Below are 72,089 nucleotides of genomic sequence, written 5' to 3'. Positions count from 1 at the left end.
ACCCCAATTACCGACTCCGTCACTTGTGGGAACGTTTTGTTTAATAGTTGTAGCCCGATGTTCTTGTTCTCACTTTGGTGAGAAGCGAACATTACTAATCCATAAGCATAACATGCTTCTTTATGCTGCATGTTAGCCGCTTTTTCTAAATCACGAAGTCCAATATTCGGATATATTGAGTCAAAATAATTTCTTAACCCATTGCGTAAAATAGCATTTGGGTTCCCCGCAATATATGCGTCAAAGTAAACACATCGTAACTTATTGGTTTCCCAATGTGATATCCCCCATCTTTCGAACGAAAGCCTTTTATAAACCAAGGCATTCTTGGAACGTTCTTCGAATGTCTTACAAACTGATCTCGCCTTAAATAGTTGTGCCGAAGAATTCTGACCGACTCTAGACAAGATTTCATCAATCATGTCACCGGGTAGGTCTCTTAAAATATTGGGTTGTCTATCCATTTTGTGTTTTTATACTGTAAAATAGACAAGAGTTAGATTCATAAAAAAAATACTTATTAATACAAGCAATTTTTACATATATCATAAAGCATAAGCACACTATATTACATATATTACACCACACGAATACAACTATCTTATTCCGACTCGCTTGTTTCTTCTTCTTCAGTTTTGGTTCGTTTTGCCAAGTTTCTAGGGATATATGATGTTCCCCTAATACGAGCCGTCGTGATCCACATTGGTTTAGAAAAACCTGGTGGTTTAGAGGTTCCCGGGTCATTGTTACAACTTAAAGACTTCGGGGGTTGACGATACATATAAAGTTCATCGGGGTTGGAATTAGATTTCTCTATTTTTATGCCCTTTCCCTTATTATTTTCTTTTGCCTTTTTAAATTCAGTTGGGGTAATTTCTATAACATCATCGGAATTCTCGTCGGAATCTGATTCATCGGAGAATTTGTAATCCTCCCAATATTTTGCTTCCTTGGCGGAAACACCATTGACCATAATTAACCTTGGTCGGTTGGTTGAGGATTCTCTTTTACTTAACCATTTTATTATTTCCCCCGACGGTTCTATTTCTTCTTCCGGTTCCGATTCTTCTTCCGGTTCCGATTCTTCTTCCGGTTCCGACTCTTCTTCCGGTTCCTCTTCGGGAACTTGTGAATCAGTCCACGAATCATTCCAATTTACATTTGACTCTTCATTATTATTAGGTGAGTCAATGGGACTTGTTTTAGAGGTAGACATCTATCACATAATATCAAACGCGTTAAGAGATTAATATATCACATAATATTCACATGTTAAAAATATATAGTTTCCAACAAAATTTGTTAAGCAATCATTTTTCAAGTAAACACGGTCGAAGTCCAGACTCACTAATGCATCCTAACAAACTCAATAAGACACACTAATGCAAAATTCTGGTTCTCTAAGACCAACGCTCGGATACCAACTGAAATGTCCCGTTCTTATTGATTAAAAACGTTCCATATTAATTGATTTCGTTGCGAGGTTTTGACCTCTATATGAGACGTTTTTCAAAGACTGCATTCATTTTAAAACAAACCATAACCTTTATTTCATCAATAAAGGTTTAAAAAGCTTTACGTAGATTATCAAATAATGATAATATAAAATATCCTGTTTACACACGACCATTACATAATGGTTTACAATACAAATATGTTACAACATAATAAGTTTCTTGAATGCAGTTTTTACACAATATCATACAAGCATGGACTCCAAATCTCGTCCTTATTTAAGTATGCGACAGCGGAAGTTCTTAATAATCACCTGAGAATAAACATGCTTAAAACGTCAACAAAAATGTTGGTGAGTTATAGGTTTAACCTATATATATCAAATCATAATAATAGACCACAAGATTTCATATTTCAATACACATCCCATACATAGAGATAAAAGTCATTCATATGGTGAACACCTGGTAACCGACATTAACAAGATGCATATATAAGAATATCCCCATCATTCCGGGACACCCTTCGGATATGATATAAATTTCGAAGTACTAAAGCATCCGGTACTTTGGATGGGGTTTGTTAGGCCCAATAGATCTATCTTTAGGATTCGCGTCAATTAGGGTGTCTGTTCCCTAATTCTTAGATTACCAGACTTAATAAAAAAGGGGCATATTCGATTTCGATAATTCAACCATAGAATGTAGTTTCACGTACTTGTGTATATTTTGTAAATCATTTATAAGACCTGCATGTATTCTCATCCCAAAAATATTAGATTTTAAAAGTGGGACTATAACTCACTTTCATAGATTTTTACTTCGTCGGGAAGTAAGACTTGGCCACTGGTTGATTCACGAACCTATAACAATATATACATATATATCAAAGTATGTTCAAAATATATTTACAACACTTTTAATATATTTTGATGTTTTAAGTTTATTAAGTCAGCTGTCCTCGTTAGTAACCTACAACTAGTTGTCCACAGTTAGATGTACAGAAATAAATCGATAAATATTATCTTGAATCAATCCACGACCCAGTGTATACGTATCTCAGTATTGATCACAACTCAAACTATATATATTTTGGAATCAACCTCAACCCTGTATAGCTAACTCCAACATTCACATATAGAGTGTCTATGGTTGTTCCGAAATATATATAGATGTGTCGACATGATAGGTCGAAACATTGTATACGTGTCTATGGTATCTCAAGATTACATAATATACAATACAAGTTGATTAAGTTATGGTTGGAATAGATTTGTTACCAATTTTCACGTAGCTAAAATGAGAAAAATTATCCAATCTTGTTTTACCCATAACTTCTTCATTTTAAATCCGTTTTGAGTGAATCAAATTGCTATGGTTTCATATTGAACTCTATTTTATGAATCTAAACAGAAAAAGTATAGGTTTATAGTCGGAAAAATAAGTTACAAGTCGTTTTTGTAAAGGTAGTCATTTCAGTCGAAAGAACGACGTCTAGATGACCATTTTAGAAAACATACTTCCACTTTGAGTTTAACCATAATTTTTGGATATAGTTTCATGTTCATAATAAAAATCATTTTCTCAGAATAACAACTTTTAAATCAAAGTTTATCATAGTTTTTAATTAACTAACCCAAAACAGCCCGCGGTGTTACTACGACGGCGTAAATCCGGTTTTACGGTGTTTTTCGTGTTTCCAGGTTTTAAATCATTAAGTTAGCATATCATATAGATATAGAACATGTGTTTAGTTGATTTTAAAAGTCAAGTTAGAAGGATTAACTTTTGTTTGCGAACAAGTTTAGAATTAACTAAACTATGTTCTAGTGATTACAAGTTTAAACCTTCGAATAAGATAGCTTTATATGTATGAATTGAATGATGTTATGAACATCATTACTACCTTAAGTTCCTTGGATGAACCTACTGGAAAAGAGAAAAATGGATCTAGCTTCAATGGATCCTTGGATGGCTCAAAGTTCTTGAAGCAAAATCATGACACGAAAACAAGTTCAAGTAAGATCATCACTTGAAATAAGATTGTTATAGTTATAGAAATTGAACCAAAGTTTGAATATGATTATTACCTTGTATTAGAATGATAACCTACTGTAAGAAACAAAGATTTCTTGAGGTTGGATGATCACCTTACAAGATTGGAAGTGAGCTAGCAATCTTGAAAGTATTCTTGATTTTATGAAACTAGAACTTTTGGAATTTATGAAGAACACTTAGAACTTGAAGATAGAACTTGAGAGAGATCAATTAGATGAAGAAAATTGAAGAATGAAAGTGTTTGTAGGTGTTTTTGGTCGTTGGTGTATGGATTAGATATAAATGATATGTAATTTTGTTTTCATGTAAATAAGTCATGAATGATTACTCATATTTTTGTAATTTTATGAGATATTTCATGCTAGTTGCCAAATGATGGTTCCCACATGTGTTAGGTGACTCACATGGGCTGCTAAGAGCTGATCATTGGAGTGTATATACCAATAGTACATACATCTAAAAGCTGTGTATTGTACGAGTACGAATACGGGTGCATACGAGTAGAATTGTTGATGAAACTGAACGAGGATGTAATTGTAAGCATTTTTGTTAAGTAGAAGTATTTTGATAAGTGTCTTGAAGTGTTTCAAAAGTGTATGAATACATATTAAAACACTACATGTATATACATTTTAACTGAGTCGTTAAGTCATCGTTAGTCGTTACATGTAAATGTTGTTTTGAAACCTTTAGGTTAACGATCTTGTTAAATGTTGTTAACCCAATGTTTATAATATCAAAAGAGATTTTAAATTATTATATTATCATGATATTATGATGTACGAATATCTCTTAATATGATATATATACATTAAATGTCGTTACAACGATAATCGTTACATATATGTCTCGTTTCAAAATCATTAAGTTAGTAGTCTTGTTTTTACATATGTAGTTCATTGTTAATATACTTAATGATATGTTTACATATCATAATATCATGTTAACTATATATATAACCATATATATGTCATCATATAGTTTTTACAAGTTTTAACGTTCGTGAATCACCGGTCAACTTGGGTGGTCAATTGTCTATATGAAACCTATTTCAATTAATCAATTCTTAACAAGTTTGATTGCTTAACATGTTGGAAACATTTAATCATGTAAATATCAATCTCAATTAATATATATAAACATGGAAAAGTTCGGGTCACTACAAAGTGTACAACTCATTGATGGGTTAGCATCACCTTGACTAAGATTCTACCATCAAGACACAATATGTTAAGACCAAGTAAGAACACAACTCATTTAAGAGTCTTAGATGGATGGTGAACCAAGGTTACATCATATCCTTAGTCTTAACACAATTACAAGTTATATTTACAACTAAAGCTACAAACTTTATTTCAATCAAGCAAGTATAAACATAATCTAGGTCAAATGAAGTGATGGAACCCTAAGCTAGAGAGCTTGGATCCCTTTCACACAAGTTTTAAGGTCACAAAGCTAGAAAGCTTGAACCTTTAGTGTTCTTGAAGATCTTGAAGCATAAAGCTTGGATCTATAAGTTACATGAAGACCATAAACACAAGTTTTGATCTTTATAACAAAATAATGAGATCATAAGTTAGAAAACTTAGATCTATCAAAAGATATGAAGATCCAAGCTAGAAAGCTTGCATCTTGGTTGTTCTTGAAGATCTTGAAGCATAAAGCTTGGATCTTTAAGTTACATAAAGATTACAAGCACAAGTTTGAATCTTTATGACAAAATAACAAGATTTAAAGTTAAAAGATATAGATCTACAAAGTGGGTGAAGATTCAAAGCTAAAAAGCTTGAATCTTCCATGTTCTTGAAGGATTCATGCTTGAATCTACAAGATGTAATCAAGATCAAAGCTAAAAAGCTTGATCCTCCATGGATGATGATGAACACAAAAAAGAAAGGAGAAGAAGAAGAAGAAAAATCAAAAACTTACAAGTTTTAGAGTGAGAAAAACTAGAAAGGAAATAAGAGAGTAAGTGTGTGTGAAATACAAATGAGAGCAAGTGTAAAATGAGATGAATAAGGCTAGTATTTATAGGCAAATGAGGGTGGGAGGGAGGCCTCATGGCCGTGAGTTTTGGGGGAGACAAGGGGGGGACAAAAAGTTGCTTTTTGGTTAATGGTTGTCTAAAGTTGATGCTTATGTTGGGATCCCATGTAACATTAAGGATAATACTTGACATAAATGCTAGTATGTTCCCTCTAATAAATGGGCATTTGTCTTACTTATTATTGGGTCACTAGTAATTAATAAGTGGGCTAAATAAATAGTCCACTAACTAGTGTAGGGTGGGCTAAGACCCAACAAGGTAGAAAGTCCAACAAGACTAACTAGTAAGTATAAGTAAATTACTACGCGAAATTAAGCATCCATAAACCCAAGTAATTATTATTATAAAACAATAATTAAGATTTCGTAGTCGTAATATTCTGATTACGACAAAAGTTAAACGTGTGCGCAGTTCGCGCTTTATTCGAAACGTTAAGTGACACTAACGGTCCGGTGATCAAGTTAAGTATCCTACGTACTCCAAGGCACGTTTTAATATATAAATGAAAGTGAACCATGTATATAAAGGTTCCAGAGTATACATTAGCACAGTACGCACAAATACGCAGTTTCGCTAAAACACAAGGCACAAAAGCAAGTCGAAAAAGTCGGGTCGTTACAGTCTACCTTAGTATTTTGGTTTGTCTAAAAACAATTGTCTCTTACTTTAAATAACAATTAACACTTAACTTCTAATTAAACCTTTTTATAATTGGAAATGTAACATTTAATATAGAAACCAATTTACTAATTATTCTTTATAATAAATCCCTTCAATATATAACTCCTTCAACATAATAGACAACTCACAAAAACATCTTAAATCCAACAAAAAGTCAACCCGGAGTATCTTGTCAACATGTCACCATCATCTTCTAATGATTATCAGTCACCTATGGAAGTGTGGATAGACAGATATCTAAACTATAGTCATCTCATGATGTTTGGATGTGTGGCTCATGCACATATCAAATAAGGAAAGCTGGAACTTAGATCTATGAAGTGTGTGCAGTTGGGATATCCAGATGGTGTAAAGTGTTACAGACTATGGAGATGTGATGGTGGTAGTCCCAAAGTTGTTTTGAGCAGAGATGTAACCTTTAATGAAAGGTTATTTTTAAGGACGTGTTGAAAGGTAATTCTGAGCAAACTAGCTCATATGGTGTTCAAATTGAGGTGGAGTACAATGGTGATGATTTGATACGACTAAAAATACTAGTTGTAATGAAATTCTAGAAGTTTAAGATGATTATCAATTGATAAGGGAAAGAGAAAGAAGGAATATAAGGCCACCAGATAGGTTTGGATATGCAAAGGTTACTGCATATCATTAGCAGCAGCATAACAACACAACATGATAGTATTGAACCTCCGACCTACAATGAAGTTGTACATTATGATGATAAAGACAAGTGGTTTAAAGCTATGCAGGAAGAAATGGATTCGCTGCACAAGCTTAATACTTGGATTTTGGTGGATAAACCTAAAGGGCAGCAGAATTTGGTAAGCTGCAAATGGATTTATAAGTTGAAAGGAGGAGTGTTAGGCATGGAACCACCTAGGTATAAAGCTAGGTTGGTTGCCAAAGGGTTCACACAGAGAGAGGGTATTGATTATAATGAAGTGTTTTCACCTGTAGTCAAACACCATTCAATCGGAATCATTTTTTCTTTGACTGTCCATTTTTTTTGAACATCAGTTTGGGATCGCTCAGGGGGACTTAACCACCCACGCGTTCATCTCCCGTAATTGCATAACCCGCCCTCAGTTACTGCCTTGGAGGAAACCCAGACCAATATGAGAGCATGACCGGTAAAACCCCTTTGCTTTGACTGTCCATTTTGATATGGAGTTAGAATAGTTGGATGTCAAAACTGCTTTTCTATATGGTGATTTGAAGGAAACAATTTGCATGAGTCAACCAAGAGGATATATAGTGATTGATGGAAAATGTTAGAAGGTTTGTTTGTTAAAAAGAGCATTGTATTGGTTAAAACAATCACATAGGCAATGATATAAGGTTTAACTTGTATATGCTGGATGAAGGGTTAACCAAGAGTGCTAATGATAATTGTGTATATTTCACAAATTTTGGTGATGGTGATTACATATATCTTCTGTTGTATGTGGATGATATGTTAATAGCATGCAGAGATAAGTCTGTAATTGAAGTTACAAAACTGTTATTAAAAACTGAATTTGATATGAAACAACTGGGGTAAGCCAAGAATATGCTATGATCTGAGATTAGTAGAGATAGAAGTAATAGTTGTTTAGAGCTATCTCAACATGGCTATATGGAAAAGAATCTGGTACAATCTCACTAATGTTAAACCAATAACTACTCTTTTGGCTCAGCATTTCAAACTGTCAAAAGGGATTGTCCCAGTAATGATGAAGAGGTGAAACAAATGGCTAAAATACCTTATGCTGGCGTGGTAGGCAGTTTAATGTACCTATTGGTGTGTACGAGACCAGATGTATGTCAACGTATCTCATGTTGTCAGCTTAATTAGCAGATAATCCATGAAAAGGCCATTGGAGTGGAGCTGAATGAGTCATGAGGTATATTAAAGGTACAATTCGAGTTGGTCTGAATTATGAAAGTTCAAAGTCTGAAACTTTGTGTGTTGAAGGCTATGTTGATTCAGATCATGTTGGAGATAATGACAATTCCAGGTCTTTAAGTGGTTATGTGTTTAAGATGTGTCTTTAAGTGGTTATGTGTTTAAGATGTTTGGTTGTACTATAAGTTGGAAAGCATCTTTACAACATATAGTTGCTTTATCATCTACATAAGCTGCGTACGTTGCCTTATCATCGACAACCCTGTTGATATATAAAATTCTAATTTGAAGTCGTTAAACGTACCACCGATATGGAGTAAATTACGCGAAACCCCTTAAATTGAATCAATAACAGAGTCAACACTTGCTGACATTGTAAAAAACAACAGATGTTTCATTATCTTTTATTTTACAATCAAAAAAGAATTTATTAATAAAACCTTCCTAACAAGTTGCTAGGGAGTAATAAAAAAACGATTACAATGGCTTAATTAGCGAGATGTTTTACTATCTTTATCTTAATTATATTATAAGTTCAGCTTAAACGATCTTGATAACTAAAAAAATAAATTTAATGAATTAAAACATCAATTAAAGAAAACTGTATTGATATTGTTGATAATAAGTAAAAATCAAGCTAAACTAGAGGCTCACAAAGAGAAATATAAATACTATTATTTGATTTGATATATGAATATGGTGAATCATTGACATGGAATTTAACTCCTTATCATGGCAACATGCTTATACCACCTCTTTTTTCTACATATAGGATCAGCTGACAAAGTTATTATAAGAACAAATAGAATTTAACTTAGTGATGACACGCAACGTGCTTAGACCATTGAAATTACATTGTTTTATTGTTGATTATGATATCATAAATTTTCTTCCAATCATGAAGAACCCTTATCAAGTAAGTGGCTTTATTTTTGATAGTGTAACAACAAGCGGCATGAACAATTGAAACAATCTTGATATCTTTACTATTATCACAGATTGAAACAACGTTGATATCTTTACTATCATCACAAAATGTACTCGCATCTTTTGTGTCCAAAAACTTGATTTTAATTCCCAACCTTTTAAAAGTACCATCAAACTTCAAGTCATTAAAAACTTCTTGTTCTTGTTTCCCAATTGAATTATGTCTTCTTTCATACCATTCATCAAATAAAGCAATGGTCTTGTTATTCGATCTAATCATATAGAAACCAGTGTTTATTAAGTTATCCAATGAGTACTGATCGCCGTTGAACCACTGTGTACTGGCTTGAAGATCAAGGCCGTCGTTTAACATTAGATGTGGAAATGGATTCCTTAACCATACCACATCTGTATCCTATATGAATTGATTACACAATTACATACATACTTTATATTACCTCAATCTTTATAAATACCACTAATCGGATGCGTTAAAAAAGCCAAAATCTTTAGGGGAAAACTTTAATTAATAACTGAATTACCGTAAAAATGAAGTTGTATCCTTTCCGAAGAACATCTCCGAGAAAGGCGGTTCTTAGCCACATCAACTTTAAGAAGCCTTCAGACTTAAAAGCCTTCTCACCAACAAAATCTTCTTCATTAGTTTTCACTTTGTAACAATGTAATTTAAGAAACATACATCGTTCATACGCAATTTGATCAACTGCCACGATCAAAAGATGATTCATTAATCGACGTGTATCTTCGCCTAGCGAAAATCCCTCTAAGAATATATCCAACATCGATTTATCACCCTTGATAAAACCTTCGTTCACAACGGCTATGATCACGGTTTTGTTGACATCTGAAGCTCCTTTCAATGCTTCTTCCAATTCATCTCTATAAATCGATGTGTTATTCCATAATTGCATCTTTATTAAATTGGTAAGGTAGATCGTTAACATAAACATACCTGCTTCCACTATATGGATCTGGTTTCGGGTTTTCTGTTTGAGAAATAGTTGTTTCTGAGTTCACTATTTCATGATCACCAGTAAGTATGGATTGGGGAACAATATTCGAATGATAGAACAGGATGTAAAATGAAAAAACTGCCCAAAATACTACACCGGTTGCACAAATATGAAAGCCTTGAAATATGTTATTCGATTTCGTCATGAATGGAGATCACAAAGGATGAGTGAGTGATTTTTGGGTGAATTCATTGTTATGTTGATAGAAGTTTATATAAGGATATATGATGAAGAAATGAGTATGACCCATTGATGCATTTGATAAAACTGAATGATTTAGCGCTGAATGGTTCATAATCTAAATGATTCACAAAGGTTCTGAATGAAAATAACCTGTTAGATAATGATTTTGAATTAATAATGTAAAATTACCTTATTAACCTTTGGCATGAATAAAAACTACTATATAGTTTAATAAGTGTTCTTGATATAATTCTAAGAGCATATTACATAAACTAGACTTTAAGAGCCCGTGCGTTGCACGGTTGGCTCTATTATGTTTAGGATTAGTACGTTAGGTGTTGATGATTGTATGTAAAAAAACATTAAAAAAAAAAACATAATAGTAGATATGAATACCAAAGATTGTTCTTGAACAAATGAAATGCAAAAACATTAATAAATGATTTTACTAAACATCAATGTAGATAGAAAGCGCGTTCGTCGAAATTGTAGCTGAAAACCCAGGTTGTTCCATACTTCAAACGATTTTCTTTACGGAACTGTTGAAAACCGTATGTAACTGATAGGTTTGGCTTTGTCCTTGAGTTTTCTTGTTTTAGCCGCCATTTGTATTTCCTCTTTTCTAAATTATAACATGAAACACTTTTTTCACTTCGTAGTCCAGGTAGTAACATCAACTCTTTTGGAAGACGCTTAAAACAAAAATAAAGTTTTAATTAATATGATGCATAAGATAATTTAACTGCAATATAAATAATGTTTGTTAAATTATATGTAAGAACAATTGGTCTATCTATTGTGTAGAATTTTGCAATATAATATATGTGTAAAAGTGTACTTACTAATACACGACCGCTTGGTATCGTAATGTTGCAATCATAACTTTTAACCTCCGATTGTAAGTAGTCAGGATTGTACATTTCCCCAAGGATTGCAGGTGATATGTATTTCTTTTCATCGCCAACTTCATTATAAATGATTAATTCTATATGCCGAAAACTAAGTGCATATAAAATAACTGTATCTCCCCGATTTAATTGTAAGTCAGAAATTAACTCTTGCCATCCTTCAAGAAATATCAACCTATCTTGAATCATAGATATGGGTAAACATTTTTTGTACGAACCGTTATAGTGAATCCACACATGATCTCATGTGGGCTTTTCCTTCCCTTATATGCAGATTTAAATTTTTTTGCCATGGTCTGTTTAATAATAATACTATGTTAATTTATTGTAAAAAAAATAATACACAATTTAATAAAAATAAAAACAAAGTATAGAAACACAGAAATAATGGAAATATTGTTAAATATTCTATTACAATTTTAATATGAAAAATGTGAATGCAAAATTTAAATTTTGATTTTTAAATTTTTTGTATGTAAATTTACGTATTTAGCAATAAAATACATACCAGAACGTTAACGTTGGATCCATCTACAACTTGCATGAATGAAGGGAATCTCCTGTAATGGGCGTTATCGAACAATGTTAGCTGCAATTCTGTAACTTTGACCCAATTTTTGGTGATATTGAACCAGTTCTTTGGAGCCATTGTTCTTTTCGAATAAATAACTAACTCATAATTGAATATGTCAACAGCTGTAATACATAGAATGTCAGACATTTTAATTTTAAGATCGGTAATGATTTTGCCGAATCCTTGACCAAGAAATAAAGTGAGATCGTGTATGATGAAAGCCACTTCAGACCTATAGCCTTGTAAAGTGTGTAGCCAAACGTTTTGTGTAGGTAATGTCTCATCATAATATTCGCGAAACCAAGATAATGGGAGAGGCTGTATAAAAATAGACAGTTTTTGTAAATAAAAAAAAAGCAATTGTATATGACACTGAACAATAAAAAAATACATTATAATAAAAATGTAAAGATTTAACATTAACAATACCACTATTATATCATCTATACTGGAGAATGTGTGGATGAATGACGGGCGATGCAGCTGGCTTTGCTCGTTTGCCATTGATTCTATAAAATTTGTCAATTGGGTAAGGTGCAACATTAGTAACATATACAATTTTTGGGCATGTGTATGTTTTTCATGCTTTTATTTGTTTGAATATGTTCTTGTAACATAGATGTATAATAAAATAAATAATGGTAATAAAGTGAATTTAATTGAAGTTTTGTGTAATAATAAGTACTTTCATTTTTAAAAGAATGTGATTAGTTAACGGAAACCAAAAATTGATTTATATAACTTTCACAGATTTAACATTCTTTTAATATTCACTCAATCATGTGAAAAGTAATTTGTAAATATAAATAGTAAACTGAGAAAAACTTTGGTGCATAATTTATAATTTTTTTTAAAATAAATTATTTGTACATTATACAATTGATTCAAATAATATCATAGGTGTTATTTGTTTTGAGTGTTTATTAAGTGAATAATGTCAATAATCACTAAAAAACTTCTAGTATAAAAAATGAGACAGTTAATACGTTTTTAAATTTTTTTAAATTGCATATGCTATTACATAATAAAATGTATAACATCAGACAACTAAATGCATTATATTGAACAAACATAATGTTGATTCTTACATATTCATATAAAGATGATTAGTTCATTTTTTTTTTTTTTTGTAGTTTCCAATAATTAGAAGCAATCAGTTGAGTAGAATGCTTAGTGAATATAAATCATTTTTCCATGCAAGTTCAAATAATTCGTAATTAAACAGATATCTAAAAAGGAATGAACAAACTTACTTGACTACAAATGGCAGGTTACTGCTAGCGATTGATTTCGATTTTGAATAGAATGATTAAAACATATGTAGCCGGTGGCGCTTAACAGAATCGTTTATAGGACGACGATGTATTTAGTTATCAGGAAGGATTACAATTGATTGAACAGCCATATGTTAGGGTTTTTTGCTGATTAGGTTAAATTTTTTTATGTGGCGGTTCATAAAGACAGTTGTTTTGTTACATGAATGGGCCGAATTTATTTGTTGGGCTAACAATTATAAATAATGGACAGTTTTTGTGTAATTACTTTTAAGTTTAGTAATGGACCATTTTTTATTCTCCAGCTTTGTAAACATGTGATCACACTTCTGTATTTAATTTTATAACTTACTATTTAGTAAATAATCAATTAGGTGATGAACTTGAACTTGTTAAAGTAATTTACAATCTGAGTAGAAAATCATTTTAATGTGCAATACAAAAGGATTTAATCCAAAAGCATGATAAGTTCAATATCAAGTAAACGATGAACAAAGAATTGGTTAAAGTTAGTAAAACCGAATGAATTAAACATTAGTCATCATTAATAAAACAGGGTAAATACAAAAGTAAAAGGTAAATATAAAAAATACTTTTACTGATTAGTACAAAATATTGTCAAGAAAAAGTTTCTTAAACAATTTAACAAACTAAAGTCTTTAATCTCAGAACTAAGTTATAAATACAAAGTCATTTAAAAGATGAAATTGAACTTGATTAACAAAAAACAGTGCAGTAAGTCTGATAATTTGCTGGCAATTGTTATCGTCCATACTCCTTTTTAATATAATACATGTGATCTTCAACGAATAAACGGCATATTGTAGAAGATATGACGAATATATGTGACCGCAGGCAAAAATATTGCTGATAGATTGAAGACTGAGCAGTCAACTACATAATAAAAAAAGAATGGTTAATGACAGAAACGTGGTATAACAGGAGTTACTGTATTCAAAGTTTAATTTTTGCAACAATTACTAACAAATATCAGATAGTAAATTATTATGTTCTATTTCACCATTTCAGTATAGTATTCAATGTTGATATACAATGTGCATTGACCGCATTCTAATATTTAATTTTAGAAGTAAACAATTAGCAGGCAACAATTATGTATTTATAAAACTTACTTGGCTTTATAAATGCTGCAACACCTCTTTGAAAACAACATTCTTTGTTGTATTTGTTAACTCATTGTTTTTGTTCAAAATAAGCACCTTGAGACCCTTTTTTGATGTAACTCTAGACAATGCAACATATAGTTGACCGTGACTGAAAACAGGTGATAATGCTAAAAACGAACATATATTTCATAGCATTATCCCTCAAGAAAGACAAGCTTTTAGTTGCAATTGTTCTATTTACAAGTAATATTCGTTTAAATAATAAAAGGTGAAGACAAAAGACAGATTCGACGAATTGAAGACGCAAACGACCAAAAAGCTCAAAAGTACAAAGTACAATCAAAGTGGTTCAAATTATTGATAAGAAACGTCTCAAAATTACAAGAGTACAAGTCGCAAAACGCAAAATACAAGATATTAAATTGTACGCAAGGACGTTCGAAAATCCGGAACCTGGACCAAAGACAACTCTTAACGCTCGACGCAATGGACTAAAAATTACAAGTCAACTATGCACATAAATATAATATAATATTTAAATAATTCTTAAAATTATTTATATATTATATTATTTATTAAAAGTGTCGGCAAGCAAAGAAACAAACTCACCTGAGCTGGAAATAGAGGCCATGCGATCGCATGGCCTGGAGGTGAAAAACCCATGCGATCGCATGGTGAATAGTACCAGGCCACATTCCTATAAAAGCACGCTCTGGTCGACTGAATATGGATACCATCTATCTATCTCTCACTCGTAATATATATATATATATATATATATATATATATATATATATATATATATATATATATATATATATATATATATATATATATATATATATATATATATATATTAATTTTAATTTTAATGTTAATTTTAAATTTTAATAATAAGGGTATGTTAGCGAATGTTGTAAGGGTGTAAGTCGAAATTCTGTCCGTGTAACGCTACGCTATTTTTAATCATTGTAAGTTATGTTCAACCTTTTTAAATTAATGTCTCATAGCTAAGTTATTATTATGCTTATTTAATGTCGAAGTAATCGTGATGTTGGGCTAAATATTAAAATTAGGTAATTGGGCTTTGTACCATAATTGGGGTTTGGATAAAAGAACGCTACTTGTGGAAATTAGACTATGGGCTATTAATGGGCTTTATATTAACTAAATGATACCTCGTTAATTTAATATATAGACTTATAATTTGACGTATTTATATATAACCACATACGCTTGACTGGGTACGGTGGGCGGGATATCTATAAATACCAATAATTGTTCATTTAACCGGACACGAAACTGGATTAATAGTTAATAGACTTGTTGAAACAGGGGTGGATTACATTCAAGGGTAATTGGTGTAATTGTTAACAAAGTAGTAAAACCTTGGTTTACACGCAGTCGATAACCTGGTGTATTCATTAAACAAAGTATTAAAACCTTGTTACAATTCGAATCCCCAATTAGTTGGAATATTTGACTTCGGGAATAAGAATAATTTGACGAAGACTTTCGCACTTTATGATTATGACTGATGGACTATTATGGACAAATCCGTGTGGACATATCGAATAATCCAGGACAAAGGACAATTAACCCATGGTAATAAAACTAAAATCAACACGTCAAACATCATGATTACGGAAGTTTAAATAAGCATAATTTATATATTTCATATTTAATTGCACTTTTAATTATCGTACTCTTTAATTATCGCAATTTTATTTTATCGCACTTTTATTTATCGCAATTTCATTATCTTTATTTAATTTACTCTTTAATTTAAGTTATATTTATTTTTTAATATTTTACATTAGGTTTTAACTGCGACTAAAGTTTTAAAATCCACAAACCGGTCATTAAACGGTAAAAATCCCCTTTTATAATAAATAACACTACTTATATATATATTTGTATTTTTACAACTATAAGTTAAAACTAATATAGCGTTGAACTAGTTTATAAGATCCCCGTGGAACGAACTGGACTTACTAAAAACTACACTACTGTACGATTAGGTACACTGCCTATAAGTGTTGTAGCAAGGTTTAGGTATATCCATTCTATAAATAAATAAATATCTTGTGTAAAATTGTATCGTATTTAATAGTATTTTGTAGTAAAAATATAACTATTTCCTAGTACGCCTCGCACACATCAACAGGCTTTGGTAGAAACAAACCAACATGGGCTAATGATTGGCCTTGGCTCTTGTTAATCGTCATTGAAAAACAAACTGCAATTGGAAACTGCCTCCTTTGAAAACGAAAAGGAATTCTTTTGTCTGAAGGTACAATTAGCATTCGCGAAATACCAACAATCTTTCCTGCATGGGTGCCAGTTAAAACTTTTGCTTTTGTAACCTTTTCACATAGTTGAATTACTTGCAATCTTGTACCATTGCACAATCCACCAGATTGATCAATATTCCTGAGTAGCATCACTGGTACTCCTACTTTAAGGCGTAAATCATGTTTTGGTAGACCACCAATGTTTATACTGTTTAGATAATCAGTCGTGTACAACTCACTATTGAAATCAGCGTCTCTGTCAGATTGACATATACTGTCAGAACTAAGATATGACCTTGCTTCACCCTCTAGTGAGTCCATCATTCGGTCGTTTATTATGTTGACAACTTCGTGTGTTGGGGCTAGTATGGCACGTTCTTGATAGTATGATGGGTTTCCAAGATTTAGTAGGTAATCCGGATAGATGCAACTAATAATAGATCCAATTGGATCATTCACATCAGTTATTAAAACATCTTCTGGCATTTGAATATCGAAAATACCGTCGTCAGTTGGATTGACATTTCCATCACCTATGTCTAGCAACCATTGAGCAAAACTGCGTATGTCTTCAAGTTCTTTTTCATTTTCCTCGGTTGAAGGACCTGAAGGGACTTTTGCTAACCGCATATTCTCTCTTAATTTGAGAACGGTTACGTAATCCCACAGATATGAGGAGTTCAGCGTCGCATTTACAATATCTTCTCTCTTACCATGTGTTACAACTGGAAGTAATTGTCTGAAATCACCACCGAAAACAATAACCTTGCCTCCAAATGGAATATCCATGCTATTAGGGTTTATTGGACGACAAATGTCGCGAAAAGAACGATCCATTGTTTCAAAACAAATCCTCTTTACCATCGGTGCTTCATCCCAAATTATCAGGTTAGCTCTCCAGATTAATGCAGCTAAGTTACTATTAGGTAAGATACGACAGAATGATTCATCGGTTGGGTCGATTGGTATTGCAAATCGGGAATGTGCAGTCCGACCGCCACTTAATAACAACGCTGCTATCCCACTTGAAGCAACGTTTATAACTATTTCCCCTACACTACGAAAAGCAGCAGACAAAGTCTTCCATAAAAATGTTTTGCCAGTACCACCATATCCGTACAAAAAGAAAACGCCTCCGTTGTTTGCATTAACAGCATTTTTGATCGTCTCGTAAGCGATTTTTTGATCAGAATTTAGTTTACCAATAAGCTCAATATGCTCAGACTCTAATGCGGACATATCATATGACAATTCATTAATGATAAGAGGGTTTTCAGACAAATTCAATGACGATGTCGTAGGGATTGGCATTGAGCTGTAGTTGCTTAAAGATTTCCAGTTAGATTGAAGAGTTTTCTGAATGTCATTCAAAATTAGGTTTTGAATCATTTCACGAGTAGGTTGAATACCTGTAAAATAATAGATTAAAATTAAAAGGATATAATTATCATTCTGGTATGTATTATTAATTAAAAGCATTTTTAAGTAATGAATATGGATACGATAATAATAAACAATATAAATGAGTTCAACATAAGTTTACCTGACATGGTTTAAGGAATGATATCAACAACTAAGTAATCAAAACACTTTTTGAATACATCTTCTGGTCTGCTCAGACTTTCAGACAAAAGGAGCTGAGCAAAAAAACTTCGAAGCCAATTGCCAAAACCCCATGTACTTGCCTCTTTGATTCCTTCAATGTACTCTTGATCATCATCTAACAAACCCATCTCATAGCAAGCGGCTTTAAAAGTTGGACAGACAATACCATTAACAGTTCGGATGTCTTCGTAACATGTAGGACCTTTTACTTTATTCAACAATATCCTAAGGAAAAAGAGTTCACCAGTTTGAGGTGAAACATGATGAATACGCCCTATCGATCCTGTGAATACCTTCCTTGGTGACCAGAGTCGTGTATCTTTGTTCCAAACAAACTTGGTTGGAAATTCAACATATGTCAATTGTTTAGCATCGTTGTTTGTTTCATTCATCTTCATCCATTGAAGAAACTGAGAAATATTTACGGATGGGTTATCTAAGACATCTTCAATGGGCTGTGATTCATCAAATATCACTGAATTTTGGTCTTCCAAATGGAACGCTAAACGAATTACCGTTAGATTTCTGTGGTTGATATCAAAAGCTAACATTCACCATACGGCCTCACAAGACGATACGTATCGGCAGTCATAATACTGTTTGATTTCATCCGTATCTTCATCACAAACTGCTGCTGTAACCCTATCGTTGCCCTTGTGGATGTATTTAAAAAGATACCCGATTGCTCCAAATTGGTTACAAAATTCGACATTTATATGAGCTTGATACTTTTTTAGTAATAGAGGATTATCAGGCACAACGTATCCGTTATCAAGTTCGTGTCCTTGTTTCATGACCTTTCTCCCATTATCTCTTCTCTTATAAACCGGGTACCCATTTGTGTCTAAACTTGTAACATCGGAAAAAGGTTTTGGAAAATTTTTGGTACATTTTTTTCGATGTCGGTGCATGGACAGTTAGGATTTTTCTCACCACAAGGTCCATGTATCATTAACTCTGACACAAGTTGATATAACTCAGGATCTTCATCTTTATCTGGAAGTTCTGCCCAAATATACTCGTCTATATCTTCCGGATCAGGTAGTTTGTCTCGCTCATCAAGAAAAATGCATATGTGTGCATGTGGAAGGCCACGCTTTTGAAACTCAACCGTGTACAGATGTGGATAAAAATGAATTAAAAAGTTATAATTGGTCAGTTAAAGTTGTTTGTGGTAAAGTAACAACGATAATTTTAGAGTATATAATTGTTTTGTAAGCAAAAGAAAATAAATGTCAATTATTTTATTTGTTAAGTTAAAGAATTGTAATATTAAGTTATATGTAAGGGCATACCAGCTTGACGGTACCAAAAATTTTATTGTGCTTTATATCATCCATGAGTCGATTAAGTTTAATTTTAAACATTCTCGACTGGTAGGCTGGTTTATCCTCAGGGTTGAAGCATGTTCCTTCAAGTGCCCTACTAATTTCAGGTCATTTGGAATTGCATGTGAAAGTAATAAATGGGTCTGGATACCCGTATACTCGACATAATGCCATAGTATCTCGATTGTTTTCTAGCATATACCTTGCACATCCAGTGAATGAAGAAGGAAGTTTAACTCTGTTACCCAGCATACTGTTAACAACATCACCTGAAAGATTCACGTTTGTCAAGTTTGAGAACGTATCTGCCCTCTGAATTTTTTTATTCTTTCGGATGTAGTAAATCCTTTCTGACTCAACCATTGTGTACGCATCTACTAATAGTTGATGCTGAAGCTTACGTGCTAAGTGAACTAAAGTTGGAATTTCTCTTTCCTGAATTTTGTAAGCAAAGAACTCTCTCATAGTTACCCGCTTTCTCTTTTTTGATGTTATCCCATCAATTACTCAATGATCAATATCAGGTCTGTAACCGTCCTCCGCATAAGCAAACAACAAAGGATATTGGAGCGCCAAATACTGAGGGTGCAGCTCACTGATTCTTTGTAGACCATCCGTTTGACTATCTACTACTATATCCCTCTTATCAAAATTATAGTCTATATCACCAACTATTAATGCTGCCACTTCATCAACCATTGGGAGGTTGTAGTTACGACCGTCTGTACTTCGTAGAGCAATTAGTTTGATCTTAAAATTTGCAGTCTTTGTTTCTTCAAAACGATCACGTGCGATTCTGTACATCTTGACAAGAGGGTTGCAGTCATCTAATAGTTCCATCAACTCTTGTATAAGTAAATCATCTAACTTGTTTTTAGCAGAAGTCGGTTGATTCCCATTTTTGCCCCTGTTATCAATTGAACATCAGTTTAGAAATAAAATAAACAATACTAACTTAGAATAAGGTAGTGGTGTTGTAGCTTAAATTAAAATCAAAATAACAACATTTTTTATTAAGGATAGTATACTATGTAGTACCCGATAGCGTTTATTCGGTTTCTAGCTTCGTTGGCAGTATCATAAATGTATAGTTGTGAATACTTTGGTGTCGATCCAGAAGACGGTATTAGTCCACCCAACCTATGAAAATTCTGTCCACGGATACGAAAGGTATATGGACCTCTACCTCTGTTTGCACTTTTATCCACCTTTCCTCCCATAGATGTGAATGCAAATACCATATTGTATTGCCTAACGTTTTCAATGAAATGCTTGCTCTTGGGATGTTTATTGGTGTATAGATCCATTAAAAGTTTTGGTGGTGACTTGGTGAATTCAGGTAGAGCGATTCTGCCTTTGAGACAACACAAAGAATATGCGCCTGGTAATCATTTGTTTCCTAAACCACGCTTAGTTTCTTTTTTCCATAACTTTGCGCCACAAGCGGAGCATGTAAAAGACATATCACCTTCGTCATAGTAGTTTGTAATTTAAAAATGTTATTTCTCTTACATTTTATTTTGGTACACTTATTATTAAGTGAGAAATAATTCTGTAGAATCAAAAAAATAACCCGTATGTGATTATCATTACCCTTTAAAATTCCTTTTATGCGACTTTGATTCACACCTGAAGTACCCTCACCACAAATATCAAACGGTATAGGTGTTAGGTTGTATCTTTTTCTCTGTTGATTGGACTTTCGTTGTCTCAGAAATTCAAGTCTATCCTTCCTTGCGTCCTTGTAACCTTTCACATATTTTGAAAAGTAATTTGTTTATAGTAAATAAGTAAAATGATGCAGATAATTGTGAGATAATCCAGTAGTATATATATTTAAATAAAATTTAAATGTAAATAACGAATTCTTTACTTACTCTTTTGTTGCAAGCTTACAGGAGTGAGTTGAGAAATTGTTTTATAATTCTCATGATGCACTGGTGTAGGTGTTCCTGCGTTCGTAAATGTATTTGATGTTCCTGGAGAAAATGTAGTTGGATGATGAATATCATGAAACGATGTCGTTCTTAGCATCGGAGTTGAAATTTTAGGTGATTTTCCTGCGTTTGCTTTTCTTGACCGTGACTTCCCAGCTGAAATAATATGAGATACTGAATAATGATATGTTGGTGCTTTTTCAATAAATATTGACGAATAGGGAAATGTGAAATAATCTAACCTGATGGTGCGGGTTTTTTTGTGTTTTTAAACTTATCGTTGGTAGCTTTTGAAGAATTCTGTTCTCTTAAATTGTTAAGTATATTTCTTCTATCCTTTCTGGAAATACTTGATTGATTGTAACCTTCAAATAAAGAATTGCAACCGGTGCATGAAACACGTTTTTTTTACTTCATGTAATTTGATATATAAATGTTGTTTTGTTTACAGTAGGAAACTAACCTTTTACATAATAAAGTAGTTAGAAAAACAATTGAAAAAAAATAATTGTAATAACACTATCTGATGACTGAAGCACTGTTTGTGACGCATAAGAATTACTTGTTGTCGCTGTTTTGGCAAAAATTTTGCTGCTTGAAGAACCAGGAATCATGCAACTGAAACATTGAGTGTCAACAATCGGTGAGAAAGTAGACGTTGATGGTGTTGAATAATTTTTGGGTATCCATGTCTCTGTAGTAGAAAATGGTGTAGTTTTGTCTATTGATAAAAAAAAAAAACTGAAAAAGTAAGGAAAATGCATATGATGGTAACATAAATAAAATGATTGCCATTAACGATAAAAATAACATTATGAGGATAATGAGGTACCGAGCGATGGCGTATTGATGGAAGTATTCGACAATGAAATAACTTGTTGTGAAGGGTCAACTATAGTCTTTTGTCGATTCCTGGATTCAGTGGATACGGCGGAACCTATAATAAATTAAGGATAAGTGACTTTGTAACATAGTTTTATTATAGTTAACATTAAATATTAGTCTGATTTACCTGCAAGTTCAAGGATCGAAAGATTACATTAACTTGATTTGTAATACAATAACACATCTTGTTTGTAATGAAAGTAATGGAACACATAAAGTTTACATTGTGTAAAGATTTGTAAGTGAATAGTTAGTAGACCATTATAAAAGGTTAAAATTAGTGGTAAAAAACTAACTTTGAACAGATGTATTTGGGTTGCTAACAGAATACATTGCTTTCCGTTCGTTGAACATCGTTGTGGTAGTGGAACAAATGTTACGTAAGTAATTTGGGTCTTCATTTTCTTTTCCATTGGAAACGACTTTTGCAGTGCGTGAACTTGTCGGTAAGGGCTGCCCCATCAAGTAAGTATGTCCATCTTGCAAAAATAGTAAAATGATTAACTATTTGAATAATTAAAGTTTTTGGGAAGCATTAGAGAAAAAGAAAAATGTAAATGAATCGAATTTTATTGATTAACCTTTCACGGATGATGATGTAGCTGAACAGTTAACGGGTTTTTTCTTGAATACCCGGAATTTGTTTGTCACGATAGTTTCCTTCCTACGCTTCCTTGCAACAAAAGATGTTTTACATATTTGAAATGATCAGCACTAATAGTATAAATGTGGTTCATAAAATAGCATGAATGAAACTGACAGAAATCGTAAAGTTAATTGGAATAGAGTGTAGAGCTAAAATTGTTATGAAACCTTCATAGCGTTGTTGTACTAAACTGTTTGTCTGACTTTGATCAATTTCTGCCAATGGTATTCTTTCTATAGTGGTTGAAGGATATGGTTCCATGGATATATCTGGATGACCTCCATTCAAAACAAAGAAAATATATATTCGTAAAAAAAACATTATAAGTGGATGGGAATTAGTTGTTTAGTATTTATATTGGTAAACACAACTTCGTTGGTACTTTTATGGATATTCATTATGTTTGACAAAAAGTTTCAACTTAGTGGATGATGCAAATGTATGGTTATATAATTATTTTATTTGTAATAGTCGACACATTATAGGTTTGTATAGTTGTTGGAAGAAGAAGCAATAATATTGCTGAGAGATAAAGATATAGAAATTATATGTTGTTGCTATGATGTTTATGGATGATTACAATTAACATGAAACCAATTAAAAGTGAACAAATATTAGTTTATAGTACCTTCATAATTTTCATGTAAAGTAGAAGGAGTTTGATTCTGATTCTGATCAACTACCCCAAAGGGAATTCTTTTAGTTCGCTGAGAAGAAATGGAGGTGTAGACCTTCTATTCGGGTTGATTAATGTTGGTTTTGGGCTCTTTTGAATTGGATGATTCAGCCATAAATAATGCATACAATTGATATGAAAGCAATCTATAAAAGCATATTTCAGATTTCAAAGATGAACACAATAATTATTGAAGATGATTGGAGATAAGAATATTGTGGAAGAAGACTATAATTGGTATAGCAGCCTGAAATTTTGGGTCAGTTTTATTTTTTTTGAAATTGTTAAATTTAAAATTCAAAAGATAACTGCAATGGGAATTTGGATTTTGGAAAGAATACGTGTTTAGGAAATATTAAGGGAAAGATTTTAAATGTTTAACAAACTTAAAATTATCTTCCAATATAAGTGGAATTATGGCCAAATTTTAGGAATGTAAATAAAAATAAAAAATTAGTATAAGAGAAGCTTAACTTTTGTAGATAAGATCAGTAGAATAACAACTCATTTATTTTTAATCAGTATATAAAATAGTAAAAATTTTGTGATTTAAGAATGAAATAAATACATATATTAAAAGAAAATTTAACATCAACATAGATCGTAGACAACATAGGCAATATAAACCTTCAGACTACATTAGGAATTACCATCAACATGAGTCATCTGTACATAATAAGACATACTGAAAAGGTTGGTTTAGCTAACAAACTACATGTTAATACATGTACTTGAATTCAAAAGTTCTAAACAAAATTTACCAAACCATTCAGTATAGTAGTTTATAGACACCAAAAGATGTGGAGTAGAAACACATCATAACAAAAGAAAATAGGCTTAGTTAAGATTGGAATAACTGACATCTCTAGTGCTGCGTAGAGACGTTGTGTTTTTTGACTTCATGAATACGAAACAGTTTAGAGTCACGGGTGAACGAAATTAGCAGTTTGTCGTCTTTTTTGTACTTATTAGCTTGCAAAAACTGTTTCCAACCACCTGAGACTGCCAAATTAGGGTTCTTCTTTTCTTTTTCCTGAATGACTCTCCACATATGAGGTTTGTCATGAAGATCAATGCATTTGTAGGAGGAACCTTTTTTGAGCTCAGGGATGACCACAAATTCATTGGGAAGACGCTACACAAAAATAATGATATGTTAATTGTCGTCACACAAGTAAGGGCAAACAATGTTGAACAGAATTGAGTAGTGATTCTATTATGTAACATGTATTTAGGTATATAATTGTAAACACTACAGGATTATAAAAGAGTATTATGTGTGTGTTAAAATAAAAACATACACCCAACTTTCCACCGGGTATTTTGAACCAAAGCGAAACAGTGTTGTCTTTAGTGGTATTGTCCATGTTCTGAGGTTGAAGGTTGTCTTCATCGTCAGAGCTTTCCCATTCTATAATGTTGAGAGGAGGTGCCCATGAATAATCACTTAAGAATTCTTCTAGACGCTTATCATACTCCTCCTGCATTATTTCTATAATATCTGAACTGGAGTCGGAATTCTGATTTGGTTGATTATTCAAATTTCCTTTATTGGCAGCGTTTGATGTTGATCCCTCTTCCACGTACTTGACGGTTGGGAAATTTTTGTGAGAGGTGCTTTGTTGTTAGCCATTGTGTATCCTACGAAAACGGCACGTCATTAAAATTAAGCAATAAAATTTGACTAAGCTGTTTTAGCTTATTGTTTCCAGTAAATTATGATATAGTAAAAGTAATAAAACAAAACCAAAATTTTGTAGTTCAAAATTTTAATTAGCAATGCAATCTATTGAGCTGCAAGAAAAAAGAGGAAAAGTGATGCAATTTACAAAAACACATTTGATGCAAAGGTAATTAGATGGGTGATTTGTTTATAATGGTGATGATTCTACTGACACTGTTATACTATTTATTCGATAACCATTTAACGTTAGATAGATTCGAATGTAAAGTAACTTTAAATCTTTTTGCAAGTAAAATAAGAAAAATTCAAAAAATAAATAAATATTTAGAAAAAAAGGAAAATATAATAATAAGAGTTAAAAGGAATTAAATATAAATTTTTTTAAAATTAAAATGTAATCACTAAATACAGCAGAAGCAATTGACCTATTGAATTCTATGAAGCATGGCAAATAAGCTATAAGTATTTCATGGAGTGTTAATCAATTTTTTGATCATCTAAAATCTTTTGAAATTAGCGACATGTATGGATCATCCACCATTTATGTGAGTAATATTTAAACGATTTTGGTATATACATAAAATATCCTATGAGTGTAGCATGTTTAAAATCGAATTGAAACCCTAAAAACCAAAATTATATGTACAGTAATTTGAAGTGGTTGCATGCGGTTGATCATTAAGATAAAATAAACAGAGTAAGTACATGTAGAAGAATTGCGTATGTATAAACAACAAAAAAGTAAAACAATTTTTAAGATTGAAGGATACCTGGTTTTGATCTGATGATAGGGAGACGAGTAAATGTTTGAGATGTTTAGAGAGAAAGAGTGTGTTTGGTGTGAATGACCATTCACCTAACTAAATAGCAATTGTAATTAAAAAACAATCAGGAACCGGTTAGACTTCTGGTTTTGTAAAAAGGGTTTGGGCCTAAATTTTATTCTGGACTAAAAAATGATAAATTGTGATCCATTATACCTTGTTAGCCTAAATTCGTAAAATCACATATACACCTCTGTTGTCATTATTGTAGAAGTGAAATCGGAAAAATATTTGTAGGCAATAATTATAATTCAAACAATTTAATGGCAGTTAAAATTGAAATGACAAGTATATGATAAATCAAATAAACAAACCAAAACACATAATGCATAGTATTTAGAAATTGTTTGTAAAAAGGAAACACAAATGCAGAGGTAATAAAAGGGAAACAAAAAAAACTAATCCAACAATGGTTTGAAAAACAAAATGCAAACAGTAAATATGTAAAGCATTCTTGATTATTTTGGAATCAGATATCTAATCATCTCCAAGGATGCTCTTCTTTGCTCTTGTGGACGAAGATCTCACTGAAACAGGACTTTCCCATGGTTCTTGTTTAATCTGCTTCTTTGGCGGTGTAAATCCAGTGCTGCCGGCAAGATCAACTGCGTCTTGTTCATCACATGACATTTTGGAAGAACCACACTGAAATGTGTAATCAATTATACAATGTTGTTAGCATGAGATAACTAAGAATCCAGACTATAGTGCAGGCTGAGAAATCATAGTTAAAAGGTTTAATAATGTATAAATTAATGTGAATGAATTAAAATTGTTAAGAAATTTAATTACCTTTGCAGAAACTGAAAGTTCTGAAGTAGAGGCTGCAAGCTTGAGCTTGTCCATTTTTTCTTTGTCAATCTGTTAAGAAGCAAAAACAAATATCATAATATTCGCAAACAATTTTGTATTTATAAGGAAAAACAAATGTGACAATATTTTTTAAAGTGTCATATTTGAGATATAATTATTACCTTGTACTGTTCGCGAAATTTCTCGAAAAAAGATTCATCTGTGGATGCGTCTTTGACTATATAGTTCTCTAGGGTATACTTCTTGTTGTAAGGCTTAACATTCACCTTCAAGAGAAGATTCTGACCAACTAATGCTTCCAACTCTGAGGGGTGGTCCTCGTCTTCAGGTAATGACTTTTGGAGTTCGTAAGCAGATTTGGTAACAAACTTTTTGACAATAGATTCAAAGATTGTAACTGTTGCAACTCCAGTATCATCTGACACGCGCACACTTACTTTGAACCTGTTTTTTGGATGAAATACATTGTGTAAGTTAACAAACGTTATTATGTATATGAATGTCACTGTTTTTTTTCAGTAAGTTTAACATAAATAGCTAAAATGAGTCAGTGTTGAAGTGATAGTGTTAGACACCTTAGAGCAACTTGTGGGTTATCGCCACAATAACTGCAATTACGCTTTAACATTAACTGTTGATCAATGTCCAGTGTAAGATCAACATCATTAGATTTTGTTTTTGCTGTTCTATGACATTTCTTACAGGCAATGTACGACCACATACTGTCTGGTTCAATGGAAATGATATCAGCTGCAACAACATAAACTCCCTCCTATAAAAGACAATATTTATGTGGTAGTTGTTAGTTTAATATAAGAGGAAAACACTATGACCACTACAAAAATGTAAATTGGAAACAACCAAAATTAGCCTGACATTATTGTATGACAAGTCAGCACATCCAACACATGTAACATTTTTGAACCACTCGTCTAGTGGTTTCCCTTTTGGTGTCAAGGTTGGTGTTAGTGAAGGTGTGAACGATGTCTCTTCACCATTCTCTTCGTGATTGGCGAGAAATCTGTAACAATTGTATAATCAATTAGTATGACAGAATAATTTATATGACAAAGTATATAACAAAATGGTAAAAGTATAAGCATTTAAAAGTGTAGAATGATTAATAATACATGTATTTTAAGGAATAAAAAGAAGGTTAATATGTAATTAAATACAACCGTGTCCTAAAGTCAGTGACAATAGGTATGTTGGTGTCCAAAAACAATCTGGTGTGACTCCAGTCACTACCAACAGTTAGCTGACCTGCTGATGTGCGCAGAGGTGTATATAAAATAGCTTATATTTTACAAGGAAATACTATTAAATACGATACAATTTTACACAAGATATTTATTTATTTATAGAATGGATATACTTAAACCTTGCTACAACACTTATAGGCAGTGTACCTAATCGTACAGTAGTCTAGTTTTTAGTAAGTCCGATTCGTTCCACAGGGAATCTTTTAACAAAGCTTAACACTATATTAGTTTTATTTTATAAAAATACAAATATATATATAAGTAATATTATTATTATAAAGGGGGGTTTTTACCGTTTAATGACCGGTTTGTCGATTTTAAAACTTTAGTCGCAGTTAAAACCAAATGTAAAATATTAAAAATAAATACAAGACTTAATTTAAAGCGTAAAGTAAATAACGATAATGAAATTGCGATAAATAAAAGTGCGATAAAATAAACTTGCGATAATTAAAAAGTACGATAATTAAAAGTGCAATTAAATATAAAATAAAGGAAATTAAATATGAAATAAAAGAATTATGCTTATTTAAACTTCCGTAATCATGATGTTTGATGTGTTGATTTTAGTTTTATGCCCATGGATTAATTGTCCTTTGTCCTGGATTATTTAATATGTCCGTCTGGTTTTTGTCCATAACAGTCCATCAGTCATAAATATAAAGTGCGAGTGTCCTCGTCAAATTATCCTTAAACCCGAAGTTAAATATTCCAACTAATTGGGGACTTAAACTGTAACAAGATTTTAATACTTTGTTTAATAATTACACCAGGATGTCGACTGAGTGTAACCCAAGGTTTTAATACTTTGTTATCAATTATGCCAAGTGTCCTTGTACATAATTTCACCCCTGTTTTAATAATTCTAGTGGCTATTAATCCATTCCCGTGTCCGGTTAAATGAACGATTATTCGTACATATAAATACCCCGCCCATCGTGTCCGATCGAGTGTATATGGTTATTTATAGGGACGTTCAATTGTAAATCTTTATATTAAAATTAACAAACTATCATTTAGTTAAACAAATATAAAGCCCATTAATAGCCCATAGTCTAATTTCCACAAGTGTCGTTCTTTTGTCCAAACCCCAATTATGGTACAAAGCCCAATTACCCAATTTTAGTAATTAGCCCAACATCATGATTACTTCGGATTAAATAAGCATAATAATAACTTAGCTACGAGACATTAAATTAAAAAGGTTGAACATAACTTACAATGATTAAAAATAGCGTAGCGTTACACGGACAGAATTTCGACTTACACCCTTACAACATTTGCTAACATACCCTTATTATTAGAATTAAAATTAAAATTAAAATTAAAATATAAATTATAAATATAAATATTACGTATAGATATAGAGAGGATGGATATATTATTTTTTACGATCAAACTGCGTTTGCTTTTATAGGGATTTGAGTCCAGGGAAGCTTCGCGACTCGCGGCATTTTTTGCCTTCAAACTCCGCGAGTCGAGGAGTTTGTTTTTACAGCTCACCCAGCTTTGGCTCTTTGTTTACCGACGATTTTTAAATATATTATAATATATATATTAATTTTAAGAATTAATTATATATTATATTATATTCATGTGCATATTTGACTTGTAATTTTTAGTCCGTTGCGTCGAGCGTTGAGAGTTGACTCTGGTCCCGGTCCCGGATTTTCGAACGTCCTTGCGTATAATTTAATATCTTGTACTTTGCGTTTTGAATCTTGTACTCTTGTAATTTCGAGACGTTTCTTATCAATAATTGGAACCTCTTTGATTGTCTTTTGTACTTTTGAGCTTTTTGGTCGTTTGCGTCTTCAATTCGCCGAATCTATCTTTTGTCTTCACCTTTTATTATTTAAACGAATATCACTTGTAAATAGGACAATTGCAACTAAAAGCTTGTCTTTCTTGAGGAATAATGCTATGAAATATATGTCCGTTTTAGCATTATCAAATATTCCCACACTTGAGCGTTGCTTGTCCTCAAGCAATATAGTCTTGAAATACTAGAATCACTTCTTTATTCTTCACACTTTGTACATCAGTGATTTCTTTACGGCGGTATAAACAATGGTAGTAACGATGTGGTTTACAGTCCCACATGACTATAAAATTTAGATCCATTAAGGAAATTGGATCTTTATGAAAACATTTGGTCTTTTTGAAAATTAAATCTAGCTTTTACCCTAGATAAGTTTTCCGGAATAACCCTTCACCAGTGTTTGCAAATTGTTTTTGTGGGTTTGGTGGGTTTCAGATTTGAAAATTTTAGCTCAAAACTTGCGGTTTTGTGTCACCCACTTGCTAACCTTGTATTAGGAAAGCAACACGTCCAGTATACTTGCTTCGAATATTACCTTTCGATAAACTACCGTCCGGTTGTAAAGGGAAGCGTTGAACAAGCACTGTTTAAGGCAATGTCCCCTGGCATGCTTTTAATTATGGTCTATAACATGTCGGACGCAATTACTATCCTTTGTAGGAGCAATAGTAAAGCTCACCCTTATAATTTTTCGGTCTGGCACAAGGTCCTGTCTTTGACCATGCTATGAAACCACCGTTCTTACGGTTGACACCAGATTTGGTTCAGGTGACCTAATGAATTCCAGGTGAATTCCTAGGATTTTATGTTCAATGGTAATGAACGCATTGAAAATAGGTTTTCGGAAAACAAATTGGTTTTAATTTGATCAAAATATTTTCTCGTTCAAGCTCGAGTTTAGATATCATCGAATTCCATGAGTTTGAATTCTCAATCTTTAAGGTCAATCTCAAGGATTGAGTAATATCAGGCTTATAAGCTGATTTTTGATCTTTAAGGAGATTATCCTTTCTGGGAATCTGATTCATTAGTCTTATCCAGCTAATTTGCACGGTGCCCCCCAATGTACGAGATAAATCCTTCTCATGGTTAGGATAAATCTGACCACTTGACGACCCTGTTTTATGCTGAGGTCCGTGGATTTTCTGCTGATTTTAGAGATGACTTTTCTAGATTTTTCGTCAACCTACAGCTGGTCTGGACGACAACTTCCTGACCTAAATCAAGAAGCGCGTTTCTTTTTCGGAAGACTTTACTTCTTTTTAATGATGAAATTGATTCATCGTGTAGATCCATCTTTCTTACAATAAATTGGGTAAAACAGTTTAGTTTAGTCCAAAGCAAAAGTATTTTCAGTTATTTGTTACAGAAATATGTGACATATGTTTAAAATAACTTGGTAAATTTTCCCACACTTGGCTTTTATTTTCCTTTTTATTGTCCTCTATTCCATTTTAAATGAATTCTAATATTTTGGTTTGTTTCTCAATTTATGTCCTTTCCAAGGTAGCAATAATTTCGGTGTTAAAACCTAGTTTTATCATTCATAAATATGTATAAACATGATTTTGAGTTCATTTAATTGAAAATTTTACTAGAATTGTGTAGTCAGTATATAAAACTAGGGTTGTTCTTTATTATCAGAGAGCACTAGATTCTAATACAACTACTACGTTACTAGTATTTTTAATGGTAACCAAGTGTTTAAGATAAAAATTTTAAAAATTCGAAAGAATTTAACCCCTTCCCACACTTAAGATCTTGCAATGCCCTCATTTGCAAGAAATCAGTAACAATTTAAATTATTGAGGGTGATTAGCGTAGAAATGATTAAATTTTACCAAAGTTTCCAAACATATTGTTGTTTGTGTTGAATGATAAATGGTGCACAATTTCTTTCATACCTGAGAATAAACATGTAGAGAGTTAGAAACTGATTTGCTTTTTATATTTATATTTTCATAAAGATATTGTTAATAAAGATCAATTAGGTTACACTTGGAGTGGGTTAGTTATTTGTTCATTCCGTCTTGTTGTTATTTCACATATATTTTGTATCTTGTCGTCAAAATTAGTTGCTTTTGCTGAACTTAATGCCAGTCTTTGAAAATGCGTTGTTTTACCCTGTTGTGTACATAAGATAAACTGCAAACATATATACATATTTTTGAAGTTTGGTATATTACCCCACATTCAAAAATTATTAAAATCTAATAATAAAAGTTAGAAAATTATAAAAACTATTACAATATTAACATAAGTATTAAATGTATCAACATTACAAATAATAAAATAAATAAAACTAAGTAGACTAGGGATGATACTGATACCAGTAGGGGTTCCATGCATAACCGTATGTGTTATAGAATGCTTCGGCTGGGTTATATGTAGGATACGGTGGTTGGATCTCTATAGACCATGGAGGAAATATGGGCGATGAAGTAGGAATATAGTTTCTACCTACATGTTGGCAATGAGCTATGATTTGGTTTTGATGAACTTGCCAATCTTCAAATGCTCGATGTCTAGCATTTTCATACTTTTGTGAAGCTATAAACCTTTGCATTTCTGTCATTTCATTTCCCCCTCCCACATTACCTGGCTGTTGGTTTCTCTCAACCTGTAGATGTCTACCATGGTATTGTACTGCGGCGTTATTTCGCCTCTTCAAAACCTTCGCACCATGGTATACATTTAAACCAATTGTATCGTGGGGTTCTGGTTCTTCGACTAATAATCCCCCCGACTTATATCCACATTGAGATACTCAGCAATCAAAGTAATAAATATACCACCTCCTATTATGCTATGCGGTCTCATCCCCCTAACCATAGCTGATAAATAATAACCCACACAATAAGGTATACTTACAGCGCTTTGTGGGTCTCGAATACACATGTGGTAAAACAAATCCTGTTCATTTACCTTTTCTTTATTCTTACCTCGTTGTGTAATCGAATTGGCTAAAAACCTATGAATTACTCTTAACTCTGCTCTATCTATATCCAAATAAGAGTAATTTCCCCCTTTAAATCGGTGATGGCTAGTCATTTGACTCCATACACCATGCGTATCAAAATTTTCATCAATTTTCCTACCGTTCAATATCAACCCTCTACAATCGGCAGATGCTAACTCCTCAGGCGTATATATACGTAAGGCCTGAGCCATGTCTAGTAAAGACATGTGGCGCATCGAACCTCCTAACAAAAATCTAATAAAAGATCGATCGGTTAAACTAACTACCCGATCATTTATTTCTATACTACACAATAATTCTTCACACCATACTTTATATACAGGTCTACGCATGCTGAATAATCGTACCCAATCGTTAAAAGTAGAATTACCATACCTCTGTGTAAGTAATTCTCTAATTGGCCCGGATAATTCTACAGCTTCTAACGGTACCCATTCTATTACCCTAGGTACTTCAACAGCTTTAGAATGAAGAGTATGCAAGCCCCTTTGGTATTTTAGATAATCTATCCAACGTCTGTCAAATCTCAAGTTCGGGTGCAAATCTTCCAAGTGCATATCTGAAAATGTCATAACTGGATGAGGTATATCTTGTTTATAATAGCTATCAACATCCTGTTGTTCCGCATTCTCAAGAGGAGCATTGCGAGCTTGGGATGAAGATTCACCCCTTTCAGTCTGCAAAACACATCAAACACAATTTTTGTGCATCCAAATATGCATTACTGTCAGCAAAATCATCAATCAAAATAATTACAATGACATGTCCAATTTATATCAAACTTATGCTCATTTTCATATTTTTATCAAATCTACACTTTTTCAAATAAGCATATACGAAAATGTTCGCCAAGTTCATAAGCATTCAACTCAAATAACATTTCAAAATAATCATTACTAGCAATTAAACAAGTTTCAAATGGCATTATCTCTCAAAAATCAAATTCATGAATTTTAGACTTGAAAAAGTCCACTTTAATTCTCAAAAATCATGTTTAGGCTCAAAGTTTGTATCATTTAACTACCTAAACATGTTACACTACTTAATTTAGCAATAATTCATGACAAAAATCGGCCATAACCTGTTTGTATCAAAAAGCCCCAAATTTGCTCAAGAACACAAACCCTAGATTACTCAAAATTTGAAGTTTAAGGCTTCTAATCATGTTAAATAGCATCAATATAGGTTATACAAGCATAATACATAAACAATTTAAGCATAATTACACTAAAAAGCATCAAAATCGAATTGGGTATAAAATTACTCAAGAACACTAATTTTCGGATTAAATGGTGTTTAGGTGTAGAAATTTACCGTTTTTCTTGAGTAATTCCTTGATAGCATCCTTCTCAACATGATTTTAGTTAAAAATGTGATGAAAAATGGTGAAAAATTGTGAATTTCGGAGTGTTTGTGTGTGTATTTTCGGGTGTTTTTTCGCAGTTTTTGTGGTGTGGGGATGGGGACTGATCAGTTCAGCTCGTTATATTTTTTTTTGGATTTTAGTAACTCCGCGACTTGCGGTGTTTAATGCTTACAAACTCCGCGAGTCGAGGTGTTTTTTTTTATAAGCCTTAACTTATAAAACAAATATAAAATAAATTTAAAATTTTGTTTTCCTTTGTTTTAGGACGAGGTCGTTTCGGATCGATGTCCTAGTCCGTCCCTCGACAAAATTTTAAAATTTGTCTTTTTGTTGCGATTGTTTTAAAAGCTAAGATTTTTGGGTTTTTTTTAATGTTTTTGGCATACTTTAATTCAATAAGATTAAAAATAATGATAATAAAAGTTCTCGTCCCTCCCTCGGGTAGAGCAATTTCGGTTCAACGACCTAGTCTTCAACTCACGACGAATTTTAAAAATCATATTTTTAACTTAGCGAAATAAAGTAAATTTTTGTTTTTTTAAATTCACACCAAACTTAAATTTAAAATGTATAAAATTAAAAATTCACACCAAACTTATATTATATTTTTGTTTTTATACATACAAACTTAAAAATATCAATTGTTCAAATATTTACAATTTTAAATATATTAATTTAAAAAGTTTACAATATTAATTTAAGATTTATATATTAATTTTAAAAACATGGTAAAAATAAAATTAAAAATCTTTTTGGCTTTTATCCCACTTTAATCAATCAAATATTATCAAAAATATGCGCCCCTCTTTTCGGTAAAGTAATTTCGGTTCCATGACCTAATTTAACTCATGACGAATTTTTGAAATATTTTGGGTTGATTGATTAAAGATATTTATACCTTAAGAATAAACGTTAAATTTGGCAGTGATGTAATAAATTTTTGAACGATATCAATAATTTCGGTCGCCAAACCTAATTTCATCGAATACCAATTTAATACTTTATAGCGAACAAATTAGCGTTTATTATCAAAAGGTTAAAAATAAAAATAAAAACTGTACAGACTTACCTGTGAGATAGTATTCTTAGTGATACGATCTATCCCACTCATAAGATAGTCGGTTTAATTGGTTTTCCATAGCTACATAGGCGTAACCTCGAGCATTCAGTGTTTATCTTCTAAACATATGAACGGTCCGTCTCAGTATAAAGTAACAAATTCGGTGTTTGAATAGGTTTGATTATTTGAACATTTACCTCCATGTGACCATTTTCCGCATTTGTGACATCTTTCTAGGTGTCGTGCTCTTCTTTTCGCTGTGGATTTTGATTTTCCTTTACCAAATTGTAACTTATTATCTTCGCATCTGGATTCTTTTCTTACTCCGTCCAATCTTTCTCTGATTACTGATACTATTTCACTTGGAAGTGTGTCATTATTACGTTTAGTGATCAAAGGGTGTAGCATTAGACCATGGTTTAGTTCACAGGAAGTCTTCATTTCGTAAAAACCTAAAAAAAATAAAAATTCAGAATGGGAAGAGAAGACTAGTTCTTTAGGGTCTGCTAGGGAAAGACCATTCGTGTTCCATTTTCGAGAACTACACGAAAACAGACAATCTAACTCTAACAGAAATACATAATATCCTTTAAAGACTTGATTCTCCCCACACTTAGTTAGCTGTGGTATCGAAATTGTGATTAACTTCGTTGTCGATTTCCATTGGACTATCTATGTAGTGTTTAAATCTGTGACCATTAACTTTAAATTCAATTCCATTTGAATTTATTAATTCTATCGTTCCGTATGGGAAAACTCTTTTGACTATGAATGGTCCAGACCATCTTGATTTCAATTTTCCAGGAAATAGCTTGAATCGTGAATTGAAAAGAAGAACTCTGTCTCCTTCTTTAAATTCTTTTGAACTTCTGATTCTTTTATCATTCCATTTCTTCGTTCTTTCTTTATAGATTAATGAATTTTCGTATGCTTCATGTCTTAATTCTTCTAATTCGTTTAGTTGACTTAACCGTAGACGTCCAGCTTCATGTAAATCAAGATTACATGTCTTCAAAGCCCAAAATGCTTTGTGTTCAATTTGTACTGGAAGATGACATGTTTTTCCATAAACGAGTCTAAAAGGTGTGGTTCCAATTGGAGTTTTGTAGACTGTTCTAAAAGCCCAGAGTGCATCCTCCAATTTTATGGACCATTCCTTCAGATTTGATCCTACGGTTTTCTCTAGAATACGTTTTAAAGCTCGGTTGGTATTTTCAACTTGTCCACTTGTTTGTGGATGATATGCAGTGGAGATTTTATGAGTTACTCCATATCTTTTAAGAACTTTCTCAAGTTGATTATTACAGAAATGAGTTCCCCGATCACTTATTAAAGCTTTCGGTGTTCCAAACCTTGCAAAAAGACGTTTTAAAAAGTTGACTACAACTCGTGCATCGTTAGTTGGGAGAGCTTGTGCTTCCGCCCATTTAGATACATAATCAATGGCTACGAGAATATAGAGATTATTATGAGATTTTGGAAATGGACCCATAAAGTCAATACCCCAAATGTCAAATACTTCACATACTTGAATGACATTTTGTGGCATTTCATCACGTTGACTTATTTTTCCGGCCCTTTGACAAGCATCACAGGATTTGCAAAGAAGGTATGCGTCTTTGTAAATTGTAGGCCAGTAAAATCCAGCATCATAAACTTTTCTTGCTGTTAGTTGAGGCCCATAATGCCCTCCTGTTGGTCCTGTGTGACAATGGTTTAAAATTTTACTAGCTTCATCTCCGAATACACATCGGCGTATTATTCCATCTGGACAACTTTTAAACAGATGTGGATCTTCCCAGAAATAGTGTTTTATATCACTAAAGAATTTCTTTCGTTTTTGGTACGATAATCCTTTTTCAAGGAATCCACATACTAAGTAGTTTGCATAGTCTGCAAACCATGGAATTTCATTATAATCTATTTTCAATAGATATTCATCAGGAAAGTTGTCTTGTATGGCCGATTCATTTAGAATTTCTAATTCGGGATTTTCAAGACGAGAAAGATGATCAGCGGCGAGATTTTCTGCTCCTCTTTTATCTCGGATTTCAATATCGAACTCTTGTAAGAGTAAGATCCAACGGATTAATCTTGGTTTGGCATCTTGTTTCGAAAATAGGTATCTAAGAGCAGAATGGTCGGTATAGACCACCGTTTTTGCTAGAACGAGATATGATCGAAATTTGTCAAAAGCAAAGACAATAGCAAGGAGTTCTTTTTCAGTAGTTGTGTAATTTATTTGTGCTCCTTGTAACGTCTTACTAGCATAATAAATAGGTTGAAATCGTTTTTCAATCCTTTGTCCTAAAACGGCTCCCATTGCAAAATCACTTGCATCGCACATAAGTTCAAACGGTAGATTCCAATTTGGTGTTATCATGATCGGCGCATTAGTGAGTTTCTCTTTAAGAATGTTAAAAGATTTGATGCATTCATCTGAAAAGATGAATGGGGCATCTTTTTCTAGGAGTTTATTCATAGGAGTGGCAATTTTAGAAAAATCTTTTATGAAACGTCGATAAAAACCGGCATGCCCTAGAAAACTCCTAACTCCTCTAACATTGGTGGGATGTGGAAGTTTAGCAATTACATCTACTTTAGCTCTATCCACTTCAATTCCTTCTTTTGAAATTTTATGTCCAAGAACGATGCCTTCTTTAACCATGAAATGGCATTTCACCCAATTAAGTACTAGATTTGATTGTTCGCATCTAATATGTATTCGTTCCAGATTAACTAGACATGATTCCAATGTATCACCGAAGACTGAAAAGTCATCCATGAAAACTTCCATGCATTCTTCTATCATGTCGTGAAAAATCGCCATCATGCACCTTTGAAAGGTTGCAGGGGTGTTGCAAAGTCCAAATGGCATGCGTTTGTAAGCAAAAGTACTATAAAGGCATGTGAACGTGGTTTTCTCTTGATCTTCGGGTGCTATTGGAATTTGAAAGTATCCGAAAAAACCATCTAGAAAACAATAGTAACTATTTCCGGCTAATTTTTCCAACATTTGATCAATGAAAGGCAAGGGAAAGTGATCTTTTCTGGTGGCGTCATTTAATTTTCTATAATCAATACATACACGCCATCCTGTTACAGTCCTAGTAGGAATAAGCTCATTTTTGTCATTTGTAATGACAGTCATGCCACCCTTCTTAGGCACGCATTGAACTGGGCTTACCCATGGACTATCAGAAATTGGATAAATTAAACCTGCATCTAGCAGTTTAATTATTTCTTTTTTAACAACATCTTGCATATTAGGATTTAGTCTTCGTTAGCGTTGCACATACGTTTTATGACCTTCTTCCATAAGGATTTTATGTGTGCAATACGAAGGACTTATTCCTTTAATATCATGAATCTTCCATGCAATAGCTGGTTTATGAGCTTTCAACACAGAAATGAGTTGTGATTTTTCATTTTCAGTAAGAGAAGACGATATTATTACAGGTAATTCAGATTCACCATGTAAATAAGCGTATTCCAAATGGTTTGGAAGTGGCTTTAACTCTAATGTCGGAGGTTCTTCTATCGATGATTTATATCGATATCTGTCTTCTTCTTTTAGCATTTGAATTTCTTCTGTTGTTGGTTCATATCCATTAGCTATTAGTGTAGCTAACATTTCAGCTTCATCAATTGGTTCAGTTCCTTCTCCTAAAGAACATTCTCCTGTTCCTTGTAATTCTGGAAATTCTTCTAACAATTCTGCATGTGAGTCTATAGTTTGAATATAATAGCATGTATCATCTACAGATTGTGGTTGTTGCATTGCTCTATCAACTGAAAAGGTAACACTCTCGTCCTCTATACTTAGGGTCAATTTTTTACCAAACACATCTATCATTGCTTTAGCCGTGTTTAAGAATGGTCTTCCTAATATGAGAGGAACTTGAGAATCTTCTTCCATGTCCAAAACAACAAAATCTATTGGAAATACTAAAGTACCAACTTTAACTAGCATGTTCTCCATTATCCCTCTAGGATATTTTATTGATCTATCGGCTAGTTGTATACTTATTCTGGTTGGTTTCAATTCTCCATGGTCTAGTTTAGTGTATAGTGAATACGGCATTAGATTTATACTAGCACCTAAGTCTGCCAATGCTTCTATTGAACTAAGACTACCCAGAAAACATGGAATTGTGAAACTTCCTGGATCAGATAGTTTTTCTGGTATCTTATTCAACAGCACTGCTGAACAATTAGCATTCATAGTAACAGCCGAGAGTTCTTCCATTTTCTTTCTATTTGAGATTAGATCTTTCAGAAATTTAGCATATCTAGGCATTCCTGAAATTACATCAATGAAAGGAAGATTTACATTTATCTGCTTAAACATATCCAAGAATTTGGATTGCTCGGCTTCAAGTTTTTCCTTTTTCATTTTACTCGGGTAAGGAAGTGGTGGTTGGTATGGTTTAACATAAGGTTTAGCCTTAACTATGTTATCTTCATTAACCTTTTCAACTACCGGTTCTTTTTCCTTATCTTGTTCAGGTTGTGGTTCTTGTGGAGTAGGAATAGCTTCATCAGAAGTTACAGGTATTTCAGGTGGTTTAAGTGTTGTACCACTTCTTGTGGTAATGGCTTTAGCTGTTTCATTCCGGGGGTTAGCATTTGTATCACTAGGTAAACTTTCCGGTTTTCTTTCACCTATTAACCTTGCTAGGTTACTTACTTCTTGTTCCAAATTTTGAATAGAAGCTTGTTGATTTCTAAATGCTTGAGCATTTTGTTCATTAGTTTGTTTCTGAGATGTGAAAAGTTGCGTTTGAGTTTCAACTAGCTTTGTCATCATATCTTCTAAATTCGGCTTTTTATCATCGGTTTGTGGTGGTTTGTTTTGAAAATTAGGTCTTTGCTGATTGTAAGTATTATTGGATACTTGTTGATTACTAGGACCTTGTTGGTTGTTGTATGGAATATTTCGGTTATAATTCTGATTTTGATTGTAAATCGGTCTTGGCGGTTGATAATTATTCTGATAATTATTTCCAGGCCTTTGGTTTAGATATGAAACATTCTCTCTTTGTTCCATTGTTAGTTCAATACTGAGACAATCTTTTGTCAAATGTGGTCCTCCACACTGCTCACAACTAATTCGTATTGAGTGAATATCCTTAGTCATCTTTTCCCTTCGTCTCTCGACAGCATCTATCTTTGCGGAAATGGAATCTAAGTCATGGCTAGAATCGGCTCTAGCTGCTTTAGATGATCTAACAATATCTTTTTCTTGATGCCACTCATGTGAGTGGGAAGCAGTGTTATCAATAATTTTATAAGCATCAGTTTCGGTTTTCTTCATAATGGAACCACCAGCTGCTATATCGATGTCTTTCCTTGTAGTGATGTCGCATCCTTGGTAGAATATTTGTACTATTCGACAGGTGTCTAAACCATGTTGCGGACATCCTCTTAATAACTTTTCAAATCTAGTCCACGCCTCATATAGAGTTTCATTCGGTTTCTGTGTGAACGTAACAATTTCTCCTTGAAGTCTTACGGCTTTAGATGCAGGAAAGAATTGTTTAAGAAATTTTTCAACTAAAACGTCCCATGTATCAATCGCCCCTTCAGGTAACGATTCAAACCAATCTTTGGCTTCTCCCTTTAAAGTCCAGGGAAATAACATGAGATATATCTGTTCATCCTCAACTTCTCTTATTTTAAATAGTGTGCAGATCCTATTAAAGGTACGAAGATGTTCGTTTGGATCTTCCTTCGGCGCACCACTAAATTGTCATTGATTAGTCACCATATGTAGAATTTGTCCTTTGATTTCATAATCTGGCGCATTAATGTCTGAATGAGTAATTACGTGACCTTGGCCAGTGCGTTTAGCTCGCATTCGGTCTTCCATACTTAAAGGTTCCAGATTCTCCATAATTGAATTTGTTGAATCGGAATCACTAGAGGATTCTGATTTAATGGTTCGTTCCTCAACAATCTCTGTTTGAATGATTGGTGGTTCCGGAGGAAAAATTAATGGTTCAGGATCTACGAATTGTCCCTGAATATTCTCCGGATTCTCAATTGTGAGGTCGGGTTCAAAAAATGGATTATCGGAAATTTGAACTGGAGTACTTGGTCGACTGGATGACGATTCTAAAGAAAAATCAACAACGGTAATATTTACTAGATGTCTTGATCTCGTTAAAGGTGGTGAACGTACAAAAGGTGGTGAACGTCTTGCTCGGTGCATTCACTGAATATCCTATTAGTTTTTAAAAGGAAAGAAAAATTATATAAGTTATCCAATTAATAGACTTTTCTGATTTTGCCCACGTTTCGAATAGCCAAAAGATGCAGCAGAGGGGCAGGATTCGTTTGGTCTCAATATAATTGAGTACTGTTTGGCTCCAATAACCCGGTCCACGTACAAATCTAACTATTACTACGAACCAGAAAATTTTGATGTCTATCAATTTAACCACTTAAAATAAATTTTCGTAATTTTAAGAAATTTAGATAAGAAGTAGAGAAAATTCTAAGTCCTAAAAACTAGAATAGCGAGAAATAAGAAAGAAAAAGAGCGCGTCGAAAAAGAAAAGGGTTGAAAAATAAAAGGCGTCGAAAAATAAGAAATAAAAAAAAATGACTTATAAAACTTAAAAACACTCGACTAACCCAACCTTATTACTATCACTAACTTAAAATTATAATTGCAAATTGAGATTACTAATTGGAGTGATAATTGATACATAGGTAAAAGGCGTCTAAAAATATTAAAGCTTACAAGTAAAACTATATCCCAAATGGCAATATCTTAAAAAGAAACTAAAACTTAAAAAGGCGTCGCAAAATTTTAAAGCACCTAAATCTTAGTCTAAAGAAAAAGCACTTAAGGAATTTTACGGCAAAGCCTAAAAATCTAGAAATAAAAATAACTATGGCAAAAACTGAGTTTAAAACTAAAAACTGGCGAAAAACACAAATATTACGCTAAAACAATTAAAAAGAGACAAAATATAAAAATATACTAAAAGTTGTAAAAAGTACAATTTTTATAAAAATATTATTTTTATATTATTTATTTATTAAAACTATTAATTTTACAATTTAATTAAAGTAAATAAAATTAAATAAAACAAAATAAACTAATTAAAACTAAATACTATAATAAAAATACCCTAATTAGGGTTTATAATTAATAATAATAATTATCCCGTAATTAATGCTGTTAGGGTTCATGTGTACCCGTGTCAGGCTGCTCCGCGACTTGCGGTATTCCTGGCTCCAAACTCCGCGAGTCGCGGGGTTTCAAATTTCAGATTAGGTGAACTCGTTTGACAGGTTTCGACGTAATTATTTTTTTTTTCTGTTTTTAATTTAATTAAAATATTTATATAATTTAAATAAAACTTATCTTTAAAAACTAAAATAGAAATAAAATACTTTATAATTTTATAAATAAAAATCTTAAAACTAGATTTATATATATATTTTTTTCGGTTTTTTTTTTATATTATGTTTTTAATAAAAACAAAATATTTAAATAAGACTTACATTTTTATAAAATAAAAATAAAGAAACTTTATAAAACTTAAATATTTAACAAACTCTTAAAAATATTTATATTTTTGTTTTTCTTTTTATATTTTCGAATATATTAAAACGTATTTTTACAAAAGCGTATTTTAATAAAAGTAAACTAAAAATAAAAATCTTTTTGTTTTTTATATATATTAGCGTTGCGCTTCCGGCTTTTAAGCAAGAAATTGGGTTCCCCGGCAGCGGCGCCAAAAATACTTGATGTGCGCAGATGTGTATATAAAATAGCTTATATTTTACAAGGAAATACTATTAAATACGATACAATTTTACACAAGATATTTATTTATTTATAGAATGGATATACTTAAAGCTTGCTACAACACTTATAGGCAGTGTACCTAATCGTACAGTAGTGTAGTTTTTAGTAAGTCCGGTTCGTTCCACAGGGAATCTTTTAACAAAGCTTAACGCTATATTAGTTTTATCTTATAAAAATACAAATATATATATAAGTAATATTATTATTATAAAGGGGGGTTTTTACCGTTTAATGACCGGTTTGTCGATTTTAAAACTTTAGTCACAGTTAAAACCAAATGTAAAATATTAAAAATAAATACAAGACTTAATTTAAAGCGTAAAGTAAATAACGATAATGAAATTGCGATAAATAAAAGTGCGATAAAATAAACTTGCGATAATTAAAAAGTACGATAATTAAAAGTGCAATTAAATATAAAATAAAGGAAATTAAATATGAAATAAAAGAATTATGCTTATTTAAACTTCCGTAATCATGATGTTTGACTTGTTGATTTTAGTTTTATGCCCATGGGTTAATTGTCCTTTGTCCTGGATTATTTAATATGTCCGTCTAGTTTTTGTCCATAACAGTCCATCAGTCATAAATATAAAGTGCGAGTGTCCTCGTCAAATTATCCTTATACCCGAAGTTAAATATTTCAACTAATTGGGGACTTAAACTGTAACAAGATTTTAATACTTTGTTTAATAATTACATCAGGATGTCGACTGAGTGTAACCCAAGGTTTTAATACTTTGTTATCAATTATGCCAAGTGTTCTTGTACATAATTTTACCCCTGTTTTAATAATTCTAGTGGCTATTAATCCATTCCCGTATCCGGTTAAATGAACGATTATTCGTACATATAAATACCCCGCCCATCGTGTCCGATCGAGTGTATATGGTTATTTATAGGGACGTTCAATTGTAAATCTTTATATTAAAATTAACAAACTATCATTTAGTTAAACAAATATAAAGCCCATTAATAGCCCATAGTCTAATTTCCACAAGTGTCGTTCTTTTGTCCAAACCCCAATTATGGTACAAAGCCCAATTACCCAATTTTAGTAATTAGCCCAACATCATGATTACTTCGGATTAAATAAGCATAATAATAACTTAGCTACGAGACATTAAATTAAAAAGGTTGAACATAACTTACAATGATTAAAAATAGTGTAGCGTTACACGGACAGAATTTCGACTTACACCCTTACAACATTTGCTAACATACCCTTATTATTAGAATTAAAATTAAAATTAAAATATAAATTATAAATATAAATATTACGTATAGATATAGAGAGGATGGATATATTATTTTTTACGATCAAACTGCGTTTGCTTTTATAGGGATTTGAGTCCAGGGAAGCTCCGCGACTCGCGGCATTTTTTGCCTTCAAACTCCGCGAGTCGCGGAGTTTGTTTTTACAGCTCACCCAGCTTTGGCTCTTTGTTTGCCGACGATTTTTAAATATATTATAATATATATATTAATTTTAAGAATTAATTATATATTATATTATATTCATGTGCATAGTTGACTTGTAATTTTTAGTCCGTTGCGTCGAGCTTTGAGAGTTGACTCTGGTCCCGGTCCCGAATTTTCGAACGTCCTTGCGTACAATTTAATATCTTGTACTTGGCGTTTTGAATCTTGTACTCTTGTAATTTCGAGACGTTTCTTATCAATAATTGGAACCTCTTTGATTGTCTTTTGTACTTTTGAGCTTTTTGATCGTTTGCGTCTTCAATTCGTCGAATCTGTCTTTTGTCTTCACCGTTTATTATTTAAACGAATATCACTTGTAAATAGGACAATTGCAACTAAAAGCTTGTCTTTCTTGAGGAATAATGCTATGAAATATATGTTCGTTTTTAGCATTATCAAATATTCCCACACTTGAGCGTTGCTTGTCCTCAAGCAATATAGTCTTGAAATACTAGAATCACTTCTTTATTCTTCACACTTTGTACATCTGTGATTTCTTTACGGCGGTATAAACAATGGTAGTAACGATGTGGTTTACAGTCCCACATGACTATAAAATTTAGATCCATTAAGGAAATTGGATCTTTATGAAAACATTTGATCTTTTTGAAAATTAAATCTAGCTTTTACCCTAGATAAGTTTTCCGGAATAACCCTTCACCGGTGTTTGCAAATTGTTTTTGTGGGTTTGGTGGGTTTCAGATTTGAAAATTTTAGCTCAAAACTTGCGGTTTTGTGTCACCCACTTGCTAACCTTGTATTAGGAAAGAAACTCGTCCAGTATACTTGCTCCGAATATTACCTTTCGATAAACTACCGTCTGGTTGTAAAGGGAAGCGTTGAACAAGCACTGTTTAAGGCAATGTCCCCTGACATGCTTTTAATTATGGTCTATAACATGTCGGACGCAATTACTATCCTTTGTAGGAGCAATAGTAAAGCTCACCCTTATAATTTTTCGGTCTGGCACAAGGTCCTATCTTTGACCATGCTATGCAACCACCGTTCTTACGGTTGACACCCGATTTGGTTCAGGTGACCTAATGAATTCCAGGTGAATTCCTAGGATTTTATGTTCAATGGTAATGAACGCATTGAAAATAGGTTTTCGGAAAACAAATTGGTTTTAATTTGATCAAAATATTTTCTCGTTCAAGCTCGAGTTTAGATATCATCGAATTCCATGAGTTTGAATTCTCAATCTTTAAGGTCAATCTCAAGGATTGAGTAATATCAGGCTTATAAGCTGATTTTTGATCTTTAAGGAGATTATCCTTTCTGGGAATCTGATTCATTAGTCTTATCCAGCTAATTTGCACGGTGCCCCCCAATGTACGAGATAAATCCTTCTCATGGTTAGGATAAATCTGACCACTTGACGACCCTGTTTTATGCTGAGGTCCGTGGATTTTCTGCTGATTTTAGAGATGACTTTTCTAGATTTTTCGTCAACCTACAGCTGGTCTGGACGACAACTTCCTGACCTAAATCAAGAAGCGCGTTTCTTTTTCGGAAGACTTTACTTCTTTTTAATGATGAAATTGATTCATCGTGTAGATCCATCTTTCTTACAATAAATTGGGTAAAACAGTTTAGTTTAGTCCAAAGCAAAAGTATTTTCAGTTATTTGTTACAGAAATATGTGACATATGTTTAAAATAAGTTGGTAAATTTTCTCACACTTGGCTTTTATTTTCCTTTTTATTGTCCTCTATTCCATTTTAAATGAATTCTAATATTTTGGTTTGTTTCTCAATTTATGTCCTTTCCAAGGTAGCAATAATTTCGGTGTTAAAACCTAGTTTTATCATTCATAAATATGTATAAACATGATTTTGAGTTCATTTAATTGAAAATTTTACTAGAATTGTGTAGTCAGTATATAAAACTAGGGTTGTTCTTTATTATCAGAGAGCACTAGATTCTAATACAACTACTACGTTACTAGTATTTTTAATGGTAACCAAGTGTTTAAGATAAAAATTTTAAAAATTCGAAAGAATTTAACCCCTTCCCACACTTAAGATCTTGCAATGCCCTCATTTGCAAGAAATCAGTAACAATTTAAATTATTGAGGGTGATTAGCGTAGAAATGATTAAATTTTACCAAAGTTTCCAAACATATTGTTGTTTGTGTTGAATGATAAATGGTGCACAATTTCTTTCATACCTGAGAATAAACATGTAGAGAGTTAGAAACTGATTTGCTTTTTATATTTATATTTTCATAAAGATATTGTTAATAAAGATCAATTAGGTTACACTTGGAGTGGGTTAGTTATTTGTTCATTCCGTCTTGTTGTTATTTCACATATATTTTGTATCTTGTCGTCAAAATTAGTTGCTTTTGCTGAACTTAATGCCAGTCTTTGAAAATGCGTTGTTTTACCCTGTTGTGTACATAAGATAAACTGCAAACATATATACATATTTTTGAAGTTTGGTATATTACCCCACATTCAAAAATTATTAAAATCTAATAATAAAAGTTAGAAAATTATAAAAACTATTACAATATTAACATAAGTATTAAATGTATCAACATTACAAATAATAAAATAAATAAAACTAAGTAGACTAGGGATGATACTGATACCAGTAGGGGTTCCATGCATAACCGTATGTGTTATAGAATGCTTCGGCTGGGTTATATGTAGGATACGGTGGTTGGATCTCTATAGACCATGGAGGAAATATGGGTGATGAAGTAGGAATATAGTTTCTACCTACATGTTGGCAATGAGCTATGATTTGGTTTTGATGAACTTGCCAATCTTCAAATGCTCGATGTCTAGCATTTTCATACTTTTGTGAAGCTATAAACCTTTGCATTTCTGTCATTTCATTTCCCCCTCCCACATTACCTGGCTGTTGGTTTCTCTCAACCTGTAGATGTCTACCATGGTATTGTACTGCGGCGTTATTTCGCCTCTTCAAAACCTTCGCACCATGGTATACATTTAAACCAATTGTATCGTGGGGTTCTGGTTCTTCGACTAATAATCCCCCCCGACTTATATCCACATTGAGATACTCAGCAATCAAAGTAATAAATATACCACCTCCTATTATGCTATGCGGTCTCATCCCCCTAACCATAGCTGATAAATAATAACCCACACAATAAGGTATACTTACAGCGCTTTGTGGGTCTCGAATACACATGTGGTAAAACAAATCCTGTTCATTTACCTTTTCCTTATTCTTACCTCGTTGTGTAATCAAATTGGCTAAAAACCTATGAATTACTCTTAACTCTGCTCTATCTATATCCAAATAAGAGTAATTTCCCCCTTTAAATCGGTGATGGCTAGTCATTTGACTCCATACACCATGCGTATCAAAATTTTCATCAATTTTTCTACCGTTCAATATCAACCCTCTACAATCGGCAGATGCTAACTCCTCAGGCGTATACATACGTAAGGCCTGAGCCATGTCTAGTAAAGACATGTGGCACATCGAACCTCCTAACAAAAATCTAATAAAAGATCGATCGGTTAAACTAACTACCCGATCATTTATTTCTATACTACAAAATAATTCTTCACACCATACTTTATATACAGGTCTACGCATGCTGAATAATCGTACCCAATCGTTAAAAGTAGAATTACCATACCTCTGTGTAAGTAATTCTCTAATTGGCCCGGCTAATTCTACAGCTTCTAACGGTGCCCATTCTATTACTCTAGGTACTTCAACAGCTTTAGAATGAAGAGTATGCAAGCCCCTTTGGTATTTTGGATAATCTATCCAACGTCTGTCAAATCTCAAGTTCTGGTGCAAATCTTCCAAGTGCATATCTGAAAATGTCATAACTGGATGAGGTATATCTTGTTTATAATAGCTATCAACATCCTGTTGTTCCGCATTCTCAGGAGGAGCATTGCGAGCTTGGGATGAAGATTCACCCCTTTCAGTCTGCAAAACACATCAAACACAATTTTTGTGCATCCAAATATGCATTAGTGTCAGCAAAATCATCAATCAAAATAATTACAATGACATGTCCAATTTATATCAAACTTATGCTCATTTTCATATTTTTAACAAATCTACACTTTTTCAAATAAGCATATACGAAAATGTTCGCCAAGTTCATAAGCATTCAACTCAAATAACATTTCAAAATAATCATTACTATGAATTAAACAAGTTTTAAATGGCATTATCTCTCAAAAATCAAATTCATGAATTTTAGACTTGAAAAAGTCCACTTTAATTCTCAAAAATCATGTTTAGGCTCAAAGTTTGGATCATTTAACTACCTAAACATGTTACACTACTTAATTTAGCAATAATTCATGACAAAAATCGGCCATAACCTGTTTATATCAAAAAGCCCCAAATTTGCTCAAGAACACAAACCCTAGATTACTCAAAATTTGAAGTTTAAGGCTTCTAATCATGTTAAATAGCATCAATCTAGGTTATACAAGCATAATACATAAACAATTTAAGCATAATTACACTAAAAAGCATCAAAATCGAATTGGGTATAAAATTGCTCAAGAACACTAATTTTTGGATTAAATGGTGTTTAGGTGTAGAAATTTACCGTTTTTCTTGAGTAATTCCTTGATAGCATCCTTCTCAACATGATTTTAGTTAAAAATGTGATGAAAAACGGTGAAAAATTGTGAATTTCGGAGTGTTTGTGTGTGTATTTTCGGGTGTTTTTTCGCAGTTTTTGTGGTGTGGGGATGGGGACTGATCAGTTCAGCTCGTTATATTTTTTTTTGGATTTTAGTCCCTCCGCGACTTGCGGTGTTTAATGCTTACAAACTCTGCGAGTCGCGGTGTTTGTTTGTTTGTTTTTTTTTTTATAAGCCTTAACTTATTAAACAAATATAAAATAAATTTAAAATTTTGTTTTCCTTTGTTTTAGGACGAGGTCGTTTCGGATCGATGTCCTAGTCCGTCCCTGGACAAAATTTTAAAATTTGTCTTTTTGTAGCGATTGTTTTAAAAGCTAAGATTTTTGAGTTTTTTTAATGTTTTTGGCATACTTTAATTCAATAAGATTAAAAATAATGATAATAAAAGTTCTCGTCCCTCCCTCGGGTAGAGCAATTTCGGTTCAACGACCTAGTCTTCAACTCACGACGAATTTTAAAAATCATATTTTTAACTTACCGAAATAAAGTAAATTTTTGTTTTTTTAAATTTACACCAAACTTAAATTTAAAATGCATAAAATTAAAAATTCACACCAAACTTATATTATATTTTTGTTTTTATACATACAAACTTAAAAATATCAATTGTTCAAATATTTACAATTTTAAATATATTAATTTAAAAAAGTTTACAATATTAATTTAAGATTTATATATTAATTTTAAAAACATGGTAAAAATAAAATTAAAAATCTTTTTGGCTTTTATCCCACTTTAATCAATCAAATATTATCAAAAATATGCGCCCCTCTTTTCGGTAAAGTAATTTCGGTTCCATGACCTAATTTAACTCATGACGAATTTTTGAAATATTTTGGGTTGATTGATTAAAGATATTTATACCTTAAGAATAAACGTTAAATTTCGCAGTGATGTAATAAATTTTTGAATGATATCAATAATTTCGGTCGCCAAACCTAATTTCATCGAATACCAATTTAATACTTTATAGCGAACAAATTAGCGTTTATTATCAAAAGGTTAAAAATAAAAATAAAAACTGTATAGACTTACCTGTGAGATAGTATTCTTAGTGATACGATCTATCCCACTCACAAGATAGTCGGTTTAATTGGTTTTCCATAGCTACATAGGCGTAACCTCGAGCATTCAGTGTTTTTTCTTCTAAACATATGAACGGTCCGTCTCAGCATAAAGTAACAAATTTGGTGTTTGAATAGGTTTGATTATTTGAACATTTACCTCCATGTGACCATTTTCCGCATTTGTGACATCTTTCTAGGTGTCGTGCTCTTCTTTTCGCTGCGGATTTTGATTTTCCTTTACCAAATTGTAACTTATTATCTTCGCATCTGGATTCTTTTCTTACTCCGTCCAATCTTTCTCTGATTACTGATACTATTTCACTCGGAAGTGTGTCATTATTACGTTTAGTGATCAAAGCTTGTAGCATTAGACCATGGTTTAGTTCACAGGAAGTCTTCATTTCATAAAAACCTAAAAAAATAAAAATTCAGAATGGGGGGAGAAGACTAGTTCTTTAGGGTCTGCTAGGAAAAGACCATTCGGGTTCCATTTTCGAGAACTACACGAAAACAGACAATCTAACTCTAACAGAAATACATAATATCCTTTAAAGACTTGATTCTCCCCACACTTAGTTAACTGTGGTATCGAAATTGTGATTAACTTCGTTGTCGATTTCCATTGGACTATCTATGTAGTGTTTAACTCTGTGACCATTAACTTTAAATTCAATTCCATTTGAATTTATTAATTCTATCGTTCCGTATGAGAAAACTCTTTTGACTATGAATGATCCAGACCATCTTGATTTCAATTTTTCAGGAAATAGCTTGAATCGTGAAATGAAAAGAAGAACTCTGTCTCCTTCTTTAAATTCTTTTGAACTTCTGATTCTTTTATCATGCCATTTCTTCGTTCTTTCTTTATAGATTAATGAATTTTCGTATGCTTCATGTCTTAATTCTTCTAATTCATTTAGTTGGCTTAACCGTAGACGTCCAGCTTCATGTAAATCAAGATTACATGTCTTCAAAGCCCAAAATGCTTTGTGTTCAATTTGTACTGGAAGATGACATGCTTTTCCATAAACGAGTCTAAAAGGAGTGGTTCCAATTGGAGTTTTGTAGGCTGTTCTAAAAGCCCAGAGTGCATCCTCCAATTTTATGGACCATTCCTTCGGATTTGATCCTACGGTTTTCTCTAGAATACGTTTTAAAGCTCGGTTGGTATTTTCAACTTGTCCACTTGTTTGTGGATGATATGCAGTGGAGATTTTATGAGTTACTCCATATCTTTTAAGAACTTTCTCAAGTTGATTATTACAGAAATGAGTTCCCCGATCACTTATTAAAGCTTTCGGTGTTCCAAACCTTGCAAAAAGACGTTTTAAAAAGTTGACTACAACTCGTGCATCGTTAGTTGGGAGAGCTTGTGCTTCCGCCCATTTAGATACATAATCAATGGCTACGAGAATATAGAGATTATTATGAGATTTTGGAAATGGACCCATAAAGTCAATACCCCAAATGTCAAATACTTCACATACTTGAATGACATTTTGTGGCATTTCATCACGTTGACTTATTTTTCCGGCCCTTTGACAAGCATCACAGGATTTGCAAAGAAGGTGTGCGTCTTTGTAAATTGTAGGCCAATAGAATCCAGCATCATAAACTTTTCTTGCTGTTAGTTGAGGCCCATAATGCCCTCCTGTTGGTCCTGTGTGACAATGGTTTAAAATTTTACTAGCTTCATCTCCGAATACACATCGGCGTATTATTCCATCTGGACAACTTTTAAACAGATGTGGATCTTCCCAGAAATAGTGTTTTATATCACTAAAGAATTTCTTTCGTTTTTGGTACGATAATCCTTTTTCAAGGAATCCACATACTAAGTAGTTTGCATAGTCTGCAAACCATGGAATTTCATTATAATCTATTTTCAATAGATATTCATCAGGAAAGTTGTCTTGTATGGCCGATTCATTTAGAACTTCTAATTCGGGATTTTCAAGACGAGAAAGATGATCAGCGGCGAGATTTTCTGCTCCTCTTTTATCTCGGATTTCAATATCGAACTCTTGTAAGAGTAAGATCCAACGGATTAATCTTGGTTTGGCATCTTGTTTTGAAAATAGGTATCTAAGAGAAGAATGGTCGGTATAGACCACCGTTTTTTGCTAGAACGAGATATGATCGAAATTTGTCAAAAGCAAAGACAATAGAAAGGAGTTCTTTTTCAGTAGTTGTGTAATTTCTTTGTGCTCCTTGTAACGTCTTACTAGCATAATAAATAGGTTGAAATCGTTTTTCAATCCTTTGTCCTAAAACGGCTCCCATTACAAATCACTTGCATCGCACATAAGTTCAAACGGTAGATTCCAATTTGGTGTTATCATGATCGGTGCATTAGTGAGTTTCTCTTTAAGAATATTAAAAGATTTGATGCATTCATCTGAAAAGATGAATGGAGCATCTTTTTCTAGGAGTTTATTCATAGGAGTGGCAATTTTAGAAAAATCTTTTATGAAACGTCGGTAAAAACCGGCATGCCCTAGAAAACTCCTAACTCCTCTAACATTGGTGGGATGTGGAAGTTTAGCAATTACATCTACTTTAGCTCTATCCACTTCAATTCCTTCTTTTGAAATTTTATGTCCAAGAATGATGCCTTCTTTAACCATGAAATGGCATTTCTCCCAATTAAGTACTAGATTTGATTGTTCGCATCTAATAAGCATTCGTTCCAGATTAACTAGACATGATTCAAATGTATCACCGAAGACTGAAAAGTCATCCATGAAAACTTCCATGCATTCTTCTATCATGTCATGAAAAATCGCCATCATGCACCTTTGAAAGGTTGCAGGGGCGTTGCAAAGTCCAAATGGCATGCGTTTGTAAGCAAAAGTACCATAAGAGTACGTGAACGTGGTTTTCTCTTGATCTTCGGGTGCTATTGGAATTTGAAAGTATCCGGAAAAACCATCTAGAAAATAATAGTAACTATTTCCGGCTAATCTTTCCAACATTTGATCAATGAAAGGTAAGGGAAAGTGATCTTTTCTGGTGACGTCATTTAATTTTCTATAATCAATACATACACGCCATCCTGTTACAGTCCTAGTAGGAATAAGCTCATTTTTGTTATTTGTAATGACAGTCATGCCACCCTTCTTAGGCACGCATTGAACTGGGCTTACCCATGGACTATCAGAAATTGGATAAATTAAACCTGCATCTAGCAGTTTAATTATTTCTTTTTTAACAACATCTTGCATATTAGGATTTAGTCTTCGTTGGCGTTGCACATACGTTTTATGACCTTCTTCCATAAGGATTTTATGTGTGCAATACGAAGGACTTATTCCTTTAATATCATCAATCTTCCATGCAATAGCTGGTTTATGAGCTTTCAACACAGAAATGAGTTGTGATTTTTCATTTTCAGTAAGAGAAGACGATATTATTACAGGTAATTCAGATTCACCATGTAAATAAGCGTATTCCAAATGGTTTGGAAGTGGCTTTAACTCTAATGTCGGAGGTTCTTCTATCGATGATTTATATCGATATCTGTCTTCTTCTTTTAGCATTTGAATTTCTTCTGTTGTTGGTTCATATCCATTAGCTATTAGTGTAGCTAACATTTCAGCTTCATCAATTGGTTCAGTTCCTTCTCCTAAAGAACATTCTCCTGTTCCTTGTAATTCTGGAAATTCTTCTAACAATTCTGCATGTGAGTCTATAGTTTGAATATAATAGCATGTATCATCTGCAGATTGCGGTTGTTGCATTGCTCTATCAACTGAAAAGGTAACACTCTCGTCCTCTATACTTAGGGTCAATTTTTTACCAAACACGTCTATCATTGCTTTAGCCGTGTTTAAGAATGGTCTTCCTAATATGAGAGGAACTTGAGAATCTTCTTCCATGTCCAGAACAACAAAATCTACTGGAAATACTAAAGTACCAACTTTAACTAGCATGTTCTCCATTATCCCTCTAGGATATTTTATTGATCTATCGGCTAGTTGTATACTTATTCTGGTTGGTTTCAATTCTCCAAGGCCCAGTTTAGTGTATAGTGAATACGGCATTAGATTTATACTAGATCTAAGTCTGCCAATGCTTCTATTGAACTAAGACTACCCAGAAAACATGGAATTGTGAAACTTCCTGGATCAGATAGTTTTTTTGGTATCTTATTCAACAGCACTGCTGAACAATTAGCATTCATAGTAACAGCCGAGAGTTCTTCCATTTTCTTTCTATTTGAGATTAGATCTTTCAGAAATTTAGCATATCTAGGCATTCTTGAAATTACATCAATGAAAGGAAGATTTACATTTATCTGTTTAAACATATCCAAGAATTTGGATTGCTCGGCTTCAAGTTTCTCCTTTTTCATTTTACTCGGGTAAGGAAGTGGTGTTTGGTATGGTTTAACATAAGGTTTAGCCTTAACTATGTTATCTTCATTAACCTTTTCAACTACCGGTTCTTTTTCCTTATCTTGTTCAGGTTGTGGTTCTTGTGGAGTAGGAATAGCTTCATCAGAAGTTACAGGTATTTCAGGTGGTTTAAGTGTTGTACCACTTCTTGTGGTAATGGTTTTAGCTGTTTCATTCCGGGTGTTAGCATTTGTATCACTAGGTAAACTTCCCGGTTTTCTTTCACCTATTAACCTTGCTAGGTTACTTACTTCTTGTTCCAAATTTTGATTAGAAGCTTGTTGATTTCTAAATGCTTGAGCATTTTGTTCATTAGTTTGTTTCTGAGATGTGAAAAACTGCGTTTGAGTTTCAACTAGCTTTGTCATCATATCTTCTAAATTCTGCTTTTTATCATCGGTTTGTGGTGGTTTGTTTTGAAAATTAGGTCTTTGCTGATTGTAAGTATTATTGGATACTTGTTGATTACTAGGACCTTGTTGGTTGTTGTATGGAATATTTCGGTTATAATTCTGATTTTGATTGTAAATCGGTCTTGGCGGTTGATAATTATTCTGATAATTATTTCTAGGCCTTTGGTTTAGATATGAAACATTCTCTCTTTGTTCCATTGTTAGTTCAATACTGAGACAATCTTTTGTCAAATGTGGTCCTCCACACTGCTCACAACTAATTCGTATTGAGTGAATATCCTTAGTCATCTTTTCCATTCGTCTCTCGACAGCATCTATCTTTGCGGAAATGGAATCTAAGTCATGGCTAGAATCGGCTCTAGCTGCTTTAGATGATCTAACGATATCTTTTTCTTGATGCCACTCATGTGAGTGGGAAGCAGTGTTATCAATAATTTTATAAGCATCAGTTTCGGTTTTCTTCATAATGGAACCACCAGCTGCTATATCGATGTCTTTCCTTGTAGTGATGTCGCATCCTTGGTAGAATATTTGTACTATTTGACAGGTGTCTAAACCATGTTGCGGATATCCTCTTAATAACTTTCCAAATCTAGTCCACGCCTCATATAGAGTTTCATTCGGTTTCTGTGTGAACGTAACAATTTCTCCTTGAAGTCTTACGGCTTTAGATGCAGGAAAGAATTGTTTAAGAAATTTTTCAACTAAAACGTCCCATGTATCAATCGCCCCTTCAGGTAACGATTCCAACCAATCTTTGGCTTCTCCCTTTAAAGTCCAGGGAAATAACATGAGATATATCTGTTCATCCTCAACTTCTCTTATTTTAAATAGTGTGCAGATCCTATTAAAGGTACAAAGATGTTCGTTTGGATCTTCCTTCGGCGCACCACTAAATTGGCATTGATTAGTCACCATATGTAGAATTTGTCCTTTGATTTCAAAATCTGGCGCATTAATGTCTGGATGAGTACTTGCGTGACCTTGGTCAGTGCGTTTAGCTCGCATTCGGTCTTCCATACTTAAAGGTTCCAGATTCTCCATAATTGAATTTGTTGAATCGGAATCACTAGAGGATTCTGATTTAATGGTTCGTTCCTCAACAATCTCTGTTTGAATGATTGGTGGTTCCGGAGGAAAAATTAATGGTTCAGGATCTACGAATTGTCCCTGAATATTCTCCGGATTCTCAATTGTGAGGTCGGGTTCAAAAAATGGATTATCGGAAATTTGAACTGGAGTACTTGGTCGACTGGATGACGATTCTAAAGAAAAATCAACGGCGGTAATATTTGCTAGATGTCTTGATCTAGTTACAGGTGGTGAACGTACAAAAGGTGGTGAACGTCTTGCTCGGTGCATTCACTGAATATCCTATTAGTTTTTAAAAAGAAAGAAAAATTATATAAGTTATCCAATTAATAGACTTTTCTGATTTTGCCCACGTTTCGAATAGCCAAAAGATGCAGCAGAGGGGCATGATTCATTTGGTCTCAATATAATTGAGTACTGTTTGGCTCCAATAACCCGGTCCACGTACAAATCCAACTATTACTACGAACCAGAAAATTTTGATGTCTATCAATTTAACCACTTAAAATAAATTTTCGTAATTTTAAGAAATTTAGATAAGAAGTAGAGAAAATTCTAAGTCCTAAAAACTAGAATAGCGAGAAATAAGAAAGAAAAAGAGCGTGTCGAAAAAGAAAAGGGTTGAAAAATAAAAGGCGTCGAAAAATAAGAAATAATAAAAATGACTTATAGAACTTAAAAACACTCGACTAACCCAACCTTATTACTATCACTAACTTAAAATTATAATCGCAAATTGAGATTACTAATTGGAGTGATAATTGATACATAGGTAAAAGGCGTCTAAAAATATTAAAGCTTACAAGTAAAACTATATCCCAAATGGCAATATCTTAAAAAGGAACTAAAACTTAAAAAGGCGTCGCAAAATTCTAAAGCACCTAAATGTTAGTCTAAAGAAAAAGCACTTAAGGGATTTTACGGCAAAGCCTAAAAATCTAGAAATAAAAATAACTATGGCAAAAACTGAGTTTAAAACTAAAAACTAGCGAAAAACACAAATATTACGCTAAAACAATTAAAAAGAGACAAAATATAAAAATATACTAAAAGTTGTAAAAAGTACAATTTTTATAAAAATATTATTTTTATATTATTTATTTATTAAAACTATTAATTTTACAATTTAATTAAACTAAATAAAATTAAATAAAACAAAATAAACTAATTAAAACTAAATATTATAATAAAAATACCCTAATTAGGGTTTAGAATTAATAATAATAATTATTATCCCGTAATTAATGCTGTTAGGGTTCCTGTGTACCCGTGTCAGGCTGCTCCGCGACTTGCGATATTCCTGGCTCCAAACTCCGCTAGTCACGGGGTTTCAAATTTCAGATTATGTGAACTCGTTTGACAGGTTTCGACGTAATTTTTTTTTTCTGTTTTTAATTTAATTAAAATATTTATATAATTTAAATAAAACTTATCTTTAAAAACTAAAATAGAAATAAAATACTTTATAATTTTATAAATAAAAATCTTAAAACTAGATTTATATATATATTTTTTTCGGTTTTTTTTTATATTATGTTTTTAATAAAAACAAAATATTTAAATAAGACTTATATTTTTATAAAATAAAAATAAAGAAACTTTATAAAACTTAAATATTTAACAAACTCTTAAAAATATTTATATTTATATTTTTGTTTTTCTTTTTATATTTTCGAATATATTAAAACGTATTTTTACAAAAGCGTATTTTAATAAAAGTAAACTAAAAATAAAAATCTTTTTGTTTTTTATATATATTAGCGTTGCGCTTCCGGCTTTTAAGCAAGAAATTGGGTTCCCCGGCAGCGGCGCCAAAAATACTTGATGTGCGCAGAGGTGTATATAAAATAGCTTATATTTTACAAGGAAATACTATTAAATACTGAAATGTCCCGTTCTTATTGATTAAAAACGTTCCATATTAATTGATTTCGTTGCGAGGTTTTGACCTCTATATGAGACGTTTTTCAAAGACTGCATTCATTTTTAAAACAAACCATAACCTTTATTTCATAAATAAAGGTTTAAAAAGCTTTACGTAGATTATCAAATAATGATAATCTAAAATATCCTGTTTACACACGACCATTACATAATGGTTTACAATACAAATATGTTACATCGAAATCGGTTTCTTGAATGCAGTTTTTACACAATATCATACAAACATGGACTCCAAATCTTGTCCTTATTTTAGTATGCAACAGCGGAAGCTCTTAATATTCACCTGAGAATAAACATGCTTTAAACGTCAACAAAAATGTTGGTGAGTTATAGGTTTAACCTATATATATCAAATCGTAACAATAGACCACAAGATTTCATATTTCAATACACATCCCATACATAGAGATAAAAATCATTCATATGGTGAACACCTGGTAACCGACAATAACAAGATGCATATATAAGAATATCCCCATCATTCCGGGACACCCTTCGGATATGATATAAATTTCGAAGTACTAAAGCATCCGGTACTTTGGATGGGGTTTGTTAGGCCCAATAGATCTATCTTTAGGATTCGCGTCAATTAGGGTGTCTGTTCCCTAATTCTTAGATTACCAGACTTAATAAAAAGGGGCATATTCGATTTCGATAATTCAACCATAGAATGTAGTTTCACGTACTTGTGTCTATTTTGTAAATCATTTATAAAACCTGCATGTATTCTCATCCCAAAAATATTAGATTTTAAAAGTGGGACTATAACTCACTTTCACAGATTTTTACTTCGTCGGGAAGTAAGACTTGGCCACTGTTGATTCACGAACCTATAACAATATATACATATATATTAAAGTATGTTCAAAATATATTTACAACACTTTTAATATATTTTGATGTTTTAAGTTTATTAAGTCAGCTGTCCTCGTTAGTAACCTATAACTAGTTGTCCACAGTTAGATGTACAGAAATAAATCGATAAATATTATCTTGAATCAATCCACGACCCAGTGTATACGTATCTCAGTATTGATCACAACTCAAACTATATATATTTTGGAATCAACCTCAACCCTGTATAGCTAACTCCAACATTCACATATAGAGTGTCTATGGTTGTTCCGAAATATATATAGATGTGTCGACATGATAGGTCGAAACATTGTATACGTGTCTATGGTATCTCAAGATTACATAATATATAATACAAGTTGATTAAGTTATGGTTGGAATAGATTTGTTACCAATTTTCACGTAGCTAAAATGAGAAAAATTATCCAATCTTGTTTTACCCATAACTTCTTCATTTTAAATCCGTTTTGAGTGAATCAAATTGTTATGGTTTCATATTGAACTCTATTTTATGAATCTAAACAGAAAAAGTATAGGTTTATAGTCGGAAAAATAAGTTACAAGTCGTTTTTGTAAAGGTAGTCATTTCAGTCGAAAGAACGACGTCTAGATGACCATTTTAGAAAACATACTTCCACTTTGAGTTTAACCATAATTTTTGGATATAGTTTCATGTTCATAATAAAAATCATTTTCTCAGAATAACAACTTTTAAATCAAAGTTTATCATAGTTTTTAATTAACTAACCCAAAACAGCCCGCGGTGTTACTACGACGGCGTAAATCCGGTTTTACGGTGTTTTTCGTGTTTCCAGGTTTTAAATCATTAAGTTAGCATATCATATAGATATAGAACATGTGTTTAGTTGATTTTAAAAGTCAAGTTAGAAGGATTAACTTTTGTTTGCGAACAAGTTTAGAATTAACTAAACTATGTTCTAGTGATTACAAGTTTAAACCTTCGAATAAGATAGCTTTATATGTATGAATCGAATGATGTTATGAACATCATTACTACCTTAATTTCCTTGGATAAACCTACTGGAAAAGAGAAAAATGGATCTAGCTTCAATGGATCCTTGGATGGCTCGAAGTTCTTGAAGCAGAATCATGACACGAAAACAAGTTCAAGTAAGATCATCACTTGAAATAAGATTGTTATAGTTATAGAAATTGAACCAAAGTTTGAATATGATTATTACCTTGTATTAGAATGATAACCTACTGTAAGAAACAAAGATTTCTTGAGGTTGGATGATCACCTTACAAGATTGGAAGTGAGCTAGCAAACTTGAAAGTATTCTTGATTTTATGAAACTAGAACTTTTGGAATTTATGAAGAACACTTAGAACTTGAAGATAGAACTTGAGAGAGATCAATTAGATGAAGAAAATTGAAGAATGAAAGTGTTTATAGGTGTTTTTGGTAGTTGGTGTATGGATTAGATATAAAGGATATGTAATTTTGTTTTCATGTAAATAAGTCATGAATGATTACTCATATTTTTGTAATTTTATGAGATATTTCATGCTAGTTGCCAAATGATGGTTCCCACATGTGTTAGGTGACTCACATGGGCTGCTAAGAGCTGATCATTGGAGTGTATATACCAATAGTACATACATCTAAAAGCTGTGTATTGTACGAGTACGAATACGGTTGCATACGAGTAAAATTGTTGATGAAACTGAACGAGGATGTAATTGTAAGCATTTTTGTTAAGTAGAAGTATTTTGATAAGTGCATTGAAGTCTTTCAAAAGTGTATAAATACATATTAAAACACTACATGTATATACATTTTAACTGAGTCGTTAAGTCATCGTTAGTCGTTACATGTAAGTGTTGTTTTGAAACCTTTAGGTTAACGATCTTGTTAAATGTTGTTAACCCAATGTTTATAATATCAAATGAGATTTTAAATTATTATATTATCATGATATTATCATGTATGAATATCTCTTAATATGATATATATACATTAAATGTCTTTACAACGATAATCGTTACATATATGTCTCGTTTAAAAATCATTAAGTTAGTAGTCTTGTTTTTACATATGTAGTTCATTGTTAATATACTTTATGATATGTTTTCTTATCATAGTATCCTGTTAACTATATATATATATCCATATATATGTCATCATATAGTTTTTACAAGTTTTAACGTTCGTGAATCACCGATCAACTTGGGTGGTCAATTGTCTATATGAAACATATTTCAATTAATCAAGTCTTAACAAGTTTGATTGCTTAACATGTTGGAAACATTTAATCATGTAAATATCAATCTCAATTAATATATATAAACATGGAAAAGTTCGGGTCACTACAAATACGATACAATTTTACACAAGATATTTATTTATTTATAGAATGGATATACTTAAACCTTGCTACAACACTTATAGGCAGTGTACCTAATCGTACAGTAGTGTAGTTTTTAGTAAGTCCGGTTCGTTCCACAGAGAATCTTTTAACAAAGCTTAACGCTATATTAATTTTATTTTATAAAAATACAAATATATATATATATATAAGTAATATTATTATTATAAAGGGGGGTTTTTACCGTTTAATGACCGGTTTGTCGATTTTAAAACTTTAGTCGCAGTTAAAACCAAATGTAAAATATTAAAATAAATACAAGACTTAATTTAAAGCGTAAAGTAAATAACGATAATGAAATTGCGATAAATAAAAGTGCGATAAAATAAACTTGCGATAATTAAAAAGTATGATAATTAAAAGTGCAATTAAATATAAAATAAAGGAAATTAAATATGAAATAAAAGAATTATGCTTATTTAAACTTCCGTAATCATGATGTTTGACGTGTTGATTTTAGTTTTATGCCCATGGGTTAATTGTCCTTTGTCCTGGATTATTTAATATGTCCGTCTGGTTTTTGTCCATAACAGTCCATCAGTCATAAATATAAAGTGCGAGTGTCCTCGTCAAATTATCCTTATACCCGAAGTTAAATATTTCAACTAATTGAGGACTTAAACTGTAACAAGATTTTAATACTTTGTTTAATAATTACACCAGGATGTCGACTGAGTGTAACCCAAGGTTTTAATACTTTGTTATCAATTATGCCAAGTGTCCTTGTACATAATTTCACCCCTGTTTTAATAATTCTAGTGGCTATTAATCCATTCCCGTGTCCGGTTAAATGAACGATTATTCGTACATATAAATACCCCGCCCATCGTGTCCGATCGAGTGTATATGGTTATTTATAGGGACGTTCAATTGTAAATCTTTATATTAAAATTAACAAACTATCATTTAGTTAAACAAATATAAAGCCCATTAATAGCCCATAGTCTAATTTCCACAAGTGTCGTTCTTTTGTCCAAACCCCAATTATGGTACAAAGCCCAATTACCCAATTTTAGTAATTAGCCCAACATCATGATTACTTCGGATTAAATAAGCATAATAATAACTTAGCTACGAGACATTAAATTAAAAAGGTTGAACATAACTTACAATGATTAAAAATAGCGTAGCGTTACACGGACAGAATTTCGACTTACACCCTTACAACATTTGATAACATACCCTTATTATTAGAATTAAAATTAAAATTAAAATTAAAATATAAATTATAAATATAAATATTACGTATAGATATAGAGAGGATGGATATATTATTTTTTACGATCAAACTGCGTTTGCTTTTATAGGGATTTGAGTCCAGGGAAGCTCCGCGACTCGCGACATTTTTTGCCTTCAAACTTCGCGAGTCGCGGAGTTTGTTTTTACAGCTCACCCAGCTTTGGCTCTTTGTTTGCCGTCGATTTTTAAATATATTATAATATATATATTAATTTTAAGAATTAATTATATATTATATTATATTCATGTGCATAGTTGACTTGTAATTTTTAGTCTGTTGCGTCGAGCGTTGAGAGTTGACTCTGGTCCCGGTCCCGGATTTTCGAACGTCCTTGCGTACAATTTAATATCTTGTACTTTGCGTTTTGAATCTTGTACTCTTGTAATTTCGAGACGTTTCTTATCAATAATTGGAACCTCTTTGATTATCTTTTGTACTTTTGAGCTTTTTGGTCATTTGCGTCTTCAATTCGTCGAATCTGTCTTTTGTCTTCACCTTTTATTATTTAAACTAATATCACTTGTAAATAGGATAATTGCAACTAAAAGCTTGTCTTTCTTGAGGAATAATGCTATGAAATATATGTTCGTTTTTAGCATTATCACCTGCAGTTTATAAGATGGAGTAAGAAGAAAAGCTAAATGCCAATACAAATACAAAAAATTGGTTATGAAAAACATATGTAAATATGTATAGAAATATACGTACAGTTGTATTTTTTGGTTCTTCCAAACTGAATAAGCAGAATGACACACTGATTTTCATCGGTTTGTTTCATATGAGCAAAAAAATCAACCATATATTTAGCAAACAATGTGCATGAGACAATAGAACCACTGTGAAAACAAATAATAATTATAATTACTTTTAATATAATACCAATATGAACTGAAATGTGGAGAAATTTTTTTTAAAAAGTTACATTTTTAAGATATGGATGTTACTGTATATCCTTCAGTTCCAGGTTGATGTACTTAGACTTTTCATCAGAGGTTGAACCATATGTTTTCGGTTCACGGTCATAGTAGAGAACTTTACCAATCACATATGTGAGATTTGTAAAACAAATTTTAGAAATACACAATAAATGGTTTATGAGTTAAGACTAAAGATAAATCAATTTAAAAAAAATATCATAAATACAGAAGATTGATGATACCCGCAGTGTGCTTTTCTGGTAGTTGACAGGTGATAAGATCTTCAAAAGGATTGAATCTGAAACCATCACTACCAGTCCATTGATTGGAGGGCACATGCACGATTGTTGTTTTATTGATAAAGATTAACCTGGTATCATGAGTCCAGTGATTCAGTTTGTTATTTGTGAATCGTTGTGTGCCAACATTTTTAAGAACATAAATATTCTGCTCCTTCAGAATATCCTCAAATTTGTTCTTATGATAATTCTTGAGTGTAATACCAATTCGATCACCCTGTAATACGACATATAAGCAGAAGAAAAACAACATGATACATAGAAAGACAAAAAATATTGTGGTTATAGTAAAACAAAAGAAAAAAAATATAAGTAACAGATAAAAAAATTAACTCTTAACTAAAACGAATATAGTTAGAAGTAACCTCATTGTCAGTAGCGATTACATCAAGAAAAGGCTTTCCTTGATCAAAATTTGATTTGGACAGCGTTTCAATACTAAGAATCCTGACCATTGTACTTACAGTCGGGTACCTTGGATTAATTGCTTTTACCAATAACATTTTTGATTCCATATGTGCCAAACTGAAGGTTATTGATTACAGGAAAAGATTTGATCGATAGAGATTGAAATTTTGCATTGAGAAGTTGAAGGTGATAAAACCGTATATATAAGAGTTAAACTGAAAGATATTCAGTTACCAAAAAGTGGGGAAGTTATTTTGAAAGTTGATTAGATGATAATGCTATTGACTGCGTAATTTTGGAGACAGTTGGTTTCTTTCCTAAAAAAATGCAATAACAGCAGGACACTACAAAATATTTATTATCTACTTATCTAATCTAATATATAATATATTTAAATATTTAAATTAAATATAAATATTTAAAATACATTTATTTATATTTATACTTGTGTTATTTATTTAAACAATTAATTTTATTATTATTTTAATTTAGTTTACTGTTAGTATAAAGAATTAATTGTAATTGATAAATGAATAAAGGTTCCCTGAAATATTAATATATATTGTAAACAAATAAATATGATTTAAACAACAAATATGAATTATTAACAAAAAAAAAAAAAATCAATCGGTTTAAATTTTATTTAGCTACAAAAAAAATCAATTATTTCGGCAGTGATTCGAGCACAAGGTAAATTTTTTATTTTATTTTATTGTGTAATTAAAGTATAAATAATCTTTAAAATTCTTTAAAAGCAAGTATAAATTATAAATCCAGATACAATATGAATAGAAGCAAGAAAGTAAGGAATCAAAAAAATAAACAAATCGTAATAGAAACCTAAACGCAATAGTAAGTTACCTGTATTCGGATTTCTGTAAAACAATGATGAAGATTCATGAAAAATCAACATGATGCTTGATAGAAAGGTTTAATGAGGGTGCCGGCATTCGTTTTTTTGGGAAATCTATTAAATTAGGGTTAGATGAGACGAATTGAATAAAATGGGTACTAATTCAATCACGATTAAATTAGGGCGAAATTAGACATGCCGTGCAGTAATTTAAGGTTTATCAATCGTTGGGAAAGCGATTTGGGCAAAAATTGCAGAAATGAGGTTGAAGGAGATGAAAAACCTGGATAGGATTCGATGAAAATGAATGTGGAACGGATGAAAATCCGTAATTTTAGATGTGGTTTTAAAAAAAAAAAAAAAAGGAAAATCAGAGAATGATGACACGTGGCGATTGGACTGAATGTGGGGTTGTGGGTCTGACACATTGGATTAATCACCATGCTTTATGTGAGGAAGGGATTTTATGTGTTTAACGATTAAGAGATAGTTCCAGCTCTGAATGGTTCAGTCAATTAGCATTAATTTATATGTGGACTTGCACTAAATGTTGAACCATTCAGCACCATCTGTCATGTCATTCAGAGATCAGAAACAAACGTGTTGTACCAATCAATTAAGAGGTAAACAAACGCATCTAATAGCGTAATCTCTAATCTCATCACAAGATGGTGTAATGGTGGTTTTATGCTCAAACATCACTAGCAACTGATTTTTAGATGGCCAGAGAAGATGGATAACGGTCAATGGATAACTGGATTAGGCGGTACACTCAACATGAAATTTTTCACGAATGTATGCAAGGGTCCACCCCGAATATACAACTTCTTGATTGGAAGCGTTACCTTGAACTGTAGGCCAGTGGCCCTTTGATGCTTAAAGTAAAACCAACTGTCATGATCCAACATAAACTGAAGGTAAGCAACCAAGGACTCATTAAATTAACAGATTATGATTAAAGGACTCATTAAATTAACAGATTATGATTAACGTAAAGAAAAATATTGCATTAAAACAATATATAGGAGGACATTGTGATGTAAATGATAATTAAAACAATATAAAGGAGGACATTGTGATGTAAATGATAAGAGGCTTCAATTTCACTCAACATTCAATTAACCAATTACATTGATTGATACCAAGTAACTTTGATCTTGTGATAGTATGCGTAAATTTCGATAAAAGCAGCAACTAAATCATACTTGATCAATTTTTAGAACTCAAACTATAGTTAATATTACTTCCTGAATCAATGAGAATCAGTAAACCAAGTAATTGTACATCCATTGATAGCAAAATTCATTGTTGTGTTTTCATATTCTTAACCTAGTTCTTCAATAAACTTATCATTCCGACCCTCATATATCATACCTCGTCGCAATTGTGTCACCTTGTTGATAATTGCTTCCACGGATACATCAAACGCGTCTTTTAAAGTATCCAATTTCGAACGAGCATATAAAATTCTTGGTATCAAATTAATGACTTCTTTTCTAATCATCTTGATCTTTGTAGGATCAATACGTCTAAGGCGTTCTTCAATACTTACATTCTTACGAATATCATCCTCTGAGATAAAAACCGAATATTTTGTATGGTTTATCGGTACATGCCAAGTGTATTGTGTATAAAACGAGTCTTGATGGAAGAAAACAGGTATACAACCAGCTAAGATCGAATCAAAAGCCGATCGTCTTGTAGCCGAATCACCTCAGGTTGTAAGCAAAAAACCGACATTTTAAACATATTCATTATACTACTCGGCGAACGACACTTTTTTTCCCCAACCCCACATTCTAAATGCTTCCCAACACTCGAATTCTTGCATTGATCTATTAAAAGACTCCTAATCCAACTATGATCATTTGGTCGTGGTCCACCCGCGAAACAAAACAACCATTTTCGCTCAATTTGCATCACCTGATATTGCCAATTGAAAATTTCAGCATCTTTAGATGGATGAAAATTAGTTGGATAAGGAATAGCGAAATCGTTAGAGTTTGTTATACTTGATTCTATCGAAAGCATGGTCATGTTTCGCGAAGCCGGTAACAATAATAACTTGTTACCCCAATCGGTTTCTTTATGGTTTGTTCTTCTATAATCCCAACAAGGTCTACCTCCTACTAAAAAATGATCTTGACCGTTCATTATCTTCCATTCGTCGCGTTTTTGTAACCAATTAACAAGATCAAGAGAAGCAGCATCTCTTACAGAAATATTATGCCCCCAAAGATGTTTTGAAACATCAAACCCTGCATAAAATGGGACAAAAATAGCAGCAGCCTTTGACGAATCATTCGTTAAACATTCGTACTGTTTTATTCGATTGTGAAAAATTAAATCAAGTGTGAAGTGATCTGTTTCATACCATCCATTATCTGATAACACACCTTCAGTATTGTTCATGGATGGTCCAAACCCATTATTCGTGACGAGTTTACACATATCGAAAAACTTGTTTATACTCCCACATTCGTTGATATAATCTCGATTAAATCGCGAAGGAAGATCGTGAACATAAATGTATCTTCCACCACACGAATCACTATCATGTTTTGGGGTTTTGGTTTGAATACTAATAGCTGTTTTTGAGGTGATTGTTTGATGATTAACTGAAAGTATGGATGTGTGAACATCAAAATGGTAGTAAAGTACGTAAAACCATAAGAGGGACCAAAGTAAGCCTAATAAACATATACGAAGCTCTTGAGATATTATGATATTAGATTTTTCCATGGTGAATCAGGATCAGAAATGAAGTGTGTAATGAATTGATATGTATTATAAGGATTAAGGAAGAAGATGAACTTTTAATTTAATATGATATGATATATGATATGGTATCATACATAATTAATTATTACAATTATAACATTTAATACTAATTATTTATATTTATATTTACATACTAACTTAAATAGACAAAAGTTATGAATAGTAACTAGGGGCATTTTCGACTTTTCACCTTTTTTTAAAACTAAATTTCATTTTACTGACAAAGCCCCCCAAACTTTTTTGAAAAATTCAAATCGACCCCCCAAACAGGGGGGTAAAGTGTCAAATAACCATTTTTATAAAAAAATCTTAAATAAACTCCACCCAAATATTCAACTGATCATATATTCTCGCTCGCAACGAGTTAAATTTTTTCGACACTATCGTTAAACTCGAAATAATTTTAGGAACACAATGTCACTAGCTATACGCAAAACGGACGCTTTTTAAAAAACGCTAAATATTTGGGGTACTTTTCATACAAGTTGATTTTGTGTTAAATTTTTAAAAGTCGACAATTCCATAGCGAAACGCGGAGATGCACATATATTGTTAATTTAAAATAACATTTAAATCTCTCACGGGTTATACCTTTTAGTTCGACTCGAGTTGCACTTCAACGACATCATCGTTAGCCACAAAATAATTTTACTAAACGCAATAAAATACATTGAAAATCAAACCCCCGGCGCGAAGCGAGGGTTCGATAACTAGTATTAACTAATAGACAAAAGTTATGAATAGTAACCAGGGGCATTTTCGACTTTTCACCTTTTTTTTTATTACTTTTAACTAAATTTCATTTTACCAACAACGCCCCCACACTTTTTTGAAAAATTCAAATCGACCTCCCAAACAGGGGGGTAAAGTGTCAAATAACCATTTTCATAAAAAAATCTTAAATAAACTTCACCCAAATATTCAACGGGTCATATCTTCTAGCTCGCAACGAGTTAAATTTTTCCGAAAACATCGTTAAACTCGAAATAATTTTAGGAACACAATGTCACTAGCTATACGCAAAACGGACGTTTTTTAAAAAACGCTAAATATTTGGGGTACTTTTCATACACGTTGATTTTGCGTTAAATTTTTAAAAGTCGACAATTCCATAGCGAAACGCGGAGATACACATATATTGTTAATTTAAAATAACATTTAAATCTCTCACAGGTTATATATTTTAGTTCGACTCGAGTTGCATTTCAACGACATCATCGTTAGTCACAAAATAATTTTACTAAACACAATAAAATACATTGAAAACCGAACCCCCGCCGCTAAGCGAGGGTTCCATAACTAGTATTAACTAATAGACAAAAGTTATGAATAGTAATCAGGGGCATTTTCGACTCTTCACCTTTTTTTTTTTTAACTTTTAACTAAATTTCATTTTACCAACAAAGCCTCCCAAACTTTTTTGAAAAATTCAAATCGACCCCCCAAACAGGGGGGTAAAGTGTCAAATAACCATTTTCATAAAAAATCTTAAATAAACTCCACCCAAATATTCAACGGGTCATATCTTCTCGCTCGCAACGAGTTAAATTTTTTCGACACTATCGTTAAACTCGAAATAATTTTAGGAACACAATGTCACTAGCTATACGCAAAACGGACGCTTTTTAAAAAACGCTAAATATTTGGGGTACTTTTCATACACGTTGATTTTGCGTTAAATTTTTAAAAGTCGACAATTCCATAGCGAAACGCGGAGATGCACATAAATTGTTAATTTAAAATAACATTTAAATCTCTCATGGGTTATACCTTTTAGTTCGACTCGAGTTGCGCTTCAACGACATCATCGTCAGCCACAAAATAATTTTACTAAACGCAGTAAAATACATTGAAAATCGAACCCCCGGCGCGAAGCGAGGGTTCGATAACTAGTTATTATTATTATTATTATTATTATTATTATTATTATTATTATTATTATTATTATTATTATTATTATTATTATTATTATTATTATTATTATTATTATTATTATTAACAAATACAAAAAATAATATACCCTCTCATTCCATTTTAAATGCCTCCAATAAATTTTCTTGGATTTGAAATATGTTGAATAAATATTAACTTTGCCCATTATATTCAAGGTAAATTTCACTGAATTTATTAAAAAAATGAATAATTGAGAGTAATAAATGAAAATAAAATAAAGAGTTTAATTACATTTAGTAGTTATTTTTTCAAACTTAGACAATTATATTGATACAGATATAAAGAAGAAGGTGGGAGTATTACATATACACAATACACAATTAAAATCATTATATTACCATGAACGATATATTTGTTTTACATTATTGTTATATTGACAAAATTGCCAAAATCATTCATGTGTTTGTCCATTTTTATCCTTTTCATCCTTGTATTTCAAAAAATGCAAATTTCATCCTTAATAGCGTAAATATATCCTAATTTAGTTCCTAATGACATTTTTCAGTCCCAATTTCGTCCACGTGTTAAGTGAGGGATCCCCGTAGTATGCCAAATTTCCACGGGAAGTCCAAATCATTAACGGACGTTACAAATTTCGTTAAAATTCGTCAACAGCGTCACGACGTTTGTATATTGAGTAGATGTGTACTTCAGACCCAGTACTTATGAATGGTCACATCAAAATAAATAAATAAAAAGGTTTTGGTCAAACACATCCGCCTTTAATCGGTGTTTTATGGCATATGTTTTAACTAATATTAATAAGGGAGATTTGATAATTAAAAACACATGGTGAAATCAATCAAGAAAAAAATTACCAATTAAGGATCATTAGTTAATGCATCCAACACACTTTCTAAACCATCTTTACCAGATGCAATGTGAAGTGAGGTCAACCCACCAGGCCCGGCAGCATTCGGTCTAAACAAACCAGACCCGAGTCCGGTACCATACAACTGTAACAACCCGACTTTTCCGTTAAATACTTAACGACTGTCAGTTAAATTTTATGAATTTATACGTCAGAACTTTTTTTTTTTTTTTTTTTTGAAAATACTATTTTTAATATGTGCACATATTACTTGATTTCATACTTTTGTATAGAAGTATGCGATAGACTTAGAAAACGCATGAAAAATGTACGGTTAGTGAAAACCGGAAAAACATCTTTTAAGGCAACGAAACGAAAGATACTTCACTTTTAATAATTATTTTATATAATTATTAAGTTTTGAAATACTTTTAATTTATTAGGAATTTTATAAATTTAAAATGCGTAGAATTCGCTAAAATGTCCGGTTAACGTTCCAGCTTTCGGTTTCGGTTAACGACACTTAGCAACGAATTAAATAATTATTAAGAAAAATAATTATTCTATATAATTTATGAAAATTAGAATTCTTTTATTAATTAAGAGAAATTAAATTAGTTTAAAAATCCGATAGAATTAACGTTTAGCGATTCGGTTTGCGTTTTCGGTTAACGACACTTAAAGGCTCTTAATGGCATCCCATAGAAAATCATCTAGCAACATTTTAGAGTCCATATACTCCTTTTGGACCCCAATTGGCCGAAATTTCCCCCTCTACTTGGTCCATTTAATTTATTCGTGGCCCGGTTTGCTTAATTGGCCCAACCCACCAACACTTAAATCCCCTAAACCCATTCTAAACCCTCATTAATCACAAAAAAAAAAATTGAGAACATCTCCTTTCTCCTCTTGGCCGTTCTTGACAGCCCCATACTCTACCTCCATCATCGATCCTCTTCCAAGCTCAAGAACACCATCAAATCTTCGCTTGATTGTCAAATTGAAGACATAATCTTGTTCCTCTCATTGTGCTCTACACATCTATACCAACGATTTTGTGATTAGGGTAAGATCCCAAAACTCTATTTTTCCAGATTTTATTGTTATTATACATGTATGGGGTTATAATGGTGTCTAGCTTAAACCATGATGCTTGTATGCCCGATTTGTTCGTTATATGACCGTACATGTTATTTTATTTAACCCACGATTTTGAACAGACCTTAACTGATTTTTACATGTTAAATAATGTTAAAATTATTTCATATTTAGATTTCTCTCGAAAAACTATTAATTTTGTACATAGATAACGCGCGATTTTGATAAACGGTTATCATGATATGTGCAATTAGGGTTTCGATATGAA

General features: G+C 32.2%; 4 protein-coding genes and 1 pseudogene across 4 annotated transcripts; all 5 read right to left on the bottom strand.

The window, feature by feature from the left end:
- Positions 1-8,939: 8,939 nt before the first annotated feature.
- LOC139902535 (uncharacterized protein At1g28695-like) lies at positions 8,940-9,984 on the bottom strand (annotated as a pseudogene).
- A 6,309-nt stretch (positions 9,985-16,293) lies between these two features.
- LOC139902534 (uncharacterized) lies at positions 16,294-17,996 on the bottom strand. Its single transcript, XM_071885146.1, has 2 exons — positions 17,990-17,996; positions 16,294-17,855 (listed from the first exon to the last, which is right to left on the bottom strand). The coding sequence occupies exons 1-2, from the start codon at positions 17,994-17,996 to the stop codon at positions 16,294-16,296; spliced, it is 1,569 nt and encodes a 522-aa protein (XP_071741247.1).
- A 3-nt stretch (positions 17,997-17,999) lies between these two features.
- LOC139902533 (uncharacterized) lies at positions 18,000-19,844 on the bottom strand. Its single transcript, XM_071885145.1, has 5 exons — positions 19,582-19,844; positions 19,347-19,473; positions 18,985-19,147; positions 18,612-18,895; positions 18,000-18,506 (listed from the first exon to the last, which is right to left on the bottom strand). The coding sequence occupies exons 1-5, from the start codon at positions 19,842-19,844 to the stop codon at positions 18,000-18,002; spliced, it is 1,344 nt and encodes a 447-aa protein (XP_071741246.1).
- A 6,664-nt stretch (positions 19,845-26,508) lies between these two features.
- Positions 26,509-64,372, bottom strand: LOC139902532 (uncharacterized). Its single transcript, XM_071885144.1, has 10 exons — positions 64,283-64,372; positions 63,861-64,134; positions 63,646-63,733; positions 63,410-63,537; positions 28,023-28,107; positions 27,706-27,865; positions 27,420-27,616; positions 27,006-27,288; positions 26,824-26,892; positions 26,509-26,676 (listed from the first exon to the last, which is right to left on the bottom strand). Exons 1-10 carry the CDS (start codon positions 64,370-64,372, stop codon positions 26,509-26,511), a joined length of 1,542 nt encoding a protein of 513 aa, XP_071741245.1.
- Positions 64,373-66,502: 2,130 nt separating this feature from the next.
- LOC139902531 (xyloglucan galactosyltransferase KATAMARI1 homolog) lies at positions 66,503-67,743 on the bottom strand. Its single transcript, XM_071885143.1, is given in 2 exon segments — positions 66,503-66,894; positions 66,897-67,743. Coding segments are annotated over 2 exon segments (1,125 nt in total). The 5' UTR covers positions 67,630-67,743.
- Positions 67,744-72,089: the final 4,346 nt, after the last annotated feature.

The sequence above is a fragment of the Rutidosis leptorrhynchoides genome, chromosome 3 (assembly GCF_046630445.1).
Source record: "Rutidosis leptorrhynchoides isolate AG116_Rl617_1_P2 chromosome 3, CSIRO_AGI_Rlap_v1, whole genome shotgun sequence".
NCBI lineage: Eukaryota > Viridiplantae > Streptophyta > Magnoliopsida > Asterales > Asteraceae > Rutidosis > Rutidosis leptorrhynchoides.
This window is presented reverse-complemented; position numbering and strand designations above follow the sequence as displayed.

What these genes read in the sequence shown, in the direction of transcription:
- LOC139902532 (XM_071885144.1), bottom strand. Translation starts at nt 64,372, where the DNA reads ATGGTCAGGATTCTTAGTATTGAAACGCTGTCCAAATCAAATTTTGAT. An exon ending in ACCAGAAAAGCACACTGCGG is followed by an intron (nt 63,734 to 63,860) that starts GTATCATCAATC and finishes TGATTGGTAAAG; the next exon opens with TTCTCTACTATGACCGTGAA. An exon ending in AACCCACAAGTTGCTCTAAG is followed by an intron (nt 27,289 to 27,419) that starts GTGTCTAACACT and finishes TCCAAAAAACAG; the next exon opens with GTTCAAAGTAAGTGTGCGCG.
- LOC139902533 (XM_071885145.1), bottom strand. Translation starts at nt 19,844, where the DNA reads ATGAGAGAGTTCTTTGCTTACAAAATTCAGGAAAGAGAAATTCCAACT. An exon ending in TTTTTGGTACCGTCAAGCTG is followed by an intron (nt 19,148 to 19,346) that starts GTATGCCCTTAC and finishes GAGTTTCAAAAG; the next exon opens with CGTGGCCTTCCACATGCACA. An exon ending in ACGTATCGTCTTGTGAGGCC is followed by an intron (nt 18,507 to 18,611) that starts GTATGGTGAATG and finishes GATGAATCACAG; the next exon opens with CCCATTGAAGATGTCTTAGA.